Genomic DNA, 60240 nt, shown 5'->3' on the forward strand with positions numbered 1-60240 from the left:
TGAGTAAGAGAGAGCTTAGAGACATCTATGCGTTTGAAAAATGAAGCAATGGAGGCTTAAGCATAACAATGAATGTTGATTTGCTGAGATTGTGAGTAGTGCTGCTGCTGCTGCACATACTTAACCCCCATTTATACTCTTCAGGATCATCAGCTTTCAGTAGTTTATGTTTGTAAGATGACATAGATCTTACTATGGTTTGGAGCACCCCCCCTCATTATGTGTGCACCATACTGAAGAATGTATGTGTGGGCTCAGAGTAAGAGTCTTGTCATGTTGGACCACAACAATCAGCATCCAATAATGTTCAGTGGTATCTGAAAAACTGTCAACAAAGATTAAATATGTCTGATCTGTGTTTTGAGACTTTCTGGTAACGCTTAAGATTGCGGCCCACAGTGCTCACGATAATTCTCCCCAATTTACAGTTGAATGTTTTTGGACTGACGGTGTACCGGCACAGTAAGTACAGATGCATGCATGTCAGTACAAGCGAACAAATTGTGAAGTTAGGGAATAAAGGAGACGTTCCCACTAAGTGTATTGTCAGGAACATGCTGTGGTCCTATAAACTGTTACTTTTGTTGTATTGTAGGCCTACTCATGGGGTACAACATTGTACTTACAGGGGACTGAAGCGGCTTGAGGTGGTTCAGGTTCATGTGGATTGACACTGCTGTTCATTGTTGGGAGTACAGCAATGATGAGGTTTCTCAGTAAATACAGCTCAACCAGAAAATTGGGAGTGTCCATCTAACAGCCAAGGCAGGTGTAGAAGATGGATCGATTTCATGCGCCGTGTTACTGTTATGATCAGAGGATCACAGTGTGACAGTGGAAGGACACAAACACTACAGTCAGTCATTGAAAACTGTATTGAGAGTCTCTGCACAATATCAACAATAAAACACGATAACTTTCAAATTCAGTCATGCAGTGAACAGTTTTGCTTCATGCAACTCTCTCAAAGCTTATTTCAGCTCACTTGGCCGACATTAATTCGGACCTTCATTGTATAGTCAGAGAATTTAAGGCAAGGAAACCGCAATCTCTCGTTGACGCCCTCTGGGATTGTGTTGTTCCTGAGGTTTACATTGACCTGGCTGCTTCTCTAAGACGAGGGTAGCCCCTTGGTGAGGAAGACATGCAGCATGTTATTTTTTCTCAGATTCAACAGCTGAGGAAACTGAAGTGGTTCAGTGTGTGTGTGTGTGTGTGTGTGTGTGTGTGTGAGAGAGAGACATCCAGCACTGGGCCAGGTGGGTTGCGGGATGAAGAAATTCTCCAAATTATACTTTGATGAGTTGGTTTGATTGCTTATAATTCAAGTGGTAATTTCTACATGCAATTTAGTCACTACTGCACATAATTCACTTCAGCTATGCACAGTACACCTCTTATTGGATGCGACTGTGCGAAAGCTGAGGAACCCCCCCCCCCCCCCCCCCCCCCCAGTCAAGAGCCTATGTGGGTGTAATACTATTCACTAGACTTGTTGTTGCAGTAGCAGCATTGTGTGGTTGTTGTGTGTTTCCCCCAGTCTGCAGTCTAGGTGGAGGGGACACCCTGCTTGTCCCACCTGCAGAAGAGCAGATAGCGGGCTGGCCTTGGGGGTGAGGCCACTGCAGCTTGGCTCTTTCTGCTGTGTGCTGTACAGGATACGAAGGAGGCCTTCATGAGACGAGGGCCCCAGTGCTGGCTGGGGGTGGTGTTTATCAGCGCTGCCTGCCTGCACTGAGGGAAATATCTCTGGGTAAGAGATGGTAAAGCAGAGACCTGGGGAGACCTGGGGAGGGGATGGCGGGTTACTCTGAGTCCCTTTGAGGCTGAACAGAGGTTGAGACTCTTAATTGTAGAGCAGCTCACAGGGCAGATTAGGAAGAGATTTGTCTCTGCGGGGAAAATGCATATGAAAAAATGAACAAGAAGGAAGCAGTGCATTATAACAGCTTTGACGTGCTGACACACTGAACAATTGTATCCTCTTGACGGCTTGTGTGCGTGCATATGTGTTATGTCTCTGCATGTATAAGCCAGTGTGAATATCCCACAGTTATTCACATTCATGCGGTATGTCCGTCTGAGCAAACGCTTTCTGAATCTCCAGCGCTCTCTCTCTCTCTCTCCCTCACCCTCACCCTCCGTCTGTTGTTCCCTCCCCCTCCTTCCCTCTCTGTGTGAGCGTAGACTGGGCGCTAAGCCAAGTAGAGTGTGTTTTTTTGAATGAATACCTGATGCGGCTGATGAGGCTGGCTGGGGGAGGAGCTGTGTCAGTGGAGTACTGAGAGAGAGAGAGAGAGAGAGAGAAAGAAAGAGGAGGGAGGGAGGGAGGGAGGTAGAAACAGAGAGAGGGAGAGAGAGAGAGAGAGAAGCAGCCAAGCAGAGAGGGAGCTGGCGGTCTGGTGGCCTTGCATAACACACGTTGGAGCAGCCTTGAACGCAGGACTTGGTGTTAGCTTCAGCAGTGGGGAACTTCCTTTCCCGTCAGCTCGTTGCAGGCGCAGCGCAGCCTCCAAACCGGAGAGTCGAGAGAGGAAGGCATAGCTGGAGCAGCTACAGCACAGGCTCCAGGAGGGGAGAGCCGCACAAAGGAGAGATTCAGGAAGAGGACTGCTAGGAAACACGTCTCACACACACAGACAGACACACACACGCATACGCACACACTGAGAGGCAGGAAGAATCATTGGACATGCTCTGCAAGCAGTGGCTGTGGAGAAACTGGTGAGCTATTCTTAGTACTCTAACCAGAGGAGGGGAGGAGGGATGGGGGGGGGGGGGGGGTTGTCTTTTCCTCTTGATTTGTTGCATAGTAGTATTTTCTGCCCTACTACTACACTCATGCGCTCTAACTGTCATTGTAAAGCCCCCAGAGGCTCACAGTCACAGCATTTGTCCAGAGTCACAGTTGTGGGATTCATCAGCATTGACCCTGTTTGGTTGTAGTTGTGCTCGCTGAGAGGGACGCCCGCTCTGCTCGTATGCTGTGTGATTGGTATGTGTCGGGCAGTGATGCAGAACTCTGGAGTCATTGTGAAGACAAACAGCCTGAACCACTGCCTGTTCTTACTGTCTGCTTTAGTCTGCCACACGGTCGGTCCGCCTCTTAAAGGCACATGCACCACTGTTGTCCAAAGAAGGGCAGTAAAATGGCTCTTTTGGGTATTAGAAAAAGCCGTACACTGTATTGATCGGCTGTGTGGTTAGAGCAGCTGTGTTTGTCAAGGGGTTGAGGGGAGGTCCTACTTATATGCAGCAAATCACACATACATGCACGTACATATTGTCCTCAGTACCTCCCCCTCTGTTTCAAGCCAGAGCTCAGATTGATAATGATGTTTTTGTTTTCTATATATAGACGTTTGTTGTACGGGGTATTCACTGGGTCTCTATGAGTGGTCTAGCAGGTGAAACGTGATTCATAGCAGCATTGACAACAGGTTTATTACGCCAGGGTCATTGCATTAGCTTTTTGCATGAATCTTTAGCATCTTTTGCCACTAAATGATGTGCTTGCCTTGCTATTGCCTCCCTGCATCGTCCTGCTGCAGAGAAGTGTTATTGCTATGAAACCGTGTGGATCAATGCGATGAGTAAATAGTGGGTCTGAGAGCGCGTGAGAGAAGAAGACTCGGCGCACAGGCGGAAGGAGTCAAGGTGGGGGAACCGGAGGAGCTGACGACTGCTGCGTAAGAGAGGAAATTTGGGGGGGGGGGGGGCTCTCACCTGGAGACAACAGAGAGGAGGCTGCATGAAAACATCTCATCTGCTCTCCTGCCTGCATAGTGACGGCAGACAAACGCCGCTACACAGACAATATTTCTCAGCTTTTTTTTTATGTGGGAGTATGAAAGAGGATCACATGCAAGGCTGGCTCAAACACTCTGTCTGAGCTGGGAGTCGGTGTGATGAGCGTAACAGCGAGCGTCCTGTCCCCTCTCACATGCGAGGGGACAGTCCTGGGCCGGGGGACCGACTCACCGAGCTCACCTTTGTTCTCCATAGTGTCACATAGGCCGTATGTTAGTTGGTGTCAATATTCTAATAATAGGCTGATGCTGGAAAATGTAGTGAGGCTTTTGGCTGCTGCGCTGTGTGTGTGTGTGTGTGTGTTTGTGTGTGTGTGTGTCACTATGTGCAGAGCGTGCTGTGTGCAGGTCATATGAGGAAAGGAAAGACACCGTCTTTCGGAGCATCCCGTTGTATCTGGGTTTGTTGACAGCAACGGTGTCTATTTTCTGTGGCGTTTGGGAATCAGATAATGCTGGCTTTGTCTTCCAAATGCTGCTCTGATCACAGGAGGCACTTGTGCTTCAGATGTGATGTCATTACAGTGTTGACACGGTGTTGCCGAGGTGGGGTTGTTGCCACTGAGCGATGCTGCACAGTGTAGCTCAGGCTGTAGCAGCGGCTGTGTTGCTGATCGGGAATCTCTCCGCGTGGCGGGGGCTATGGCGCTCTGATGCTGCAGGCGCTGCTCAATGTGGGTCAGGAGAAGCAGCACTCTGTCTTCTCCCCATTCCCCATCCTCTCTCCCTCTTTATCGTTCCTAATCTTCTTTCTTCTCTCACCCCCCCCCCCCCCCCCCTCTTACTCCCTTTCCTTCCTTCTACACAGTTCTGTCATCTCACGTTGCCTTCCTCCCTCTCCTCCCCCCCCCCCCACTCTCCTCTTTCCGTTTCTGTTTCTCTCCAGCTCTGCCGCGCTCCCCCTTTGTTACATCTGGTGGATCCACCAGGCTGTGTGGTTAGTTGAATTACACAGAGGTCTGTGCTGCTTTTGGATGCAGTGACCTTGTCAAAGCCAGCATTAGAGGTAGCTGCATCTAACTAGAAACTGACCAAGGTCGCTTTGTGTGTGTGTGTGTGTTTTTTTTTTTTTTTCCCCCACTCTGTCTTTATGTAACATGTCTGTGGCTGCCTGCTGTGGTGAACCTCCTCTGTACTATCAAAATACAATTTAGCACTGTCAAATAGCCCAGCACCTCTGAATGTAGGGGTAGAAAAATGAATGAATGGATGGACGTGTGAGTTTGTGTCAAACACTGTATCTCTGTGGGGCCTCTGGCTAATGAACAGCTCAGAGTCGTGTGCATTGACCCACAGATAAGCCTGCAGGAAAGAACAGTCCAGCTAAAAAAGAAAAAACCTTGAAAGCATGAGCTCATGGCAAGCAAAATGCTGCATGTAATTGTTGTTGAATTACTGTATGCACTGCACATTTGTTGGTGTTTTCTTGTGTGTGCATGTTGAAGCTACGTGAGCATGCCTACATATGAGTCTACTAGCCTGTATTTTGGTAATGGCTAGCTGCTGGTGTGGCTTGTTGACACAGTTAGTTACCTTTCACTAACACACCGTCTGTAGGTCATGAGGTCCACTAGCCTAGCCTTCACATCTCTTGCTCAGAATAAAGAGCCTTTGTCAGTACTGATTTAACTCACCCTCCCGTCTGTCTCTCACTAAACTAAACTCAAGGACCTTCTCATTCATTGTTTGTCGTCCACTTTGTATTCCCTTGAACTTTGAAACACCAGTCAAACGGGCTAAAGCGGAAAGCCATTGTTAGAATATTTTTGAAGTGCCCATTTACGCGTCTTGCAGAATGTTCCATAATCCAATTTCAAGCCATATTGTTTTCACCTCTGATGAGCCCAGTGACCCAGAGTTCCTGTCTGGAGGTGGATGTTATATTTACAGTAGCCCCACTGAGTCAACACAAGACAAGGGAGTGTTAAAAACAAAGACAAAAACATAAGCTCCTTTGAGGCTGTTACTCTGTGCCGTTATCCACTCCGCTCTGCTTTCTTACCCTAGAGCCTGGAGCGAAATAACAGCCAACAGCAACGTTTATACACATGAGCGTGTACACACACCCCAGACACACTAACAGCGCAGTTCAGGAAACTCCTGCTAGGTTATGGAAACATGAAAGAGCCTTTTTCCATGTTATGTAAATGATGACACACAACATCGTCCTGTGCTTTCCTGTACGCCATTTATCGTTACTCATGGAAATGCTGGTTGAGTTTGCACAGATTAGTCCACGTATAGGGGCATCTCGAGGGGCATCTTCTGAGGTTTCATCGTATGTACACAGAATGGCCTACATGTTGTGTTCAAGAGCATCAGACTAACACAAATCAGATGCAGTCATTTTACAAGGTACCACCTTGTGGCAAAACAAAGAACAACACCTCCACACACATGAAAGTGGTGACATTTCTAAGAGTGAGGCATTTCTTAGGAACAGTTTGTGAATATGGTTCAGTTTTATCTATACAGCCAAACAATCAGAAGCTGGCCTGAAGGACTTAACAATCTAAACAGTATAAGATTTGGACTCAATACAATTTTCTGTTACCTACTTATCTGATTTGAGCTTTTCTCTGCCATCAGATTCCTGCCGACATTGTGGAAGAGGTGGATCGGTCAGAGATGATTCCTCATGAAGTCTATGGAGCTCATTTTGTGAGCTGGAGTGACTCCATCTTCTCTGGCCTGAGACCTGGAGCCGTCTACCAGTGAACACAAAGAGAGCCAGAGCCACGCAGCACACAGAGAGGCAGACGGCTTCACACAACCACTGAGTGGAGGAGGGAGACAAAGAAGCACCCAGAACAACTTCAAATTAACAACTGGGAGCATTAAAACCACACTGGCACAATGAAATCCAACCAGGAGCGAAGTAATGGATGTCTGCCTCCTAAGAAGCGTGAGATGCTGGCTCTGGAGCACAGGACAGTGGTAGTAGCCACAGCGACGCCTCCAGCTGCAGTGGTTACCGATCCACACACAGAGAACCTAGCATGGCTGGCAAGTGTAGCCAGTGAACGCTGCAAATCCAGAGACGCAGAGAGCCCGAGATGTCCCATCTCCTCCGCTTCCTCCTCTTCTCCCTCCACCTCTATCACCTCCTCGGCCACGCCTCTGTCGGCGGTGCCCCTGGCCTCTCTGCCTGCAGTTTACCCCACGGCCCTTCCCCAGCAGGCCGGGACTATCCAGTTCGCTCAGCTGGGACCCAACGTTCAGTTCATCAGCTCTGGGCCCTACGCCGGCTACATCTCCTCTCACATCATCTCCGCCAATGCCGGCTCTGCACATAACAGCTCGACCATAGCACAGCGCCCCCAGCTGGACGGCTACACCACTGCCCTCATCTCCCCCAACGCCAAAGGGGAGCAGCAGTTTCACATCGGCCTCTCTCCCACAGAACTGGCTCCGAGCTCCCCCCAAGTCACCAGCCAGTACATTCATCTGGACAGCAGAAACGCCCTCACTTCACCCACGGCCCACCTCCAGCTCCACCCTCACACAGCTGTCCTCCCTCAAACGCTAACCCTGGCTCCCTCCCAGCTTTTGGTACAGTATGCAGATGGTTCGTTTGGGAAGAGACCAGAGGGGCATGCTAAGGGTGTGCTGAATGGGGAATTAGAGTTGGTCAAACAGATTAAAAATCCCAGTCATCAAATGAACCATCAGCAGGTCCAGAGCTATGAGGCCAGACATATCCTCCTGCCTGCCGACTACGGCCAAAACCCTTCAGGACTTCAGACCTCCTTGGTGCTGTTGGCCCAGCACAACCATGGAGCCGAACGTGAAACTGGCTCAAATAAGATCTCCTTCGTCCACACTGAGAAAGGAGGCATCTGTTTGGGGAAACCAGTGTCGAGATCATCCTCCTTCACCTCCCTCTCCTCCTCAGATATGGTTAAGTCTGTTGCTCCTCATACAGTCATCCACACCACTCTACCCCACGAGGAGCTGCCAGCCAGTCTCTATTCCTCCACACAGCCACCCATAATTGGCTATATCACCAGTGCAAATCAGCATGCTGTCAGCTACCATGCGGCACTGCCTCAGCACCTGGTCATCCCCAGTGGCCAGTCCCTCCTCATTCCAGTCAGTGGCACCAATAACGGCACAGAAATCGAGGTTAGTCGTACTGTCTGTAGCGCCCTGACTGCTACGACTACCCCTCAAATATCCACCGCCATGCCGCACGCCTATCTGGCGACAGCCCTGTCCAAGTGTGAGGCGCTTGGGCCAGATGGAACTCAACCACCCCGCGCTGTCGCTCAGGCACCGGCGATGCCAGTGCTGCCCCCGAACCCGGCTCCTGCAGTGGTGGCAGCTCCCTCCCCAACTCCTGCTCCTGTCCCCAGTCCCGCCCCCGTTTCCATCCAAGCCTCCCACTCCATCTCCTCTCCCTCTTCCCCCGTGGAGCTTCCTCCGTTCTTCATGCGAGGATCCATCATCCAGCTGGCCGATGGGGAGCTGAAGCGCGTGGAGGACCTGAAGACGGAGGACTTCATTCAGAGTGCTGAGATTAGCAGTGAGCTGAAGATCGATTCCAGCACGGTTGAGCGCATTGACAATGGACAGAGTCCTAATGCTGTGGTCATACAGTTTTCTGTGGGAGAGCTCAAAGCCCAGGTAAGTTACTCCACATTCATCATGCTTGTGTGCTACAGCTTTGGAGCAGTCTTATAAAAAAAAGTCTATAAAAAAGCCATTGTGGCAGATAGCAACACACATAAATAACCAGAGTTCTGTATTCTATCTAAATGTAATGGTTGTGATGAGATCATGTACAAAGGGATCCATTAGTGATGAGCACAATTGAGCTCCCCTTGTGCTCACTATGGTCATCAATTAAGCCCTCAGCTGCAAAATAAAAATCCATGTAATTCATCTCTGCAGAACTGAGAGAATTGAGAACAATCCTCTTCCTCATAATTATTTTCACATCATTATGTTGCAACCCACCGGTTGTTCCCCAGCAGTACCAACACTGCTCCCTCTTGTGGGCCAGATGCCAAAATATATATATTTCATTGTGCAGGCCTCGGCTTTTGAAAGGCAAAAAGCCAATACTTTAACAGACAGAAATCTCTGTAAATGGTTGCAACGGTCTGAGTTTTTCCATCCCATTATAGATGTGATACCTGGGCTTTGGGTATCGGCTGATGCCGAGTACTGATCCCATACCAGTTTAATTAATGTGCTGGATGCCTCACTGGGTGACTGGGATCATTATTGTATGTGCAAGGCACCATCAGGCCTGACTTAGACATTGTTTCATAACTTTGTCAAACAAAATATAAAAAATAGATACATTGATCTACAGTTAATGAATTCTTCTTCTTCTTTCAGGGTCAGATTTTATGACCCACATATTTGATTTGGCATAGATTTTAAGCCCCTATTCACAGCGAGGAAACATTGCTTACCACTGCACCAGCGTGCCCAAAACAACAGGAATTCCAGCACAAATGTAAACATCTCTAACAGCAGCAACAAATTGGTCAAAAACAGGACAGTATTCATATACAATTCCAGTATATAATCTAGCTATTTGAGCCAGTATCGGCCCAATATCCGATATCTGTAGCGGTGCAAATCTGTAAAGAGTGAAGTCTGCAGAGCTCGACTGACACTGGATTCTTAAGCCTGAGATCAATAATGATATTTTAGAGTTAAATGGAAAACAACATGTTTTAACATGAATACATAATCCAAACAAACATTTTTGATCAGGATCTGTTTCATTTGGTTATTAAAAACTTTTATTAAAGACAATTCCAGTCTTGTAGACAACATGTGGTTGGCATTTCTGTACAGCAAAAAAAGCTAAATTAGTTTCCCTAAAACCGGCTAAATATGAAAATGTTTCCGATTTTTGGTCTCGTGTGCCACTGAAGCGGTCACACTCTGGAGCCATGCAACAGAATGATTTCCAGGATGCATAATCCCATACAAATGGGCACATAGGGGCATTCAACAGATGTGTTTCTTTTATAAATCCTCCACAACTATTTCAGTCTGTATCCAGCTAAAAGCTAACAGTGTCTGTTGTGCATGTGCTCATCTCCAGGTGTGTGTGGAGGTGCTGGTGGAGTATCCCTTCTTTGTATTTGGCCAGGGCTGGTCATCCTGCTGCCCAGACAGGACCACCCAGCTGTTTGAGCTGTCCTGTGCTAAGCTGTGTGTGGGTGATGTATGCGTGTCGCTGACCCTCCGCGGCTTGAGGACCACTTCAGTAACAGACAGCCAGGCTTTGGGGACCAAGCTGAAGACGGCTCACTTCTCCGATCCTTGTCACAACGTGGATGCCCCTGTAAAGAATAGTGCCACTCCAAATGCTGCTGGCAGAAATAGTGGCCTCCTCATGAAGGCTTCCAGTGCAGACCGGCTGGAGAGGGAGCAGGTTACTGGACCAGTACAAGGACTAGAGCTACCACCAGGATTGGGACTAGTTCCAGGACCAGGGGAGGAGATCTATGGAGCTGGACCAATGCTGGCAGTCTCTGGGACTGTAGAAGTGAGACGGGAATCGGTGAAAACAGACATGCCCGCTCTTACCAAAATACAATGCAGCGATCCAGAGAGACCCACAGTCCGCAAGAGACGCTGGTCAGCTCCAGAGCGTGACCAGACTGAACGAGCTGAGGAGGAGCCTCCTCTGACTCTGCCCAAACCGTCCTTCATCCCTCAGGAGGTTAAAATCAGCATAGAGGGCCACTCCAGTATTGGGCGTGAAAGATGCTTGAATAAAAGAATAGACTGTTGAGAGAACTTCAAGGAATTTTGATTACCCCGTGGTTTGCTTTGTGTTTATTCCCTCTCTTTCCAGACTACTGTAATATAGGCTGAGTTTACACAGTATTTTCATGTTTTCTTTTCCTTCACACAAGTCTGATACCTACAATGAAGTACAGTAGAGCGCCTTCATAAGTGGTATCGAACCCGAGATCAGTGCAATCATTGCTTCAAGCAAAAATGAATGCAGCGTGAATGTTGAGCGTGAATGGAGGTCCGACACCTGAGAGACTTTTGACTTGCGTGTCACACAACATAAGCTGATTCTCCTTTTGTCACGTGGCAGACCAGTCGACCATTCCTCTTATCACATGAACAAGCACAGACCCCGATGTCAGCGTGTACAAAGTGGGTGACCATATTTTTATTATCAACCTGTTTGTTGCTCTGTTTATTTGGTTTGTAGTGATGTTTGTAAGTGGTTGAAGTCAAAGAGAGACCGTGTTTCAATGACAATGCTCGATCATCATGGCTGTGGTCTTTGCTGCCTTTTATTTAATTACAGTTTTTTTCATTTTCATACCATTGCAGATGTGTGCGCTGCCGCAGGTGGCTTTGAGCCACTTTTCTCCAAGTGTATGTGCCTGTGTGCCTGTGTGTGTGTGTGTGTGTGTGTGTGTGTGTGTGTGTTGGTCTGTTTGTGTTTTTCTGTGTGGCTGTCAGATGGAGCACAGAATGAAGGCGTGTTTAAGTGGCCGTAGCTGTGAGCTCAGTCGTCAATGCGACCTGCAAATATCAAGACTGAAAAGGCCTGAATGTAAGTCACAGAATTAGTCCTCAATCAATATATCATTTGATACCGTTGCTTTACAATGTGAGGGTGACACTCGGTCAAATTTATCTTCATAGTTTAGAAGTCTCATACTTCCTTTCAAAGACAGCATGTGTTCCTTGTTAATGTCCATTTTTAACCCTGCATAACATAGTATTTCTATGTAATACTACAAATGAGATTGTAGCCAATTTAAGTATGGACTTGTACTGCAATATAAACTCTAGTTGGCCAACTTGCCTGACTGCATTCATTTATTTGTTGGGCCACTTGAGGGCAGCGCAGCAAACTAAACACAACACTGACATATTATTACCTTCTAGATTTGATATGGCAAACTTAGAAAACGATTGACCAATTATACCTCCAGCAACACAGATCATCATTCATTTGATGTCATCTGTGAGGCGGTCTGATGAATGCTAGTCGACTTGTTGCTTTGTTTTGGTCTCAACCAGCTCCTGAGGGAAATCTCTGGCCCTCGAGTTGCTAAATTCTCCATCCTGGTCACCAGCTAGTTTCTAACTTTGTTTGTTTGGCGTTTGGTGCTGTGCAGGAAGTGTAGAATGGATTTATCAGAGCTTTTCACTGAAAACAACTACCTCCTGGGCCTCAAAGCCACCCTGGTGAGCGAATGTTGCAGGCCGTAAAACCAAAACATTGAGCTGAAGGAGGCTAAATAACTTTGTAGAGCCGAGAGGAACGACACAGTCTGGTTACAATAGTCTCCCTTTATGTTACACTTCACCATCATACCAATTGTTAATAGAAACATATTGATGAAAGCAACTTTAAATATTGATAGGAAAATGGTATTTTCCCTTTCTGTTGTCCTATCCAATTGCTTTATTTAAAGAAACTATGGCCTACTATGCTATATATATATATATATATATATATATATATATATATATATATATATTTATATAAATACCTAGTTCGCAGCACCACATGTTTAGGATTTTACCATTGAAACCTATTTTCCTCAATGATGGCATGCCTTTCTTAATATCCTACAGTTCATACTCAGGAACAGTGTGTACCTGTAAGCGTGAGTGTGTGTTGTGTGTGTGTTGGTCTGAGACGGTATGTGTTTGTCCGCAGTCAGTGTGTGTGTGTGTGTGTGTGTGTGTGTGTGTGTGTCTCCTGAGCAGCAGCACTTTGATCAAGCACCCAGCAGGAGTGTGGTGGTGTCCCTGTTCCTCAGCTGTTAGATATAAAGAAAATAATCTGTTTTTCATCCGTCCCACAGGTTTATCATTAAGAGAAAACATTATATACCAGGGCAGGGAATGTAAACACACATCGGGCAAACTATCTCAACTTTATTTTTGATGACTGATAGAGCTACTATACAGAGAAAGAAAGAGAGTTGTAGAGCCAGTGAGAGTTGATCATGTACAGTAAATTGTATCCTGGAGAGTGTACAGTGTGTGAGTGTGTGTGTGTGTATAGATATTCTAACCCTTATGTAGCCTATGTACTGTATGTGCCACAGCGCCTCCTTCTTCAATCATTCCATTAACTCACCAATATCAAGTGGTCCTGCTATCGTTTCGGTCAGTTCAGGTATTGATCTAATGTTCATGAATGTGCTACAGTTCTTTGGAAACATCTACATACATTTGGCCTCCTCAGCATAGAATTTGACTTGCACACTGTAACATGTATGTGAACTGCGATTCATAATAATAGCCATTGACCTTTTATAACTCCTGAAAGGTGTTAATTGTAAACCCAGTGACCAGACTGTTCTCTTCTGTTTGTGTTTGACTGCTCAGGCTTAACACTGCCCAGTGACTGTTCTTCACCAAAATGATGTGGTCTTATATTCTTCACTGTTACAAAGTAGAGGTACTGTTTCATCAGTTTGTCTTTGTAGTCATTTCCTCTCTCGTGAGCCTGGCCTGTTTGTCATTTTTTTATTTTTCAATTACAGACCTGAAATGACATCATGACACGGACAAATCTTTTGAAATTTAGAATGGATGCCTAAAGGAATAATTTCACATTTTGCGAAATACACTTCGTATTCTTGCTGAGTGTGCGGTGACTCAGCAAGAACGCAAATGAGTGCATTACTGATATGTTCCTAAAAGGCCCTGCACACCCACACAATGGTTTGCTCATAAGTACGCTTAAGCTGGGCCACTTAAAATTTGTAAGAGCCTTTCTAAATTATGTTGAATATGGTGTATAAGCACCGCCTTGTGGTGATCTATGGAGTTGCACTTTGTTATATGGGGTGGGGGTGGGGTTTAGTCTAACTAATACACAGAAGTAATGTACAGCATGTCTGAGAGAAACTGTACTCTGTCAGTACAGCATCTCAGTGATTTGTAAATAGCCAAAGTCTTCCATTATAATGTTGGTATGACCTTGCTGACAGTGGAGAGGAAAAACACTGATCCTGATGTACAGACCTTTGAAGTGAAGTTTAATTAAAAAAATACATCATTTATTTGAAATTTATTTTAAGATATTTTTTTTCGCACCAGCTCAAAAAACAGGAAATTATGGGAGTAAAAGACTTTTAAAAAAAGGATTTTGTAAATCAGTCCGTTTGTTGGATAAATCTCTGCCAAGATGCAGTATGTCCTACGTACAGTATGTCGTAAGTATCAATAATGTTCCCTTATTTTGATGGTGTTGAGGTTTGCTAGTCAGAAACTGTTTAATCTTTACTTCAAATGTTTGATTTTACATTTGATCAAATATATTCAAAGAAATAAAAGTCTAAAGAATAACTGTATAATGTCTCTTTTTTGTGAAAATGCTTTAAGACAGAGAAGGTGTGGTTTGTCAGCTGTGTGCTTGTGATAAACCTTCTTGCCCGATCGGGCTAGGTCAGATTACTTTGAAATGTTATTATAATGTTATTCAATTATATACATGTTTTTGATTACAAAAAAAATATTATCTTTTGGATTACTTTAAAATCAAACATTAAATATATTGCACCGTATACAACAAAATATGGGTGTAGCCACAAAAATTTGAGTTTAACAAATATTTTTTTTATTTTTAAGCAAAATGCTAATAGAATGCAACTTACATTTTTAGCATGTACAGTTAGACAAATCAAATGACACAAACTTTAGGTATTGTATTCTACAACATGTGTTTTTGGCATATCTGCTTTATTTGGTAGTGAGAGAGACAGACGGTAAAGGCTATGGAGAGAGGGGATGACATGCAGCAAAGGGCCTATTAATATACATTATTTGTACAAAGCTAATGTAACTCATGAACTGAGCCCGAGCAGAAACACGGTCACAGAGCTCGCCGGCGCGTGCATTACGTTATTATTTAGTGAGCTTTCAAGGTGCTGGTGGGCTTTGCTACCTTTGGACAGAGCCAGGATAACTGTTTCCTCCTGTTTCTGTCGTCATGCTAAACTGACCAGCTGCTGGCTCTAGCTATAGATAAGAATAAGTGGTATCAATCTTCTGATCTGACTCAAAGCAAGAAGGCAAATAAGTGTATTTCCCCAAATGTCAAACTACTCCTTTAAAGGTTCCCCCTCTTTTTATTATGGGGCCAAGCACCAGTGATGCTTAGGCTTCTCTTTCGCCTGAACATCCTCTCCTGAACCTTTCCCAACATCCTCACAATGTCTTTATGTGTGTGGTTGTCTTCAATCACAGCTTGCAGCCATATTTGTTTTTGTATTTTTGCCTTCTTAGGAAGCTTTCGCCCTTCATGGTCATCCTGCTCTAATCAACCAGAAGATTACCAGAGGCCACCTCAGCCTGCAGAGTAATGCTGACAGGCAAGCTTGTTAAGTTTTACCAGAACTACTTTATAGAACTTCCACTCTTTCACAGGTCAGGTCAAAGGAAGGGTTTTTGGTTGCTTTTATCGCTATATTCAAATAGGACTTTTTAGCAACTTGGCCGTACACATATAAACCAAACAGTGTTCTAAAATGGTGCTTCCCAACTTAGGGCCGTAAGAAAGAAGAAAAATACTGTTTTGTTTCTCAATTTCAGATCCCTTTTTGTTCTGGCATTTTTCTAAACCCGTCTTCTTTTTTATGAAGTACTGGGTATACTTTGACTGCTTCAGGCCTCTTTCACTTTCAGATTCAGATGAAACACTAAGAAATTGAAAGTATAAATCAATCTTTGGTTAAAGCTGCTTGAAGAGGGGTAACTGTGTGCTAGTATTTAGGGATTATCAGCTAAATAAAGATTTTTCCTGATGACTGGTCATCGTCAGGTCACTGAGTATCAGAAAACACTGTGACCCTTTACAGGGAGGTTAGCAGCTTTATCATTTGGGTCCCTTGCGGATTTAAAAAGAAAGTGTTCATCCATTATGTGATCAATAAGAGTCTGTTTGCACATGTTGCCTCCAGCTTTCTGCATGCAGAGCCTCCCATAAAACACATGGCAGCAGCAGCACTCCACAGACAGGAGTGAGTCAGCTGGGCCAACAGGCTACTGTAATATCAATATTAATATTGGTTCACATTCTTGTTTCCCTATTTTTTAAATTCTGCTTGAATTTTTTTTCTCATTCATCGTGTTTTTATTTGGCGTTTGAACGTATTTTTAAGCTCTTTGAATTTGCCTGGCTCCAAAACAACGAAATGAAGTTCAGAAAGGCGTGTGCACATGCTTGTGTGTCAGACTGTGTGAGAGAGATGTTCTTGTTAATATTGTCCATTGTATGTTGATGGTGTTTGACAAAATGTGAGAAACACCTTTCAAGAAAATGTAATCCAGGCATGGAAATGATTTCCATTTTGTGCATTTATTATACCTGCAATGTTTCTAGTTGTACACAAAATCCAGTCCCAAAACAATATTATCAGCCTGTTAGGTTAGTTTTGGTTAAGTTCATGCACAGGTGGAAAGCCTATATTTAACTGGGTTATAACTCTCAGGTCGTAATGTAGTACTGATTGAATTAAAAAAAATGTTGGCCTTGTTTTTGCTGAAGCTTCCCTTTTAATAGCCTTTATTTTGCTTGTATTATATTTTCAGAATATATGGTCTCATAATATGATACACAAATGTATTATCTGAACAACAGACAATAACAATATTCAAATTTAAATTAACTTTTTTTTGTAGGGACACATTTTAAATTAATAAATAGTCATATTTATAGATAATCACTTTATGGTTATTTTATTTGGGTAGTTCCAAATTTACCGGAAGGGAAATGATTCCATATCCGGTTGAGGCGATGTTTACAATGCCGACGTTGAGCGGCTAATGCTAAGTGTCGAGAGAGAGATCTGCATTCACTTCGTGTATTACAACCACGTTGCTCACCACAAATGGCATCTCAGATCCCCGTAACCGTCAGGGCTCAGCCGGCAGCCGCCAGCTCTGCCGCTGTCCGGGGGAAGAAACGTCCCGCTAGTCCGGCGGTTTGTGCCGCTCAGCAGGTCACCGCGAGCTGCAGCAGCAAGAAGAAGAAAGTCCAGCTGACAGCTGTAGCAGCCACACAGGCTCAGGTACTGAACAGTGATGGTGTTGGTTCCTCTGGTTCTGTCGGTGAAGCTCATCAAACTGTAATGGAGCCCAATTACTGAATATTACTCTGAAAAACTAAATCTAATGTGGTTCCCGTTTGTCTCGTGTTGTCTTTGTGTTTCATCAGATTACAGCAGTGGAGTTGGTGCCTGAGGTGAAGCCAGTGGGAACAGTTGACTGTGGTCCTACTGCCATCACAGAGTCCACAGCAAAGCCTCCACCGTTCAAAGACCCCACGTTCATGGTGAATGTCTGCTTCCAGTTGGGTTTTAGTTTGATCTGCTTCTGTGGCTTCTCTCTCAAGTTCTTCTCCCGTTTCTTCCTCTCTGAATCTCTGCAGCATTCTGGGGTCGGTGGAGCAGCAGCAGGTAAGAAGAACAGGACCTGGAAGAATCTCAAACAGATCCTGGCTTTGGAGCGGACTTTACCCTGGAAGCTCAATGACCCCAACTGTGAGTTTTATTTTGACTATTTCTACCTAACACATGTTGTACACTTTATATCTCAAAGAAATAGGCTGTATTTCTATATTATAAACCCAAAGCCCAGTTACATTTTTTACTGTTTTAAAGCAAAAGTACATTTCACTATCTCAGTGACTTTATTTTAGGAATGTCTAATCAGGAGTTCATTTTAAGACCTTGCTGTGTTCACAGACTACAGCATTGACGCCCCTCCCTCCTTGAAGCCATCGAAGAAATACTCTGACATCTCTGGACTCCCTGTGAGTTCTCACTTTGCTGAAATCCCTTATTGTACAATAAACAACATGACTTTTAAGTCTTGGATAAAGCTTCCACTGAACACTCTCTTGTCTTTCCTCAGGCAAACTACACAGACCCTCAGACAAAGCTGCGCTTCACCTCCTCTGAGGAGTTCTCCTACATCCGCCTCCTCCCCACAGATGTTGTTACTGGCTACCTTGCACTTCGAAAGGAAACATGCTTCGTACCCTGACAGCCGAGCGAGACTTGAAACCTGAAACAGGTTCAAACCAGAACTGAACTACTCAATCATCACTAGCGATGATGCAGTACGCCCCCTTGTGGTAGAATATCAGTCTCCAGTGGTGAACATTCAGTCCGGTGTGGTTAAAGAGAAGTTGTAGACAAAACATGTTTGCATAGCTGTTTGAAGGAGTTTGTATATCTCAGATTGATGCTTTTTATAAGGAGCTCATTAAAGCTTTCAATTGTATGTTGAAGTTGATTTCAATGTCTCTCTTTTTCATCTGTGCTTTGTTATGTGTGTCTTTGCATAAATACACGTTTTCTCAGGAGAAAACAGACACAATTGGAGGCTGAAATTAGTTTCATCTCAATTGTTTTTATATGACAACCTTTAATCACGTTTGTTAAACATTGACATAAAACACTCCTCTGTGCCTAAACAGAAACATTAACACCTGCTGCTGGGCTTCACTGTTTCTTGGATCTTCTGTTAAATTCAGTAGCCTGCATGTGTGCAAGCTATGCAAATGTATCTGGGCCAAGTCTGCCTCTTAACAAGCCAACAGGCCTAATTTCACATGCGTCTAATGTAAATGTGTAGAATTGGTTCCACATGGTCTGATTCCACAGCTGCATTTGATTCTCCGACTGGTAAGAGTGAGGATGTGTCATTAATCACACACAACAGGCATCCAAGTTCATTTCCATGGTATATTTTATGCTATTTTTCACAAAAGTGATGAATGAGAACCAATGTGTTTCTCATGTGAATGATGCCTACTAAAAATAAAAGCTTTCATCTTTTGAATATTACATAAAACCCTGAGTAAAAATCAAACCTGCAACGTCTGTAGCCACTGAGCTATGAGTCCTTACCTGTTGAGGTGGGGAGATACACTTGCCGAACTAAATTATTACTCTTCAGCTTTTGCAATTCTTGATGCTTTATTTACACTGGCCCTGTGCATACAAATCACCCAGTATTTGTTTGCTATAAATCAGCTGTATGTGTTACCAATAAACATTAATAAGGTTCCATAAGATCCCATTGTCGACCAAAAGCTATTAAAAACACATACATGCTGCACTGGATGCCATGTTGTAGATATACAAACATATGAATATTCCTCCTGATTCTCCCAGCTCTGGACTTTGTTGAAGCTGATGAAGGCAGTATAGTATATCTATGAGAGTGAGACCAGCATGTCCATTCCTGCTGTGGCATCAAAACCTCAACATAGTGATTAATGAACGGTGCCAGTGCTTTCTGCTACCCAAGCACACAACCTGCTAGTGTATGTGTGTGTGTGTGTCTCAAAGCATGTGTGTGTATGTGCTTTTACATTCTGGGGCATGTTTTTTTGTTTGTCCATTCAAGAAAGGATGAAGTGGCAATATGAATATGTCTTTTTGTGTAGCGTCTGGGCTAAAGTCAGGATCAGGTTATGATTTAAGGGATGAATGTTAATATTAAAAGTCCTCAAGAGTGTGGTGATATGAATCTGTATGCCATGTATGTGTGTCTATGAATATTTACGTCTGCTTAACTGAGTCTATCAGCTCCCAAATAACTGGAAATACAGAGTAACATGCAATATGTGAGTATGTTTGTCACTCATTAGGCAGCTGCCAGATCCTGCAGGTACTCTTGTCTTTTTAGTAATACTTTGTCACCACCGGGGAGCGCCAGAGCTCTGCTCGGTCTGACGTTCAACCTTGCTGAGTGTATGTGGAAAAAAAGTCATAGTATAGTAATGTCACTAAAATGTATAGTAAGTAGTATACTTAAATCATAGTATACTATGTCGAAAACAAGTAGTATTTTTTTTCAAAAAAATCCTAAAAAGTCGTAGTATTGTATGTCAAAAAAAGTCAGTGTAGTGTCGAAACAAATCCATAACATAGTATATAAAAAAATCACAGTGTATGTAAAAAATATCACAGTATATTGTGTCAAAATGGGCATACAAATTTATGTTACAATATGTCGAAAAAATCATAAAAAGTCATAGTATAGTTTAAAAATGTTTTAAAAGTATTGTCAGAGTATATAATGTCGAAAAAGTCATAGTATAGTATGTCGAAAATTGTCATAAAAAGTCAGTTTTGTTTTAAAAAAATCATAGAATAGTAGTTTAAAGAATGTAAATAAAATGTAATTTAATAATTGTGATAGTAGTATTTTGAAAAATGTCATAGTATAGTGTGTCGAAAAAGTAAAAGTATTGTAAGAGATTCGGTCATAGTAGAGGGTTTCAAGTTGTCATAAAAGGTTGTATATTTTGAAGAAAAAGTCATATCATATATGTCATTTAAAAGTCACTTTAAGTCCGTTTTAAAAAATCCAGAAAAAGGTCATATTTTAGTATATCAAAAAAGATCTTGGAAAAAAAATCCTAGTAGTTTATGTCATGAAATGTAAAAGAAAAGTAATAGTATAATTGCTCAAAAAAATCCTGAGAAATGTCATATAAAGTATGTCGAAAAATGTCATTAGAAAAGTTATATTTTAGTACGTCATTAAATAAAGGCACAGTATTGTATGTCATAAAATCAGATGAGTATGTCCTTTAAAAGTCATATTATAGTGTGTCGAAAAATATATTTAAAAAAAGTATAATATATTAAAAGATTTCCTGAAAAAAGTCTGATATATTTTGTCCCTGCGATAGCGCCTTAAGCGTGCAAGATGCAGTCACACAACTTTAAAGGTGTGTGGTTGACATCAAAATGAACTTCTATGGCGGTATGGTCCGAGCAAGGGGAGCCAAGGGAACCTTTACTTTATTTTTATTGCATGTAGGAATGTCAGGAGAGGGAGGAAAGAGAAGGGATCGCATGCAGCAAAGGGCAATGGGTCGGAATTGAACCTGGGCAGCTGTCAAGAAGCCAGCCTACATGAGGCACATGCTCTACCTACCGGGTGAACGAGGTCGCCCTCGTGAAGTAAACCGGTTAACTGAAGTAGATAAACAAACCTGTGTTTTCTTACCACTGTTGTCAATGTCTACTGACATTACATGGATCGCCACAGAGTTTTGTTCAAGTCTTTGCCACAAGAGGTCCATGTTCTGCCTCACACATCAGCCTAACATTTTACTGAGCCGCTCATCCAGAAAACACACTTATTTCTACACTGCACCACTTGGGGGAGCAAGAGTGCTTCCTCTAAGGTGGAGGCATTAGCCTTGAACTAAGTCGTTATTAGATATGACTGACTACACAGGATTTTGGAGAGTTGTGGCATCTGACACTATTAGAATAGTCTAGTCTAGTCTAGTCTATCTATATGTACTTTGATTACATCATTTTCAAAGCATGTTTGATAGAGCATATTAAACTTAATAAAAACATAAATCATTTGTTAACACAGTTGTTTTTCATATTTCAACAAAATGCATTGACGATTTCACTCTCTAACTCCATGGTGGACAGGAAGACATCGTTGAATTCAGTTTCCTAATATACAGCAAAGGATCAGAATGAATAATCAAACAACACTTTATTTGATATAAAAAACAAATATGACTAACAAATGACACATTAAAAGTTAATTCAGAGTGCTGTTGATGCCCTGGCTGCTTTGTAAGGCCTGCCTGTGCACGATACATCAGTAATAGATAGGCAAATGACAACATTAAACACACTGTTAAATGCCATATGGTATGTGCAGTAATGTGCACAGTCTCAGACTGTCTGCAGTGCATTTTTTTTATATGTACTGTTTGTCTTTCCAGCTAGTTTTTGAAGTCTTATCAACTGTCATGTTAGAAAAAATCCCAAATAATAGACACAAGCAAACCTTGAAGTAGCAGGGCAGGACTTCGGCTCTTAAGAAATGGTTTGTTGTCTCCAAAATAAAATTCTGAAGTAATTCTATTGAGATACTAATAAGTTAGTTTTTTGTCCATTCACTTTTCAAAACTAGTGTGGTGGGGCTTTTCTGTAAACCAGCCGTAATTGCTTTTAATAATCGGTTTTGTTGTTCAGCAATACTAATATCTAAAATACCAATTCATTCATAAACAATGAAAACATTAAGCTCTAATAAAATAATGCCAGTGTAAACAAGCTTCAGTATCACGCAACGCTGAAATATTGCACATACATTCATAAATATAGACATCAACTTTGTGCCTTTGTGTTTATGCATCTGTGTGTGTGTGTGTGTGTGTGTGTGTGTGTGTGTGTGTAATAAATCTGTACACAGCCCATTTCGTAGAAACCTACTGTAGGTTAAATTAAATCAGGTGGGGAAATAATTCTATAACTGAATAAAAGGATAAAACGAGAGGCACCTAATAGACACACACACATGAACAGTACCTACACACACAAACACACACACGCACACACTCACACACACGCACACACTCACACACAAAAGCACTTGCGCATAGCTCTCAAGTATCGTTGTGCCCACTACACAAACACACAGAAATGTTCCAAGACATTTGAAGCATTCAAGCAAACAAAATCCATTCTGTCTTCAATTTTGGTGCTTCATCACAATGGACAAACAATAGACATGTGTGTGTGATTGAGCCGATTAAGTGTGTTTTAGTCCCACTTAGGCTGGTTTGAACCTCGTTCTTTAGTCCCAGTCTGTGCGGCGCTGAAGTCTTCAGTCTGTCAGTTTCATTACCATAGCGGTAGAAGACCTCCAGCAAAGGAATGTAGTGTCCGACTAATACAGATCTCAGATCTGATTTAAGTTACTCAGAAGGGGTACGTCCCTCTCAAACCACCGTCCTCCAATCTGGAGCTGTCGCTATCCTCTTAGGCGTCCCCTGTTTGATCAGACGTCAGCTGCTCCTGGTCGGAGACGTCATCGTCAGCTGGTGGCCGCGCCCGGTCAAAGAAACCACACTGAGGGAATAACATTAGCCCTATTAGTGTAATATTGGATAAACAAATTACCTCAAGGAATGCTGGATGATGTGCACGTACCTTCCACATAGCTAATGTTAACATGGCCAGCACCAGCAGCCCCAGCAGTATGGCCAGGATGATGACCCAGAGTGGAACAGCAAACGACACATCTGGAGTGCCCCATAACACCAGGGTCCCCATCTACAGGACACAGATAGATACAGTTAGGTGTTTGTAAGTGCTGACACGTGTCCTTTTTTCTTCTTTTCTGCGCCTGCATCTTACCGAGGTGGTGTGCTGAGGCAGGGTGGAGGGTCGGATGCGGTAAGGCAGGGCTGTGACTATGAAGGACACAGTAGAGTTGAGGATGTAGGGGTCGTTACGCCGCTGTAAGACAAATATAACATTATTATTTGAAGGTGCAATTTGAGCGATCACATATTTGAAATATTATGTTGCTTTGCAAGACATTTAATGGAGTTTGGGTTAAACTTGGAATCTTAGCTTTTAACGAGATGTCCCTTCAGTACTCAACACAATGATCATTTGAACATCTACAATTTCATGACTCCGCCTGCTGGTGAAGATCATGTGATGTAATCAAACGCTCCAGAACTGCTACTAAATGGACCTCATTGTGAAATTGCCTCCTCGACTGCTGTTTTAAAAGGTAAAGCACCAAACAAATAATCAACACAAATGTTCAAGATGACAGGCGAAGACACTGACCTGCAGGAAAGTGTGCGCCCAGAGTCTCGAGCGGATCTTCACCACCGCGCTCTGACCACGATCCAACCGGCCAACGATACATATGATGTTCAGACAAGAGATATTGGTGCAATTCTGCGGAGAAAAACACGGAGAGCAGGGAAAGCAAAGACAACATTAAACACTTGGGAATTACGAATGGAAAATGTCTTTAGTTTCTTGAGAGAATGTACATGTATGTGAGGCTCACCAAGGTTTTACCGCTGTAACTTTCAGCGGCAGAGGTGGATCGTTTGTGGCGATGAGGAGGAGCGCTGGTGTTCCTCAAGAATCCCAATAATTCAGGTGTGTCCTGGAGAGAGGAAATCTGAGAAAGAAAACGAGAGAGTTATCAACATTGACTATTTTATTTTGGGGATTTCAGCAACTCAGCTGGTGATCGTTTTTGCCAATGGGACATGATGAAGCAAAAAAACAAAGGAAAATAAATGCTTAATTGCTTCCCTGCTCACTATTATTATTTTTAGCAAACCTTCTACAGCATGTGTTTGTGCCTTTTAAAGGACATTTATTAGTTAGAATACACAGATTATCACATATTGGTGGTTTAGTGTGGTCTGTGTTGCACATGGGCTCTGATGCAGGATAGACAGACGATGACCTGAAGACAAAGAATGCGTGCAAACTAAGATTTGAAAGATATTTGAAGAGAGGTAATAACCACAAAATCACCAGCTGTGGAAACATGTGACATTTAGCGATCTGATCAAAAGGTGTTTTATTAAAAGAAGGACTGTAGAGATGTTTTTCCTGATTGCAGCTCATACAGTGAAGCTGACAGCAGACACTCAACAAGACAGAGGGACATGAGTCACAGCTCACAGATAACATATAGATAATAGATAATAATAACAGCATAATAACAGCAGCCTGTGAAAGAAAAAATATTTCAAAAGTCCAACAAGATGTGTCGCACATAACAATAGACTGGTTATTCCTCTACTAATTGTGGCTCTTGCGATACACTGGCATGAACAATATCTGTGATATTTAAAAAATGAAATATACTATACTATGACTTTATAGTATACTATGACCTTTTTTTGACATACAATAAGACTTTTTGACCTACTATAATAGGGCTTTTCTATGACTTATTTGACATAGTGTACTATGAATTTATCTTATAAAATACTATAGTTTTTCTTTTTTATGACATACTTTGACTGTGACATACTCTCCTATGACTTTATAAATGACCATACTATATATTTTTATGACTTACTATTATGTTTATTTTACATACTATATTATCACTTTTTATGACTTAGTTACTATTACACTATTACAATATTACACTACTTACTATGACCTTTTTTTTTTTTACAACTTTCTATACTTTACTCTTTTTATGACTTACTATACAATGTATTGTTTGACTCACTATATTCTATGACTTTTTATGATTTACTATATAACAAACCATATTAGCACTTGAAATGACACAACATAATATACATTTTGTTGACATACTATACTTTGACTTTTCACAACATACTATGCTATGACTTTTTAATGGCATAGTATAATATAACTTTTATCACATAATACACCATATGGTTGTGTTCAGCAATTATCAAAATAGTTATCAATACATTTTCCGATAGCTGACTGATTGTTCAATTGATTGATCAATACTTTTGAAGAGGCATCTGTTCAGTGGAAGGAGTCTGGAGAAGATATGAAGCTCCATGCATGTACACTTTTGAAATAACACTCCTCACTGTCAGTGTGAATCAATCAGTCTAGTCTTCACAGGGATAGACGGTGATTGGAAGATGATGGCAAATTGAAAAGGACCAAATCAGGAAGAAAGCAGGAGAAGAAAAAAACAAATGTCTGACCTTTAACCCCACTCTGTGAATACGGCTCATTTTGTTTTCATATATGGTTACAGCTTGTAGCGCTTCACTTTCTGACATAATTACATACTTTTTGAAATCACTGCATGTTTTCTTTTTGAATTACTCTACAGATGATATCATAGATATTCATCTCTAATTTCTGCTAATAAGCATAATACTCCATCCCCCATCGCTTTGAGCCAACTGGCAAAGACCATGGAGAGCAGCCGAACTACGGGTACAATTATGTTTTAAATAAGCAGGTATAAGCTATGGAAAAATGGATGGATGAATGAGCCGCTAGCAATATGACAAATAAAAGTTTGAAATTGCATTTTGTCCGGTGGTTGGACAGAATTCAAGAGTGGTTAGACATACCATGACACATTTATTTCCACTGCAGGCAATATGTTCATAATTATATATTTGTGTATTGAAATGAGTTTTCGAAAATGTGTCTGCATGCATAAGCGTGTATATGTTCATAATATATTGGTGTTTTATTACCTGAAGGCCAAGTGGGTTGAGGCTGGTGTTCGTCCGGCAGCTTATTGGTCCGTCAGTCTGAATCTCCATGGCATACAGCAGGTTCTCGTCACGGAAACGGGAAGGCCAGCCGACCTGGAGCTCAGCTTCCCGAATACTGCTGGGACCAAAGTTATGTAGCTGGAGACAGAAAAAGGACATAACGTCAGAATTGTGCTCTCTTCTGTCTTATTAATAGGTATCAAGTGACTGAGGCTATAATTAGGTTATCATAACTGTGGGATGATGACACAGGCCACCTGTGTTTTAGTGAAGATAATAGTAATGCAGCCTTTAGTCCATAGGGATCACCTGGCTCATCATTCCACATCCAAATTAGGATGAATCAATTATGAGCTTAAATGAACCATCAATTATAAAAATCCTCATGTTTTACCCCAACCTGTATTCGTTCTGTCTCTCTCCCTTTCTCTCCACACACAGACACACACACACACACACACACACGCACGCACAGTCATTAACACTGAAGCAAGTCAACCAAACAGGACATGATCCTGGTGCTGCAGGGCAGGAATTCTGCAAGAGAAAAAAAAACTCTGTCCTCTCTAACTATAAGCAGCTGCCAACTGGGAAAAGTACCACAAATTGAAAATCATTATCAGCTGCAGGACAAGCCAGACACGGCTGCACTCCAATTCAATGAAGCAGCCGTCCCTTTAAAACAAAAAGAAATCACATGTATGGTGCACAGACGCACACATGCACACACACCCCTATTGTAAACTGTCGCCAGTCTGTCTGCCATCCTCCCTCCTTCTATCCATTTCTACCTCTGTTTGACCTTGTTTTTCACCTCAGAGATGATTACTCATTACACTTTGTCCAGTCAAAGAAAAATCTTCTTTGCCTTCCTTCCTCCATCTTCTTCTTACTCGCCTTGCTCCCTCTTCCTCTGTTTTTCCCTCCTTCACAGCAGTAATTAGTCCTGAGCTGGAGACCTTTGATCAGCCAGAGCCCAATTCTTTATAGAGCTACTGGTTTTACTGTGTGTGTGTGTGTGTTGCTGTCTACTTCACCTTAACCTACTTCACTTCCTGCTGTAGCCTAATTTACAACTTCCCACACCTATTTTTCTGCTCTTTTCATCTAAACAGTCTGCGACGGTGACCTGCTTTCTTACCAGCAACAACAAAAACAAAACAACCCAGCCTTCGACTTCTTCCTCTTGTCATCTCTGAATACACCTCTACCTTCCTCTACACATGGAAATTAGCTGTACGGCTGTGCTTGGATCTAGGACGTGCTTTTACCTCATAGATGTGTGTAACTTGCGGTCCCACGTCGTCCTCTTTGACAGGCTTCTCTTTGGGTTCCCAGCGTGGGAATGGCAGCACCACCTGAGAGGGATGAGACACCCTGAAGAGAGGAGAAACAGATCAGTGACACTGATGCATATACACACTGAAAGGCTAAATAAAATACTCGCAAACCATATGAATGCCGACAGTGTTATTGGTCGCTGTCAACAGAGTATTTTTTTCCGAGCAGTGGCAGAGGGTTGCAGTCTGGTTGTCCCATGTAGGTTGTCTCCCTGCACCATCAGCAATCAAGCACACAGTGCACATTTGGTTCCAAAAGCACAATAGCTTTGGAACAGACCTTTATTTGGTAACTCAGAGGACTGAAGTCTTATATTAGATCCAGTTGAAATCTGGAATACATGTTTTGCATGAGACATAAAAAGACTGGATTTTGGCCCCAATTTCTTACAGCGGGTTTGCACTAGGATGGGTCACGTCTAGTTTGTGGAAGAGGAATGTCTACAGAGACCAATAACACAATAGTAAATATATAAGATAGACTTCTGAACTTGTCCTTTACCAGCTACTGTAAGTTTATAATTGAGGTCATAGTTAGAGGTGGCATTGTACTCACTACATTATGGGGTGTTTCACATTTTTTGTCCTTGGCATTTTCTTACTGTACATGAGGGGGCAAGATGTTAGAAATACCTCTGAATATATTACAGGCCAGTACAACACCATCACTACATGACCTCAATGTTAAAACATATAGTTAGATTAACACAATTATGTTACTGTCAGCAAACTAATAAATACAAATCTAACTGCTGCAAAGCCGATTCTGCCCCATTTGATATCATTCTGAAGTTTAAAAGTAGTCTGACCTAAGTGGGCAAAATAGTTTACACCCCCAAATGGTGACGTAATGTTTGCAAGCTAGATGGGCAGCAATCGAGCTAGCTTAGCAAAGAGTCACGTCCCGTGACAAACCCAACTATGTTACCTTAATTTGGTTAATTTTCAAATTCACAATTGTGATTTAGTGCTCAATGGACACAGCGGAGGCAGGACACTTTCACAATACAAACACAGGAACTCATATGTCGCATCTCATCCCTGGTCCTCCACTGTTAGTATGTGCAGCTGACCACACCCAAACAAAGCCACGGAAGACTCCAAGCTTTGAAGTGTGCGTGTGTGTGTGTGCATAAGTGGCCATATGGACATCCATGAACATGTCAAAGGCTCACAAGCATCCCATGTGAACGTGATTAGTTCCAATTTATTTCTAGAAATGTGTTTTCATGCTGTTCTCCATCTGTATGTAAACATGCTCGGCAAATAGCAAACATTATAAAAGGGGCCGTAACACCGAAAAGTTTAGACTGAAACCAGATCAAGTGTATCCTTGTGAAACAGACACGGCAACAATGAAGGTTGTCACGATGTCTCGGAGAAGACGCCACGCTCTCACATGCGAAGATGCTTGACTCACCCACGTAAATCAAGTTGAGCTTTGGCAATGATGGACAGATTCAAACTGACTGGGTTGCTGTCGGAGTTGTCTTTGTTGGAGCTGTGGAAAGATTCACAAGGAGTTTAAATAAAATCGAAAACAAAACACATATCACGCTGACTATGACCTACATTCCATTTCAATTTGTGCACATTTCACAGAAGGCTATAATACAAAATGTATGTAAATAACAAAAGCTCATATTAAAGCTGTATTTTTATGTTCAGCTGACTCCAAGAAGAATCTCCCTGGTAGTGGGCTTGGCTAACATTTAACCGTCTGTGTCTAGTGATGTGATGTCTGGAAATCAATACAATGAAGCAAACTGTGGACATGTTGTGTAGAGCTTGTCTTCTCTCTGGAGTTCCTCTGGGCCATCCGTCTACTTCTGTCTCTGCGGTTAGTTTCATCAAACCACAGTGACGAGTTTAGGACAGACACAGAACTTATTTACATGGCTCAGAAGAAAGACAAACAGCTCTTTGTGTGTGTGTGTGTGATGTTGGAGGGGGGGGGGGGGGGGGGGGGGGGGGGTATGCGTGAGAGTTGGTGGGCGTGTCACCTGTGTATCTGTAGCTCAAAGCTGATCTTTGGTCCTGCATCTTCCAGCCTTTGGACAGAAAACCTCAAACCAACAGACAGCTGGGCAAGAGTGTGGAGAAAAGGTAAAAAGAGAGAATGTATAAAAACCATGAGACCGGAGAAAGAGGAGGACAGAGAAATGACTGAGAGGAAAGAAAGACAGAATTACGATGCATCTGTACATCAAAGGCCACAAAAAGTGACCAGTAATAGCCGCTAAAATCCCTGTTTACTACAACCCCCTCTGTTGTTACATTGGGTCTGTGTGTGTGTGTGTGTGTGTCGGTGTGCGCGCACATGTGTAGACAACAGAAGAATTCCAAAATCGGAGAAAATCCAGACTACACACTTAAAAGCTACATTTAAGTTTCTTGTCTCTCCACCGTTTAAATCGTGTTCCTCCAGGCTAACTCAAAACACGTGGAGGACTAAGTTCATCATCAACTGTAAAACGACAGTGTGTGTGTGTGTGTGTGTGTGTGTACGTGCTTTTTGCCGTGTGACAGCGCGCATGTACACGTGTGTGTGAGCTGTACTGAACAGCAGATCAAATGGTCCAGAGACGGAAATGACAGCATGCAGACTCGCACTAACACTTCAGGAGGCAGGCATGTGGGGGGGGGGACAACAAAGTCAGGCAGGAAAGATCTAAAGAGACACCAAATGAGTATAAGTCGTTCAGAGAGACGACGTCACTATTAGCTATGATGATACTCCAGGAGGAAAACAGTCTGAAGAGGTCAACTTAGTCTCTTAAAATGTGTCTTTCAAGCATCACACCCCAGCCTGAAAGGTGGCTGTTAGAAGTGTGTTGTTTTGTCCTTAGAGAGCCGACTAGCTGTGGTCAGCTTGAATTTATGTTGGTTACAATGGATTGTACAATTTCACGGTGGAGAAAAAATATCTAAACATCCAAAGAAACTATCTCGAAGCACTCTTGCAATGTTGTCAGATTGTCTGTTGTATTTTTATTCCAAATAATCATGATTTTTCCATAACTTGGCTAAATACACTGCTTCTGTGTTGGGTTATTGAACTCCTTAAAACTACAAAGCGTTGCCACAAGCAATGTGTTGAGCCACATTTCGGCAAAACGATGATTTTTTGTAACAATATTGAGAGAAGTGGTTTATGCTGCAGCACTAGCTTTCATGATGCTTTTTGTCAGCCATACAAAAGTGTAACAATTGGCATCTACTTGAACAAATAAGAATTTAACCACCGTCGCTAAAAAAAAGGGTGAAAACTTACAAACTTTTTACCAGCCACCTACAGTGGTTGTTTGGTACTGAAAACATTTTAGATTGGGAACACACTAAAATGAAGGCAAAAAGAAACGGAAAAGCATAAGAGATACAGACAAGCGTGCATAAATACTGAAGCCAAAACCAGCTTTCTATCAGCCATGTACCTCCTACACCGACCCTGCTCAGTGAGGCACCACAGCTGTGTCATGTGGCACAACGAATGAACTCCAGTGATGAGAACTTGCAAGATATAACCACAGTATGGGGTATACGGAAGTATGTTCTGTATAAGTTCAGGGATTCCTGAACGTCCAATGGGGCAAGGGGAGAGGTAAATATGGGAAACATCTGGACGGCACACAAACACTTACACTTACTCACGCGCGCTCACATACACACACACGCACATGCCTTGTTGTGCTCTCCTCCACCAACAGTGAAACATGACCACATAATTGATTTATTAGTATCCTGTGTGTCACCTCCAGAGCCCAAACACACCTCTGTGACGGCCTTGACACCTTTAGAAAAACCCAACACTCACAGTAATACGCACACTGAACCACATGTGACATGCTTTGTGGTGCACATGGTAGAATTTCATGTAGGAAAGGACCACTCTTTATTTTACAAAGCCTTGACTTCCTGCATGTGTCATCCATCCTGGAGCTAAATGGATTATTATTAAACACTACACACACACTTATGCACACACACACACACACACACACACACACACACACACACACACACACACACACATTGAGTGTGAAGCATAGTCAAGGGAGTCAAAGTGTGTGGAATGAGGGTCAAGGTGATGATCAGTAATCATTGGAGACCATCAATCAGTTTGAATTAAACCTGAGGAGTAACAGTCGTAGTATTTTTTCATGGAAATGGATGTTTTAATGAAAAGGTGTGTGTGTGTGTTTGTGCTTTTTTGTGTAAAAACGTACCTCTGTCCCAGCCACCATCGGGTTCCCGAGGTCACACACCACCACTCTGGACTCATTGACCATCTTGTACTCGCAGTTCAGCTGAGATAAGGACTAGAGAGGAAAAAGAAGCGAGGAGAGAGAAAAAGACGAGTACAGCGAGTGAGATGAGGAAGCAAAATTGAATGAAACCGACAAATAGGGAGCATTGAGAGTCAAGAGGAGGAAAGAAAAGAACAATGAAGGGACGTGTAACACCATCAAAGGGGGAAGGGAGCGAGGGAGGGAAAAAGAGGAGTAATGGGACGGGGGAAGCAGGAGAGGAAGAGTGATGAATGCTCTGACAGTAACAACCTCATCAATCAAACAGCCCCATTACACACTCATTAGCGCACACACGCGTGCAAACACACACACACACACACACACACACACACACACAGCTGACCCTATCAATTTCCGTGGTCACTAATGCAGCTTGTAAATCATAAAAGGGGCTTTTGGGCTGTTGCCAGTGAAGCATAGCCTGCCTTGCTTTAATCTCTCCAAACAAACACACAACAGGATGTGATGTCATACTGTCACGGCTGCTTCAAATAGCTCACTTCCTAATTTTGTATGATAACTTAGCACATATGTCACACTGGCACTGCCTCGATCTGTATATACATTTTCAGTATCCACCCTACTGACCCCCCCCCCCCCAAACATAAAAAAAACCTGATTTCAGACAAATGTGTGTGTGTGTAAGTGTGTGTTTAGTTACCTCCACCCTGCGCTCTACTCCAATATAGTCAGCCTCTGGTGGTATCAGTGTGTGGAGTTCTGTCTCGTAGGCTCCCTCTCCTCGGTTCACCGCAGTGATGGTCAACGTTACCAGATTGTCGTCTCCAATAACCAGCTCTGAGCGGTCCCTGTGTGTGTGTGTTTTATTTAAAGAAAAAAAAGAGAGAGAACAGTGCAAAGAGAAAATAAATATGTTCAGTCATGTAGAGGACACAGAAAATAAAGCACTTTGCTGCAGTTACATAAAAGAATCTCCAACTTCATGTGCAATCTCTTCTACTGCATGGAATGCAATACCCCTGACCCCAACAATAGTGTGTGCGTGTGTGTGTGTGTGTGTGTGTGTCAGGAGAAGGTGACAGGATGTTTGTATAACGCTGCCATGGAGATACCGTACAGCTGGAAACACTATAGAGAGTAAAGGCTAATTCACATACACGTCGGCACACAAACACCTTCACACACACACGGTAAATGGAATTATAATGTGAGCAGCTTCAGTGTAAACTTTTCTCATTGTGAGAGGAATAACAGACTTTCTTTCTTTAGTTTCGCTGTGTGCATGTATTTCTGTGTGTCTGCGTTTGGCCGTGTTAAGTGTTGAGTGTTTACAGGTTGAGGTCAGAGGGGCGTGGCCATGTCAGTCTTACATGCTGGCAGAGAGCTGGAGGTCGGGGATACAAATATTGTCGTCACCGCAGTCCAGGAGAATGTAGGCCTGAGAGGAAGAGGGGCACAGAGAGGGGGATTGAGGAAATTGTAGCGGTACACTGGACATCATCATGAAGCCAATAATAGAAATACTCGTAAGTGGGATGCAGGTGCTGTATACATACAGACGTATAGACTCATAACATGGTCCCTGGACAAAAGAGTATTTTTGTGGGTTTGGTTCGCATCCAACATCGGCTGGGGTTGGGTTTGGTTATTTTAAAAATATAATGATGAAAAAACAACTCTCCTTCTCTTTCCCTTTCTATGGTTTTTTTACACTTTTTTTTCACTTTCTGCAAGTGAAGAGCATGCAAAGTGTTTCACATATTCTTAATCAGGCTTGCTTGTTTGACAAATAAATAGTTTGAAGTAGGTCCATAGCTAAGTTTCACTTGGCAAGAAGGTCTGAGTCCAGCAATGATCTATCCATCATCTGATCTATCCTGTGAAAAGGCAAAGTTGAGCTTGATATTAACAGGTTAAGCCGATCATTTCTTTCATTTTTCATCAAGGAACGAGTGACTGAAATATGACATCAGGTTAGATTTGAGTCTCATATTTGGCATTATGTGCTCAGACTTGGGCTCAGTCTAGTCAAGTCAAGGACGTTTCATTTATTCAGCCCAATATCACATATTTTGCTTCATTACAATCTATCACACCTTCTATTCTTAGACCATAGATTTGGGTTATTAAGGAAAACTCCCCCAAAAGAAGAAAAAGAAGAAACCTCAGAAAGACAGGATGAAAATATTTTACTATAAACTGATAATGTTTATACTGTATATATACTCACATGCTCTTGAAGGAAGGTGCTGCTGTATTGGTTGAGGACGGGTGGGAGGTTTTGGCCATGAGTGGGTGGAGCCAAGCTGTAGTTCAGAGCCAGTGAGATTGGGGTCAATTTGTCCCTGAAATCCTCCTCCTCCTGAGAAGGTAACAGAAAGAGGTTAGAAATGTGCAGTAAGTCAACTTTGTTTGGTTTAAATAGTATCAGAGCAGTTGGACAGCTGATGTAAGAGACATAACATTGTGCAAAAGCTCATCAATTTGTGTTTGTATATGTGTGTGATTTGCTCACTCTCAGGTAAATGGTGTAGCTCAGACATGCATGTGGGCTGTCGTGTCCCAATTTTAGAAGTCCTGTGCGATGAGGCTGCTGGGTGTCCAGGAACAAAACTCTCTTGACTCCGCCTCTGGTGCCTTTCAACCAATCCAGCTGCAGCTCTGCTCTCAGGTCTGGACAGAAAGTAATGATACAGAGATGGAGATGGATGGAGTTGAGTTAAGAGGAAAGCCTGAGTGTAGTGACAGTGACAGTGAATAAGACGATCCAGCCAATTAGACACTCCTTAACTGTTCCAATCCCTTTACATGTGCACATGACTTTCCTTTAGTCACAAAGTAAGGAGCCATTTGTAGGCGTTTTACTCTACAGAGCATCATTAGACAGTGGAAACAATGTTCTTTAAACCTCCATTGCCTGTTTCTTTCTACCCTATTCTTGTTTCCACCCCCCCTCTTGCCTTTGTTTTCCACTCTTACCTACAGCGCTGGGGATCCCCACTCCACTCACTGCTGCACACACGTCCACCTTTAGACTGGATGAACAGAATATCAGAAGATACAGAGTTACACAAGTGAGAGAGAGAAGACTGTGGTGATTGTGTGAGGAACATCAACACATATCTGTCTATTGACCTACATCCACACTGACAAAGTGAACAAAAAGCAAGGGTGTCAACATTTAGAGTCCAATTCCTATTGAGACCTCTAATTCTGAAATATTTACCCACTCATGATACCATAATACAGGATATTATACCTGTGGGAACTGTAAGCCATGCAAGTTTAAGGGTGGCCGCTCTATGTCAAATGTTGCTAGTAAGTAAGTACTAGCAAGAAGTTTTTCAAAGAATAGCTTAATTTGGATGTTTTATAGTTAGTTATTCTTTCTCAAAAGCTTAGAAAATAAGGCATTAAGGAGTCTTTAATGTGTCTTTACTGGGATTTGTCATGAAGGTCAGAATTACAGTATGCTGTTTTAGTCATTTAGCTGTAGAAATGGAGGTCTGGAAACATGATGTGAATACCATTTACTTTAGGCTTTAGCATTATTCAAAAATGTATGCATTGCATTCTGAACGTAGTTTATATTCATTTGTGGTTCCTTGAACGCCAAGACAGGCTGGTCATATTTGCAGCCGACACTATTTCAGCATGAGTTGTGCGGTTTATGCACACCAAAAATGAGGTGCCTGTCACAACAGTGACTTATTCAGAAGAAACCGTGACTGCACACACTATTCATTCATTGCAAAAATGTTTCAACCACACTCCTCTTATTTCTATGCATGACAAAATCATAAAAAAACGAACTATATAACTAAATACTGTATACACTGCCCTTAAGCAAGGCATTAATTCCTTCCTGTGCTCCAGGAGGCAGTGGGAAATACCGCTGAGGGCCCTGTGAGCCCCTCAATTAGACACACAGACATGGGAGACTGGGAAACATTTCTGCATTTCCTCTATTTTAGTGTGTATTAACGTATGTGTAAGAATGTATGTGTGTGTGTGTGTGTGTGTGTTATCACCTCTCTAATCAAGAACAGGAAAGTGACTCCCACACAGGGAGCTCTGCACTGTTAATATGGACTAATCGGAGGAAGCTTACAGACGCAATGCTCCTGATTCTAAAGACTAAGCAATATGAGGCACGAGCTAAATGACTTCATGTGAATAATGTTTATTTGGTTTCAGTCCACAAACTCTAACATCCGAAAAGCAGATGTTGGCTGGTGGATGCTTGTGTGTTTGTTAATAATTAGGATCCCCATTAGATGACACAATAATGATGAGCTAGTTTTCCTGATAGTGATGGTGTGGGATGCAGATGTGAGTTCATGTTATGTGTGATAAAATAGAGGTTTCTATTTAAAGAACGACTCCCCTATGTCATGTTGACCTCTGCAGGAGGTTTCATGCGTGTTTAATATGTGTTGCATGTAAGCATGTGTGTGTTTTGTGATTTTGGGTGTGTGACTCTAATAAGCACTGTGTGTCAAACCTAAGCGTATGCAGTGCGGAAATGACCCCCATTTTACTGACAACAGCTCTGCTGCTTGGTTAGTCATTACTGTATGTAATTTCCCCCTAAATGCATCTGTGCTCCACCACCCTACACACTTCTAGACGGCCCTCCCTGCAAATAGGAACGCATAAATCCCTTCCCCGACTTCCCCGGGTCCGCTTAATGAGTAAGAAGGGGCGTTCAATCCAAGACTGGTCATTAAGTAGCTGCCCCTCCTTTTCCACCACTCCTTCATCCATCTAGCCCCAGTTTGATCCTCTCATGTATCACAATTCCATTCCAGACACAGAGCAAATTACATTATAGATAGATCGATAATAATTCGATAATACCCGGCCCCGGATAAGTGGAAGTTAATGGATGGATGGATGGATATGTATATATATTTCATAAGAATGATTATTGCAACTTTGCAACATTTGTTAGTTTGTATGAGAATACTGTATACAACATATAAATAAATAAATACCAATATTACTTTTACATTTTTTTTAGATCATGCAACGTGACTCTACAGTCTATAATAAAGGCTTAAAATGTCCCAAAATGTTACTTTAATTTTAGATGTTTTGAAGTGTCTTGGAGAATTTTGGAAATACCTTCAGAACAGCGTTCAGTGTTGTTAAACGACCCTCTGGGTTTTCAAAGATTGCTGAGTAGTTCTTTTTTAGAACAATTTGATGCTTTACCCTGTGACTCAATGTAATGGTAATAAATCAGCGCCGTAAACTGGAGCTAACCTACAACCATGCGTCTCTCCAGCTCTCACCACAGGGAAACAACTAAAATGTCAGAAAAATCTCAGAACCGCAGAAATCCCTCAATTCTACGAGCTGCTGTTCGACTCTCTGCATGTGTGTGTCTGTCTCCTACGAGTCCTATCCGATTCCATACCTCCGACCAAACCTTTATGGCGGTTTATTTAAATAAGCTGAGTTATGTTTTGACAGAATTCCACAGTTTAGTGCTCTATGTCAATCCGATCCAAACCCTGTTCCTTTTTCACCTGCTGCCAAGACTCACACACACACACACACACACACACACACACACACACACACACACACACACACACACTATGATGTTAAACTAGCCGAACACACTTTTCCCGTCCAAATAGTCAGACAGCGGTTCCAGCCCCAATAACTTTGGACCAACACTAGACTGTGGCGAAGCAGCAGGAACCTTTCGACTCGTTCCCCTCAACTAAACACACCCCCAGACTGTTCAAAGCCAGCCTGCTACCCACAGAAACAATAACATAATCAAAATAGAATTATGCTGTTGTAAATTAATAGCAGGGTCTCATGAATCTTTATTTTCCAGGTTATATGAGTGCGCTTTTTCAGTGTACTTCTAAATCATTGCATTAGACACACAGACAAACAGACCTTGGCTGATGGTCGACCTCTAGAGCACGGCAGGGAAATATTCTTCACATCTGTCGGTGTGTGTGTGTGATTTGTCAATGCGTATACTTTATACTGCATACCATTTTATGATACAGTATAAGCAATATGATTTGTGGTCCATCTCTGAGGTTCAGTGCAGAAGTGGGCCTCATTAGTTCTTATGACTTTTATCCCTTTAGCTTTAATTCACCTGCATGCACACACACACACACACACACACACACACACACACACACACACACACACACACACACACAAGGTCTGTCTCCAAAAACTGCAAACAAATTAGACTAAGAATATCTGGAGTGTTAACACTAGTAAATCTACTAAATAAGTGTGCTCAAAGATTTCACTTTTCATTTTAGCTTTACTTTGAGTGTGGCATTGGTGGACGCATTTTGCCCGACGATGCAATGCCGACCGGCAGTGGAGGATAGTCCACACATCTGGAAACAATTACGAAGAGCTAGAGGAACATTACGAAGAAAAAATCTATTATAAATTCTTTGGGAAAACTTTTCGTTTGTTAAATTGTCAGTGGTACTCCAAAGTCATCATGTGTCATTTATGTACATTTACGTCTTCTACAAGTTTTTGTTCGTTGACATAAATATCTATTTAGCTTTTTAGTAAATCTTGCAAAAGTGTTGTTAAGATTAAAATCGACCTAAGCATGCCCTTCTTACCAGGTAACCATGATATCTGTTTGAGGCAGGTGACACTGTCGGTCATCGGGGTTTAGGATTCTGGGAGTCAAAATCAATGCAGCTTCCACGGACACCACAGCTCGAGACCTGCACACGAAACACACACACACACACATACTGTAACACAATCTGACACAAGAGACATTTAAAAGTCTCACAGACTTCCAGGAAAAGCAAAAACGTGAAGCTACACTGAGAAGCATTTTAGAATGAGACAGAACGCCTTGTTCATTCTTACCTGTACAGCGACACCTCGCCTGCCCCGAACGCCCCCACGATCAGATCTGCACAGAGAGAGAGAGAGAGAGAGAGAGAGAGAGAGAGAGAGATGGGATGGAATAGAGAGCTTCAAAGAAAGCCACAGATGGGACTGATTTCAAGGTCTCCAGTAATCTTCATCAAACACAGGCTTCTCATGTTTAATACACACACACACACACAGTAATATTGCCTTGACATTTTGTCTGAAATCACTCTGCTTTTACTTTCACACATGAACCAGCTCAGACTAAATTCCTAAATACTAAATACACAACATGCGTTTATCTGTTTGAGAGTTCATCATGCATGTATGTTTGTATGAATGTGTGTGTGCGTGTATCTGCTGCGAGACAGGGACCCCGTGCTGCATTCCAGTGCCATTAGAAAGTTCACATCGCTCCAATCACATTTCACGACGCAACATTTCTCAACAGCTCCTAATTGTAAGCAGCAACAGATCTCATCTATATGTGATTTTTATTTGTTTTCATGGGTTTTGTGATGAACACACTTTTAATTGGCTCTCATGAGTTTAAAATAGAGCCTGGTGTTTAATGGCTGCGGTTAGGGGACACATACCAATGAAAGCCACACACACACACACACACACACACACACACACAGATATGCACACACACACACACACACACAGATATGCACACATATAAGTGCTGATTAAAACAATGTGAAACTGAGGAGAGGCACTTAATGGATACAAGCCATCGCAGCCAGATGCAGCAAAACTAAGTTGTGTGATCCTAAGAAAGACAGAATAACCTCATGCCGTTCAGTAAAAAGCAAATTGGGTTGCAGCTAATTATTATTTTCATTAATGAATCTGTTATTAATTTTTATGATTACTTTATTAATTGTTTGGCCTATGAAATGAGAGAAAAAAAGTAAAAAATGCCATGAAAATGATCTAAAAACTAGAATTTATTGAGTTTACAATGACATAAAACTATGAGCAACACTAAATACTCACATTTAAGAAGCATTGCTAAGCATTACTAACTAGAAGTAACTATCTGTGGTAACCTGCTACATGCAGGATTGAACTAAGCTGGTGGAAGTGTTCTCTTGTAGAATTTGCTTGTCATTTGCTGTGCCTTTCCTCTCCTGCGTATTTAAGAAGAAAGGGACTAATTGAATCTGAGAGAAGCACATCTGTTTCTGCCTTTGGCTGCAGTCACTGAGTCCCCCTGAAACCACAACATTAAACATTTAGGCCCTGTCCCTCTTCCCCTGGAGTGTGCTATGTCGCTATGTGAGTATGTGGCTCTGTGTGCGTGTGTGTGTGTGTGTGTGCTGTATCGAAAAGCCTGCAACAAGAAAGGACCTCAAGATGTGGGTTTTGTGGGGCAGCCGGAGAGGTACGGAAAAGGGGGGAAAAGAGTGCAGCAGGAGGAAGGGGGGAATGATAGAAAAGGGATTGCAGAGGAGAGTGCACTTGGCCTTTACAGCGCAATCTGTGAAAGCCATCAGACGCAAGGTGTGTTTTCAGCAGAGGGAGCGGCAGAGAGGGACCACCTCACTCCCAGTCCAAATTCCTCTGTCCATCCCTCTGTTGGAGTTGTGTAACCAGGAAATCCAACTCCAGTCCTGCCATAGTTTCAATACAGTGGTTGTCTGCACTCCTTATCCTCACTCTTTTGTTAGCTTTCAAAACCGCTGCATGACACGAGACTGATTTGTGGACAGGGCACCTTTGGGGTTAAGTGTGTGTGAGAGTGTGAGTGCGTGCATGGCTGCACCGAGGGCTAAATCAAATAACGGCCCACTTTCCTTTTCATGTCAATCCCATTTCCTTACGCACTGTTGATTTGAGGTTAGTGTGGGCGTGTGTGTCTAGAGACACACCGAACCATACCCACACCCAAATGGACTGACACACCAGTACGTAGACTCTCATATACACTCTGCTCATTGATGGCAGGTCTCGGTGCAGGTATCATCTGTAACTGAGCTGCTTTAGCTATTGGTGTCTGTCCTGGGCTGTGAAAACACAACCTCCATCCCGAGTTTAGACAGACTGTCAAGCTGTCACTGGCTGCCTGCCATGACTGCCTGTTTAGCTGCAGGGGACTGGCCTCCAAGATGAAATGCCAAAGGTCAATGGCACTCAGTTGGAAAGTAGGCGGTTTTAAGAGAGAAATGGAGGATTTCTTAATTCTTGGGTGCACGTGTGGGATTTGAAGGCTATTTGCTAACTTGCCAACTATAATATATATTTTCAACACTTCATATTTGGCTTGAAAAGCACATCTTTCACACTGCAGACAGGATTTTCTTAGGATTGACTAACAAAGTAGGTTTTGTTTAAAAGTAAATGTGGTGTATGTGATTAAAATACTGAGGGAACAAAAAATGTGCAAACCCCCCCCAAAAACGAAAAAAATAACAAATCTTTTACTTTCTTTAAGATGAAAGTACAAAGCACATCCAGAATGAGCTGAAAATAAAGATGACCGCTAAAAATACGAGTAGACACGAGCCTACCTACCGACCTAATGACCCCTCGTCACCACCACATCCAAATCACCAACCCCGCCATGTCTCTGTGTCTGTGTCTCTCTTAGCAAGTCAGTGTGATTGACAGGTAAAACATTGTCAGTTTTTGACCTTTGACCTCTTGGCTGGACCTCAAATGCACCCTGAGGCAATCTGACCCCTTTCCGATACACAGCTGACCCTAACCTTAACTCTGGCCTTTAGCTTGAACCATACTGCTTATTGGCCTCCGCTGCATCAAACATCAACGCAGTGCTGCTTCTGTGTCAACCAAAGTTGCCTGTAGTTTAATGAAGCTTAATTCTGGGCTGCAGACCTTAAGTGTTCCACCTTTCTTTTCGTACTGTAAGCTATCAAATAAAAACATAAATGACTATGATATAACCTTTTTGGAAAACAAGCTTCATCACCATCTTCCTTCTCTCTGTTCCTGCAGTAGACTAATGACATTTAACTTCTATGGGAGCATATGGCAGCTTTAGCAGGCCCCCCAGACGCATGTGCAGTCCTCTCATAATACTGATCAAACATCTCCGGCTCCTTTGAACAGTGTGACTTTACTGCCCTGCTAACGACACTCTGTATGTGTGTGTGTGTGTGTGTGTGTGTGTGTGTGTGTGTGTGTGTGTGTGTGTGTGTGTGTGTTTCACTTCCGTCAGCCAGCTCTCTAATGACAGACGACACAAGCGCGGCATGTTCTTGTGTGTGTGTGATTATATGATGTGTGCGTGTGTGTTGGCTGAAAGCTATGCCACCCATGAGTTTCTACTCCACTTCCTCCTCCACCAGCCTAAGTTTCAACCTGTAACCCCTGTGTGTGTATTTACAGTACAATGTTTTTAATTCGGGATCTCTGATTTGCGGTGGGTCTGCACAGGGTCTAGCTTTGACCTGGAGCCTGGCACATGCTCAACACACACTCTCTAGCTGCCAGTGAAACTGATCACAAGCCACACATGTGAACGTGTGTGTTCTCCTGTGTGTGTCCCTTGATATCCTGTTTGTGGAATGAAGAAATATGTTATTATAGCAGAATGAAAAGGAAAGGGAGTGGGGGCAAAGAAAATAATAGGTAAAACTAAACACATTCTCCTTTTCAGCCTAATCTGTGTAAGCACAAAGCCAAAGTAATGCTGAGCAGAGTGGCTCTAAATTAGGGAGAACATTAGGTAGTAAAACATTGGTTTTACAGACCTGCTTTGTTTCAAATAGATTGTTTTTCTGTACTAAAAACTCTTGTACATAAACAGCTTTGCACAAAAAAATGACTTTCAGGTCTCTTATGATTGTTACTGGATGAGGTTTCTAATGTTTTTCTAAAGTCAGAAGTTGAAGGTGTCCAGTAAAGTAAGTAAAATGAGTTTCCTTCATGTAATTTGATTGAATGCTTAATTTTTTGGCTCATAGATTTAGGGATATGGGCCGAGGTCTGGCAGACTGAACATGCGGCGAATGTATTACTATACTTCTTTCTTTCTCTCCTTCTTTAGTTCTGTAAATCCCTAAAGAATGGATGATGCAGCAGTTCATTGGCACTCATCCCTGTACCCCCTTCTTCTGACTGATGACTTTACCAGAGTAGAGGAGGAACGCAATACAGGAAAACAAGGGGATGGTAGTGGAGAAGAGCATCTGGGGGGGGGGGCATGAAATGTGGAGGTCAAGAATGAAGAGGAGGGAGGCTGTAATGAGAGGAGCTGGAAGGAAAGTGGAAAAGTCAAGGAATGCAAGTCTGAGAAAGAATTTTGATTATAACACAGGGAGTTGAGTGGAGAAGGATTGATCTGTTGAGTATTTACCGGGATACTGATTGTTGTCCAGGTCTTGGCCCCCTCTCAGAGTAAATCCATATCCAGGCAAGCTGCCACTGGGGGTCCCGGCTGCTCTCAGCTCTTGGCTCAGCGTCAGGCCTCGCGTGAATACGTCTCTGTTACCATTAAAGATCAATACTCTGCCTCCACGCTCCTCGCCTCCGAACGGACAGCCCACAGCCACGTCTAAGGGATAACACATATATATACGCATGGTTTAGACATCAGCAGGGTAAAGGCTCCCCTGAGACAGAATCAGTGGAAAACATACACATAGAAAAAAAGAGACAAGGAAAAAAGCTTGGCCTTCCTTTACCTGCACTGGCGGACCATGTCAGCATGATCATTTACCTCTTTTCTTTAATTTCCATCGCTTAATCTTGTCTGGCCTCTAAACCTCACTAATTAGTTACCGCATTCTATCTTGCATCACTTTCACATTCACAAATATTAATGGTGAGTGCGAGAAAAGATTGTATAGCCGTAAATGAGACACGCAACCAGAGCTGCGAAAAGGTTGCTCCAAGAGAGCCTGTTCTCCCTTCTGTTTGTAGACCTAAAGAAACCCCATTTGGACAAATTTGATCCTTTATTGTGAGAACCTGGATTAAAGCAGGACATCGTTTTTCCTCTGTTTGGATACTAGGACGGCAATGAGAAGAGAAAGAGCCAAGGTCTGTGTGTCGGGTAAGAGTGTGCGAGTCGGGTTAAAGCGAGAGAGGCGAGTCTGCTGTGTGGTTATTGTGTGAATGGCCTTATTGTTAACAATATTAGCCTTGGTAAAGTGTGTGCAAGGTGTGAATAGTAAGTTGCCTTGGCTTGCATCTATTAAATCTTGTATACTGTCTGTGTAAGACTTCAGCATAACGCTGAAGCTCTAGGTAGGGGGGGGGCACTCCACCGGGTATTTCGCACACTGCCTCCAAGGGTTCTAGGTAAACGATGCCAAACGTAAACAAAAAAACATGGTTGATCATGATAAACTAATGTTTCTTTGTACACACAGCTGAACTCTCAGCAGTGCAGCCTCCACATACTTTCATTGTTGTGTAACTGAAGACAATTGCTTCTTCGTGAAGTTGGGGTAAATGGATGTGAAGCAGGAACTCCGACTTTGAGAGGCGCACCATTGTACTAAGTAGTAGGAGGTATAACTACGCTATATAACAATTAGCAAGCTAAGCTAATTGTCTCTCGACTCTGGCTCGATACCTCGCGGATGAGGAGGCTGGTACCAATCTTCTCATCGAATTCTTGGTAGGAAAGTGAAAAACACATGAACATTGAACAATAACTTTAAACCTCCTGAAAACTTTTCCAACTTTGCCCAAAAATTGTCATGTAAGATTACAGACATGGGCTACATGAAAACAGAGATAAAGCAATTAACATACAGCACCTGCCCTGATATGACAAGTCTTAGATTTTACCATGCAAACTGATTTTGTTGTTCACTCTTTAACCTCTTAATGTCCACTCATTGCACTGTTCTGTATAAAAGTAAGCTATCTGTCGGTGCTGTAACTGTCCAAACACCTATAGACATCCTGTTTGTCTCCGGACCCCCCCCTCTCTCAGCCTAAACAACTAGTTCCACATGAAGCAGATTGTGGGGTAGAGAAGATAAATGCAACCATGTGTGTATGGAAGTGTATATGTGAGCCTGTGTGTGCGTAAGTCTGTCCGTCTATGCGTTAGTATGTGAATACTATATTTTACTTACCATAAAAAATTTAAAAAAGTCTTCAAATAATGTGAAAGTCCCTCATGGGCATTGCTCAACAGCATCCCACTCAATGCAGACATCCACAGCAAAATAGCAGAACACCCACTGTGATCACTGAGACCAAAACTGCAGGAGATTGTTACTCACAGACAGAAACAGGCTGACGCTTTGAGCGATGGGGACACACAGCCACTTTTGTTTGATAAAAAAGAATAATTTAAAAACAAAAAAGCCACATTGCAAATTGAATTAGCTCCATTTTAAGGTTTCTTTCTACAGCTGGGATGAAGTGATAAAGATGAGAGGACACGGGTATGGTTCTGCTTATATGAAGCATTTTGGAAATGGAGTGATGAGGTCTCTGCTATGGGAGGAGGAGGGACAGTGAGTCTCAGTGTCATCACAGACAAGCAAGAGATCTGTCTGTCATTATGCACGGATGGAACACAAGGGCACAGGTAAAACCCTGATTACAATGATTTCATGGTGACGCCGTAATGCAGAATAATGAAATCATGCACAGACATGGACTTGTACTCATTAGATCAACTCTCAACAAGTATTCTCTCTGCATATCACCGCAGCTGGCAGAGAGGCTCCATCTCCTTCTCAGGGACAGCCACATCCTGACAGACAGCCTGATGTGATTTACAGTATGTTTCAGGCCAGAGAAAGCTTCAGTATTGATTCAATGGTTATTGATCTGACGGTTAAAGCATTCAAAGGGGTGGGACACACATTGACGCAGGCTGTCCATGAATATTTAAAACATAAATGGGTGGCACTGATGTCATATGAGGGCCAGATGTGCATCACTTCATTCATTTTTAAAGCAGCATTAGACATGCCTTAGATTCATGGAGCATTTGGGCTGCAGGCTGCGGGGTTTGTGTGTGTGTGTGTGTGTGTGCGTGTGTCTTTGTCCAATCAATGTGACGATAAAACAAACACATTGAAGAGGAATGAACTCCGGGCTGCCGGACAGACACTCCCAGATGATTTTATCTCAGGGCACATCTGGTGAGTTAAAAATAACTCCGACACACACGCACACACTTACACACACATGGCCTTATCCCTGATCATCACAGGAGGAAACAAGTTCACGCAGACAACCTTTCATCGCCGCACTTCCTGATTGGCTGAAGAGCTTAACGTTTCTCAAGCAGTAGCATCTGATAGGATTTCCTCAGTAAGAGACAAAACAGTCCAAGAGGCACAGGAGACACCAGCTGCACATGGGCAGACAAGTACAACAGAGAGAGGTCCACGTACTGCCACATAAAACATATGAAATTATTTTGTTTAAGCTTCTCATCTCCTTCTCTTTTTCCTCTTTGCTGTCTCTCTCATCTTGCATATTTTTGTTTCTCAGATGCATTTCATCTGGCTCAATTTCCTTTTTATCTCCTCTTTCCCTTTCTTCTCTGTCTCTTTCTGCATTTCATCCTTTCAGCATACCATTGTATCCATCCTGGTTGACGTCTCCCAGGGGTGCTATAGCTGTGCCGAAGCGCCCAAAGGTGTGTGTGCCGGTTAGTGCAACAGGTTTGGAGAAAGTGAGCGGGGCCATCTGCAGGTACAGGTACACTCTCCCCACCTCTCTGGGTTTGCTCTCCATCTCTCTCTCCATATAGAGGGGCGCTCCAACCAGCACGTCGTCGGTCCTGGGGACATAAGCTGTAGTTTCAATGCTACGAAAGACAGAAGAGAGTACGTGTCCAGAGTGACGAGGACATTTTCTACTTACCCATCTCCATTCAGGTCAGCGACAGCCACCGAGTAGCCAAAATAGGAGGCCATCTGAGGAACAGACAAGAAAGGAACATGAGTATTTTCAACCATGAACCCAATACATGATCTCATCTAATTTCATTTGCATACCCATTCAAATTGAATTCATTCAAAAAATGGAAGAAAATACATATCAGCTGGTGCCCATGGTGCAGTGGTTTATATGCTGCCCTGCACTATAACAGACTGTGACCGGGCTGTGTTAAGGCTCCTACCTGTTCCCCCGTGAAGTTCTGGATGAAGGTCAGATTAGTGGAGTTGATCATTGCCACCTAAAACAAGCAGATAGAATGTCAGATACAATCCAGTGTGACTAATAAAGCACCAGGATGTGTCCTCAAAGCACTCCAAGAGCAAACATAGCCAAGCAGTCTGACGAACAGGCACATGAAGAATGCTCGGGGAAAAAAAATGCTTCAACAAGCTTTTATTCTCCTGAAACTCTTTTTCTTTTCCCTGCGCTCCCCCACCATCATCATCTTTGTGCCTTAACCATTTCCCCCCCCCTCAACTTTCTCTCCTTCCCCCCATCCTAACCCCGGTCATGGGGAGAGACGGAGGGGGGAGGCTGAGAATTCCTTCATAAGACCTAAAATAACAACCACATGGAGACAGCCGGGGGCTACACGTACACACACATGCACGCACATGCACACACACACACAGACGCAGGAGGATGCACGTTGACCCATTCACAGATGTCTCAAAGACATACTAAAAAGGGATATGAACACAGACAGAGGAGGATGTGTAAACACAAATATTGAATCACTAGCTTTAACGTTAACCTTCATGCACTCTGAGTTGTCAGATTGGTCACAGAAGAAACCTGACCTGGGTTGACAGCTACACCAGTGCCAGGCCTCTAACATGGCCTACCTGCATCCCTCATAACACTCCCCCTGCTGCGAGCTGCAAGCCCTCTTTACAAGAAGGAGCATCCTCGCACCGGCTACAATGTCCAGACACACTGTTGCAGTTTGTGTGCAGTGTAGCTAGTCCTGCGGTTGCACTGCAGGTTAGGGTTAGGGGTCGTGTGTGGAGAAGGGTTAGTGGGGCTAGGTGGGGTCACCGCCCTCCACATGCAGCGGAAGCTGTGTGTCATTAGGGAGGATTTACACTGTCAGCCCTAGGGACATGTTCCCATAAGAGAACACGAGACAAACTGCAGTTTGCATAGACGCACATACTATTATTTCTGGGATCTATGTAGATACGTATGTGTACAGTAAAAGCTCAACTCTAGATGACTTTATTGTGTGCGTGTGTCTGCACAAAAAGCCTACTTCTTATCTCTCTCAGATCATAGACTGCCACAAACATCTGCAAAAATAGCCGTTTTTTATATAGCATACCGAAGTCAGATACAGAATAAAAGAAGTGAGAAAAATCTCGTGCAAGTTTCACCATAAGCCACCAAAAACGGCGCCAATGTTTCCTTGGCAAAGAGTCTACAAGTATCTGGAAACACACTGGAGGGATAAACAACATCTGTCAAAACTATTTTGGTTTTGGTTTTGGTGCAGATTATAATTGAACGCATTTAAATTGAATAATGAAAACTGCTGGTCATTAGCGACATTTTAGTGACAACTACAAGTGACAAATTATTCTTATGATTTTAATGACCCCCCCCAAAAAAATGTTTGCTATTGAGGCTTTCAGGGAGTCTGAAGGGTAAATCAGGGGGTCTCGGACCCCCTCTCATCTCCCGTATTTTGCACACTGGGTGCATCCCTACCTATAACGCAACATCTGCATTAATCAGAAAGCCTTGCGGCCAGCTACCTATTGCTAAATTCAGTAGCATATTGAACATGGCCGGGTGTAAATGTATTACATAAATGTAAACAGCTGCTGTGGGACTATTCTCACCCAGGTGCAAATAGACACTCCATTTCTTAAATTGTCACCAGTCTGTCACAATGCTATTGCTGCTGAATGACAAAACTAATTTATTTTTTTAATTTCTGGATTTAGTTCATACTCACATATCCAAAGTTCTGTGCTCCTCTTGGGACTCCGGCTATCAGCTCTGGGAAACATGCAAACAAAGAAAACATTTGACTTGTGTGTGTGTGTGTGTGTGTGTGTGAGAAATACTTACAGAGAAAGAAAGGGCTCATCAGAGGTTTGTCTCAAAGGCCTGAACCCTTAAATCCCTTACCCAGCCCACCCTGTCAGAAGGGCCAAGTGTTGCTGAGAACACACTGAGTGATTGGGTACTCTGTGCTTGTGTATTGATTGATGAGTGTGGTGCAGTGGACTTCTAGGGACGATCTGAGGGACCCACACAGAGAGAGAAGACAGGGTCCCCTCTTCCTGTCTTCCAGCTCTACCCTAAAGGTTCAACCACGAGGCCTATAAACCAGGACTTCCCAGCTCCATCCTCACTCAGAACTCCCAGTAACGACCAGTTCTCCAGTCAGAAGAGGGTTTGGGGAACAAGACCACAACAAGCTTCGTACCACAACATAACACATCAACAGGCATGTGTAACCTCTTAAAGCTCACTGACATGTGTTGTGCCAGAGGGGATTCGGGGCCTTTGCGGGATTGGCATGGGGGTATGTAAACGTAAGGCTGTCCCGCAAAGATCCCACTAAACGGTGATTAGCAAAGAGGCTCTGATAGACAGGAAACTATGAATGGGAAGCTGAAGTGGCATTGGGGGAGGAGGGTCTCATGCGTGTGACAGAGCTACAGAAGAGTGAGTGTGTGTTGACAGTGTTTGAAGAGAGAGCAATACAAAATGATTTCAATGGTTTAAAAAAATGTAGCATGACAGTGGTCACATTTTATTTCTCCATATTTTCTTTAATAAAAGAGCTGAGCCTCGTTTTGAATTACGCCTGCGTTTCCTTTGTAGCGCTGACAAACTGATGGCATGGGAATGAACGTCAGCAGCACCTGAAGCTCGCATAGAGATGTGAATCAAAAAGCCACACTGCTGGCAAGTCACCAGAGTGTGTATATAAGTGGATCTAAGGAAAATAAAACGATTTGTACATTTCTAGCAATCATAACTGACTGTATTTTGGCCTTTCACTTGAAAGGTTTAACAAAGATGAACTCACACTTTTCCCCACCTGCACGTCTTTAATAAAACGATGCTGTATGTGCGTGCCTGCCTGTCTTTCCACCTAATATTTCAAGTCCAGAAAAGATTGCCGACTCACTCTGGACCTGAAGGGGTCTGCGGAGTCTAACTCTAATCATTCTAATCAGTCAAAATGGGGGAGAGGAAATCCCTTTATCAGCAGTTCCCAAAGTCCTGTCCCCTCAGGGTCGCGACCCAGACATACAGAGACGGTTCTCATTACTGCCTTTGAGTTCAGACCAAGACACTGTCACCCAGCTGTCCACTGCCTATCACTCACCCTATAACACCCCTCACAGTGGCCCTGGCATCCAGCCGGAGAGAGAACATAAAGAGAGTGTTGAGCGTTGCAGCGTTGCAGACGGTGTTGCAGCGTGGCTGCTGATGTTGTTAGTGAGGGGTTTCTCTACTGCAGCATGTGGTTAGTTGTAATGAATTGTTGGCTTTCTCACCTTGTTCAGAGTCTCCTGTAAACTCCCCCACTGCCACAGAGTAACCTAGAGAGAAATTGGTTGCACATGATGACATGTGGGCAAAATGAACTCACTGTACGTGATGTGTGTGATGTCGTGTATAATTACTATTTGGATTAAAACGGTTGTCACTTTGTGTTTGTTTTGTAAATGCATGTTACCAAGGTAGCTGTCGTCGTGTGTGTCTTCAGCAGCTCGAGTGTGTTTCTCTCCCGGAACCCGTCTCAGCACTGCCTTCAAAGAGTAGCCGTTCAGTATCTCAGCTATGCCCGCTGTCATTACCTGACCTGCACACAGACACACCAACCGCACACAGATAAATATAAAACAAACACTCAGGGTGAGAGAGTCACATCTGTTCATGGCCAGTGGTTTCAGCTCAGACCCCATGAAAGGAGCACCGCTGCCCTCTGCTAAAGAAACCTGCTGGAGCCGACCCATCTGCTCTCCATGAAAGGTGCATAGAGCTCACGACACATGGAAGTCTTCCCTGAGGAAAGCGAAAACACATCGCTGGCAAAGGAAAAATAGTCAGGAGAACGCCTATCCTCTCTGTAGCGATGGAGTTTGAATTATAGGTGAACGCGCACAAACAACACCCTTCCTCTGCTGTTGAACAAGAGGTCAAACAAACAAATGATTTTATCTGCGGCCGCAATGAACCTTCCATAAATCTTTCTTTATATGTGTGTGTGTGTGTGTGTGTATGCACTGACAAGGAGGAAAATGTGCCCTCTTAACCTTCCCCTCCCCTTCCACCCCCTCTCCCTCTTCTTCTCTCTCACACTGCGCTGCGAGTTCGTCTCCCAGAATAACATATCACTATATCAACTCATTATTAAACCTCTATCTGATTGATGAGACACCGTGTTACGAACTGTTAACAGATAAGTCACTGCAGCCAATTTGAAGTGTCCTTTACACCCAGAGACGTCAAGATTGTATATAAAAGAGTTTTTTTTTTTATGATGACTCAGGCTGAAGGCTGAAGATAATCGTTGTATATTAGAAGCTATAAAATCCAGGCTGAGTGCTTCTATAAACATTCGGAGGAAGTGTTTTAACTGGAGGCAGCGAGCCTTGCCACGCTGAGGGCACACAGAGGGAGCAGTCCATTAGGCTGTCTGTGATGTCTGTCTCGAGCGGTTTTGTATGTTGGAGCATTTATTATTTAACCATATGTAACAACAGCAGCCATGCCAAACAACAACCCAAAATTATATTTGAAAAATTGGAGCACTTTTCTCTTTTTTTCTGACCTCTTGCTCCATCTTTCTTTTCTAAAAAAATTTATTGCTGTGACGCGACACATGGGTGTTACAAATAAAGGAAAAAGGCTTTTTTTTTGTGCAACTGATCACTAACTGTCTCCTTTTTAACTAAACTAAACTATACTCGGATAACACACACAAAAACACACACACACACACACACACTGATGCACCTGGAGTTGGGGGAGTAGCGCTACACTTCAACAGCTGAACTCTGACACAATCTAGCTGTTACTCCACCTATTAAGACACTTCATCCCTCTGCTTTGACTAGCCCTGCATATCCAGCAAGCTAGCTGACCTCAGCACTGCGGTAATCGAGCAGAAGATCCATCTTTCTTCTTCTTTCTCTGTGTCCGACTCACTCCCTCACCTCTCATCTTCCCCCCCCCACGCTGCAACATGTTTCTATCATCTCCTTAACAATCCTCTATCGCTCCCACTGTCCTCCCTGCTCTCTTTCTCTATCAGTCTTTAAATCCTCCCCACCTTTCCTCTGTCCTTCTCAACCCTGTAGCCTACCCTTGAGCCTCTTCCTCTCATTGAAGCTTTTCCAAGGCCCTCTGTGCTTTTTCACGGGGAAGAGGGGCAGTTCCTCCACACTCCATTACCCCCCGATCAGCTCATTACGGAGCCCAAACACCCATTTCCTGTTACACTGTTACATACAGAGAGCTGCATGAAGTAAAGGAGCAAGCAATGGAGGGAAAAAGTTAATGAAAAGCTGCAATGAAAGAGAAAGAGACACATTTCTTTCCACCTTATCCTACGTAACACCCCTGTAATGAAATTGCAGATTTGGCAAGTGTGTCCACGTGCATGCGTGTGTATGTGGACTGACTGACTGTTAAACTCCTCTACATTCTCTTCCCACATTTGAACACCTTCCCATCTATGAAATCATTGCAAAGAGGGACCAAATTCAGGCTGCTGCTGCTGTTACCTTGCCAGTAAAAGCTTCCAGGTCCTCCTACCACCAGCATTCCTTCCTGGAATAAATACAATTAGTTAGGGTTAGTCATGTGACAGATGTGTGTGTTTGTTTGAGGCTACAGGGGTACATAACGTGTGTAGCTGTGTGCATATGAATCCTGCTGTCATCCTGTAGAGAATGACAACTTCCTGTACAGGAGGGTAGAGTTGGACCATGAGACAGAGGTCACAGTTCACATTGACTATACAGTGCAAGAATGTGTATGTGTGTGTGCGTGTGTTTGGTCTATTGTGTTGCAGAGGCGATGGGTCACATCAGGAGGGGAGGCTCCTCTGGGGAAAAAAATGCTCTCATCTTCCCCAGTGTCCATAAATCTCAGAGGGGGGTCTTGTGCTTGAAGAAAACCCCTCTGCTTGCACTTTGTCAGGAGAGAACATGTGTGCAGGTATGTACGATTGTTGCTACAATCTTTACCTTGGTGAAATCCACACTGAAACCAGCCTGGCAGAACCCCTGTCCCTCTGGATCCGGATCATCTGAAAAACACACAAACACACACACACACAAACACCTTTCAAACACTATAAAAAGCATCGCACTTGTTAAAAAGATACATTTTATGGAACAAAGAACCACTGAAATGGGTTTTTTGATTAAACTACTGCATTAAACAGAACTTATGTGCACATAATAAAGTGTTCTCCGTTTCAGAGGCAACCTGAGGGGAAGACTAATTATGCGACACACGTGCACATATAAACAAAAAGTGAGTTATTGTTATAGTCTGAGTAGATTGTAGATTCATGTTAAAATGAAGCAAAAAAAAGCTGTCGGAGGCAGAAAAATCCGACACAATAAAGAAATACTACCTCTGCAGCGTTATTCCCCCCTGGAGAACAGTTGAGTTTACAATGTGATTATTCTAGTCTAGATTAGTTAGAACTGACATAAACAACAACATAGAGATCTTTAACGACCTTCTAGCACTTGAGGGAGTGTAACTATGAAACTGTGTGTATGGGAGTAGGCAAGTGTGAACAGTGAGGTCTTTTATGCAGAGCAGATGATGGAGAGGATGATAAGGGCTGTGTTTGATCTGCTGTTTACGATGTGCCACCTGATAGCCTGCATTTCTCCTTATCATACTCTGCTGGTGCGTCATATCACGATACAGAGAGAGAGAGAGAGAGAGAGAGGGGTCACAGGAAAAAAGTAGGAGAGAAAGAAAAAACTGGAGATGAAGAAAGGGAGCGGTCTAGGAAAATCCCTTGAATCTCATTAACAGAACCGTTGACAGAAAGAAGAGGACCAGAGAGAGAAAGCCAACGAAGAAAAAAAAAAAGCCTGATTTCTGGTTTTCAGTCATTTCATACATTCAGATTGTCTCACCTTTTACCTTTTTACATCTGAGATTTCTGCTGCCACGCAAATACAGTAGAAGGTAATGGAAGTTTGTTTGTAAAAAACATTTAAAAACACGCTATCAACAGTTGTCATTGGGACTATTTGGTCAGTAGATAGTAATTTCAATGACAAGTGTTCACGGTGATGTCTGTGGATTATCCTGAGAAACAGGCACACAGAAAATGTATGCTGTTAAATTATTTAAATATATAATGACAAAAACTAAATTCACATTCACCTCAGTTGTCGTGGGGTGGAGGATCTCAGAGGCAGTTATCAAAACCTGGAGGAATAAAACCTAAACTATCGGCATGGCTACATACCACCAGAGGGAACTGAGAAATGTTTTTTCGTGTGTGATTTGGGTGAACTAACCCTTTAAACTTGAGGCCTAGATATTATGTTTTATAGGAAAAATCTGTGGAACGTATTTAAACGTTATGCCATACTGTGACATATATGACTGACGCACGACACAGTGTATTAGCACATGGTCTGTTAAAGCCACGTCCTAACATTATGAATGCTACGGTTCATTTGTGTTCATGCTGACAGCAGAAAGAGAAAGAGAAAAACAATGGAAGGGAGAATGGAGAGCAGTCAGAGGGAGTTGGAGACAGTTGGAGACGAGGCTGCACGGTGACTCACTGGTCCTGCAGGGTGAGTACTCTGCGTAGGCGCTGAAATTCTGGACGGCCACATAGCAGGTCCCCACGGGGTCCTTCTCCCCACTCAGTTTCACTGTCCGCCAGTGGTAGAGAGGAGCACATGCCTGCACAACAAATACACTTCTGATTCCCGTTTAAAGAAACACTGACTTTGGATGTTAGTTCACGTCATGTCCACTCACCACCACTTTTCCTTTATGTGTCCTGACAGATGCTCCAAACCACTGGTGCGACTTGAACTCCAGAGGCTCTCTGGTGCCGTTTACCTTTATCATCCTGTTATCTGGAGAGAGACGGAGACAGAGGGGAAGTGGATAAGACATTAAAAAAAAAAAGAGAATGAAAGAGACATTTCATAATGACACCAGTAAAAGCTGATATTAACTGTGGTAATGAATCCAGGCCTTGAGCTCTGCCTTTGAGAGTGGAAAGCATTTGTCCTTGATAAGCGAGAACAAACAGCAACAGTCTTAAACAAGCCTATAACCAACATCAAAACACCATTTGGCCCCCAGAAAAGACATTTGTCAGGATGCGGGGGGGCTTTTTTTCAGTTAAAGCTTTTCCTATAAAGTATAACAACACACATGGACTCTAACTGGGCCTACACACACACACACACGGTTGTATGTGCACATTATGAGCATTTCCCAGCCGACTCACAATAAAGTGTTAGATTTGGTGTGAGTGCATGTGTGTCTTTGCTCTGTTGTAGATATTTTCCAGCGTTGTTAAAGACCAGCTGGGTCTCTTTAGATCTGTGAGGACCCCTCCACGTTAAACAGCTTCCTTTAGCACATGCACACACATACTTAAATAAGTACATGCATATATAGGCAGACGATAGATGCATAACAGCAGGTGTACAGTGGATTGTATAGAGTTAATTTGATTTGAAATATATTTGTAAATGTATATCTTGTCACCATCATCATTTACAGGATATATTGCAGATCCTACCTTCGTTCAAATTGTGTGTTTGCATGCTTTTATATAAATGATTCCAGCATCTTAAGAAAAACCACTACTATATTGAATAAGAAAATGCATCATTCTCATCATATTATGGACCGAAAGGTTAACAAACCAGGGTCATAAAAGTTATTTTTAATTCCAGGACAAGTAAAAAAAAAAAAGGCCACAGCTCTGAGGCCACAGCAGAGGACTGGCTGGAGTGTGAAGCTCTCAGATTTGTGTTTGAATGTGAAGGACGTATCTAAGAAAATAGCGATATTGCTTCATTAAGTTTCTCTAAATAATTCTATGAAAGATGCATGTAAGATTAAAAAGCAATTGATCAGCAAGAAGAACCAAGAGACCAGGTGTCTTTCTTTCTAATCACGGACATCCAATCACTATCAAAATATCCCCCGCGGCACTGGCCCTACTTGACACATCTGCACAACGTCACTGAAGCCATACAAGCTCACACAGGTACACACACATACTCAAGTCACATGTGAGGCTGATGTATGGATATTAACCAGTACAGTGCACACAGATGGTCACCACTCGTGCTGCTATTTTTTAACAGTGTGCATGAGTGTGTACGTTTCCTAGTCTGGTTTATACCTGTAATAAAGGGTCTGCTGTAACTCTAGAAATATCTACCGTAACCACTGTCATCAATCACCCACCCATTCTAGTGTATATAGATACACACATACACACGACTACGCACACATCTGCTCCTCGGTGTTTACTCTTATGTCCCCCAGACCTGACATTTTCCCCAAAACACTTCACACTAAAACTAAGCCCTTTGGGGGAAATAACACATAATTAACTTTAGGGAAAGACCAGAAAATGATCCTCACATTTGGAAGTTTACCCTCATCTGCATGGAGCCTTTCTTTAGTTCAGGCAGAACAATGATGTCCTGCACGGTCAGCTGATCGGCTATCAGCAGTTTCATTCATACTTCAGCAACTCATTTATACATCAGCTGACAAGCAAAACATCCAATCATATTCATGCATGTGCACACAGCAGCGTGTATAACATGACAGTCATCTGTTGAAATCCTTACGTGAGTATCACTTGCTGCTGCCACAGCTCCATCCTCAGCTAAAACTTCCGAACTAAAACTAGAGCTTTTGATACTGTTAACACTGCTACAATCTAATGTTCATGTATGTTTGAAACTTTCTCAGAATCCTGTCTGACAAATGAATTCTCCCGACAGAATACTCGTTGCAGCTCGAACCACTTCCACCAAATGTGTGGAACAAACGATCAGCTCCTTCTACATCCTTCTACCCCCCCCCCCCCCCCCCGAAAAACAAAGAGAGAGAGAGGGATTGACTGATGGAGAGCAAGAGACAGAGACAAGGGGTGGAGAGAGGAGACAGGGATAAATTTTCGAAATCTAATAAAAAGCAGACCTCACCCAATCCCCCTTTCCTCTGAAGGGGAACTAAATTCCCATGTGCATACAGTTTACCCCCCCCCCCCCCCCCCCTCCCCTCTGTCTCTCGTTCTCTCACTTGTTCTCCCGCTCTACCTCATGCACACACACTTACTACTCAGATGGAAAGGCGTGCATCAGAGACATTGGACGCACAAACACAGGCTGATTGGACAGTTAACCTTGATGATAACATATTGAAAACCATAATCAACCTGATGCAGGCTTGCACCAGCAAACCCGCCAGCCACCTTTTTTGTTAGATGAAGCTGATGAGACCCACATGTCTTATCTCTCTTTTTTTTATGCAACAGCACATGTGCCAACTCATATCCACACACGTACACACAGGCTACAAAACGGGTTCCAAATGGATGGAGTAACATCTGGGGCCACCTAAAATAACTTAAAACAGGAGTCTATGGAACATGTTCAAACCCGGTGGTGTGCCTCAGGAGGTCTTTCATGAATTTATTTTTGATCCGTGAAATGAAAAAAATTGAAAAAGCTTTCAGGTAACTCACTGGAACCATCAAAAGGTATCTGCCTGCAGCTATCGGGCAGTCCAGGCCAGGGGCAGTAGTAGACAGCCCCAGCCTCCACAATGCCGGGCTGAGAGGTGTTCGCCTTGGGAGCCCCAACCAACACACTGATCCTGAAAAGAAAAAACAAGGTACACGTAGGAAAGAGTACAATGCATTATGCAAACTTGTGCAGTCACTGAACTTTCATTCAAATATTATTTTCTGTTCATAACTCTGGTTTGCTCTGTGCAGCAGAAATCTGAATCCCGTTACAGTGTTATATTTTATCTCCTCACATAATTTAGAATCAATTCTATTGAGTCTACTGTAAAGCATATATTGGCGGGTTAAACTAGGTGTACAGGTACAGTATAACTCTGCAGGACCCTGATGGGACAACTTCAGTCCTGATGTTGCCACTTACGTGTTGCTGTCGGAGGAAGCTTGGTAGAAGTCCACAGAATAGCCGAAATAACTTCCATCGGGTCCTCTGTAAACCGTAGGATGTTTTGCGTAAAGGTTAAAACTCAAAACTCCATTTAGCGCCGGCCACAGAACCGACAGCACCCCGAGAAAAAACATCCCAGCGGAGGAAGCACAGTCACATACGCGCTCCATCCCCACAGAACAGTCAGATGCGCACTATTTCCCCAAAATGAGAGAGAACTGGAGGAAAGAGAGAGAGGGAGAGACAGAGAGAGACAGAGAGAGAGGGAGAGGAGGAGAGACAGAGGGTTTCCTCGGTCCAGGTGAGGTAGATTTGTCCCGGGTTATGTCCGCCAACTGGCTGTCACTGATCACTGCGCTCCCCCAAAACTGCCTCCTGACACCCTGAAACCACCAGGTCTGTTCAGAGTCTCAGCTACAAGATACACTGCCCCGCCCCCGCCCTCTGCACAAAACCTTACCCCCTACACACACATACACACACACACACAGACACATTACAAGGCACAGACCACATCTGAGCGCGCAACGGGATAGGAACGTCACCACTCCTTTTATGGCACAGGCAAATTTTGTGCCGCGAATTGAGAGCTTCAACCTGAAACAATAAATAATATTAAAGTGAGATTTACAGCCGCACGCTCAAATTAGTCCAGGAAAAATACGCGCGTAGCGACTTTGCGACTGCGCGCGTAAATGCAAAGATTTGTAATAAATTAGACCACATTATACTTTATTTTGGCCACTTTGTTCAACCATACCTGCATTTCTTTCCGTTGGGAATAATCTCTCTCTAATTACGTCAGTAATTATTATGTCGGTTTACAGCAGAAAGCTCTTGAGCCGTGCAAGTTTAGGCAGTTTGGGCCCGCTAACCGTTTCACTCATCACCAGCCGATTTAAACTTCCGAGGTGACTATAGGCCCACTTCGCTCTCGCTGAAATTAATATCCTGCAATAAAAACATTTAGTGAAGTGACGGGCCAGAGCAGGCAGTTCTTTTGTATATTCACTCTTCGGAACATTTTTTCTTATCAAAAACTTGTGCGTGTGCATTGGGAAGAGAGGTGAATGTTGCTCCCAGTCTGCTGTAAATCAGATTAGGGAGTTTGTTTTAAACTAATAGGCACATTAGAGATTAATTCATCTTCACCACCAGACTCACTTTAAGACAGCAGTGGAGCAGCACCACACAGTCAGTGGTGTGTTTTCTGTCAGGAGAGTTGATAGGAACCAGGTGAGAAGGTGAGGTAAAGAGTGAGAAGACCGTGACCTGCCAGATGGAGGAGCATCTCACCTCCATACCCTCCACCTGCCCTGCTCCCCTCCTCCAACACATGTCCTTCCATCCATCCAGCAATTCATCATTCCGTCAATCCCTTCCAGTGACCCCGTCTCCTTCCTTTGTTTCATTTCATTTGTGCAAACTTGGTTCACCTTGTCACATCTACCTGATCCTCTTTTGTGCAACAATGAAGTGTGCGTGTGAGAGAGAGAAGAGAGTAAGTCTGTTCTGTCTCAAATGTGTCTATGTAAATCTATGAAGAGAGGGAAAAAAAACACGAGCACAGGAGGAAAAATACATAAAATAAATGGTGATGGAGTGAAGAGGCAGCAGACATATTCCTGTTCTTTTGCCCCAATTGGCTTCAGTGTGGCTGTTCCAGGACGCCAGTTAACATGTGTTTTAATGCAGCTCACTTTCATCTGTAATCCTTTTCTCCACTGTCTCACATTCAATACAATTCTCACAGACATCCCATTTCCAGGAGTACACACATACTGTTCAGGTTAAGTCCTGTCAGTCTGCCAATGTGTTCCGATCACAGATTTACTGCCGGTCCGCCTGGATTGATCATTGCACCCGCACACTAGAGCTTTCTATTCTACGCACTGTGCCCACGTCTCTCTTTACAAACTCCTGAGACTGTTAAGCAGATTGTTGTGTCAGATTAGGCCCACATCCTTTCTGCATTAGACAAACCCATTAGACACACACCCAGCCAATATTACAACACTCCTGTGCACAGATGCATACTGGAGCCAGAATATCTGCAGATACACAAACACAAAATGCATAAACATAAAAACTGCTGAGCCAGAACAAGGCACTTAAATGGTATAAAGTACTATTCATAACACGTGCCACTTGACTTGAGTGGCTACTTAATAGCAAACAGAATCACATGCCAAACATGCCACTGTTTTTATAGGATGCTTTATACAAAGGGCCAATGTTTCATCTTTGGGGAATTTTGATGACAAGCAAACAGAATCATGGAGTTTTTCTTTCTTAGGAGGAATACTTTCGGTTTACACAAAGGCACTTAAGTCACCACCAGTGTCTTGGAGATTTAGTGAATTACTGATTTAGAGTCTCTGGGGACACGAAACATGTGATGGTGTGTGATTTAGTGTTGAGGAAACCAGAACGACTGTGGACATCCTAAACCTGAGGTTGTCCTATGTCAATGTCAGGATATTTATGAGAAAAACACACACAGAGGACGACATATATGATTTAAAAAAAAAGATACTGAATCACACAGCATTTGAACAAAAAAAGTGTTTATTCCAGAACCTTTGAGTGTGATAATAAATACATGAACACTTGGCCAACATCCTTGTGTGGTGCACAAAGCGCGCACACACACACGCACGCACAGAGAGAGAGCACCTAAACCAGCTTCATCTCAGTGAAAACAATGAAGAAACCTTTTGTTCTATGCGTCTGGGTTGGTCCCTTTTACGCTGTAAATGCTTATCTGTGAGTGTGACGGTGTGCATGTGTTCTCAAACGTGGAAGGCTTTGGTAGGTTTTCCCTCA

At 43.0% G+C, this 60240-nt stretch overlaps 4 protein-coding genes across 4 annotated transcripts in view; 2 read left to right on the plus strand and 2 right to left on the minus strand.

Annotated features, from left to right (window-relative positions):
* The first annotated feature begins 2390 nt into the window (after positions 1-2390).
* LOC306699404 (ataxin-1-like) lies at positions 2391-12227 on the plus strand. Its single transcript, XM_079164012.1, has 3 exons — positions 2391-2724; positions 6399-8435; positions 9877-12227. The coding sequence occupies exons 2-3, from the start codon at positions 6666-6668 to the stop codon at positions 10570-10572; spliced, it is 2466 nt and encodes an 821-aa protein (XP_079020138.1). The 5' UTR covers positions 2391-2724; positions 6399-6665; the 3' UTR covers positions 10573-12227.
* Positions 12228-16572: 4345 nt separating this feature from the next.
* On the plus strand, positions 16573-18242 carry LOC306700061 (INO80 complex subunit C-like). Its single transcript, XM_079164953.1, has 5 exons — positions 16573-16843; positions 16990-17106; positions 17203-17314; positions 17519-17586; positions 17688-18242. Exons 1-5 carry the CDS (start codon positions 16664-16666, stop codon positions 17817-17819), a joined length of 609 nt encoding a protein of 202 aa, XP_079021079.1. The 5' UTR covers positions 16573-16663; the 3' UTR covers positions 17820-18242.
* Positions 18243-21297: 3055 nt separating this feature from the next.
* Positions 21298-57584, minus strand: itga8 (integrin, alpha 8; the record flags this gene model as incomplete). Its single annotated transcript, XM_079164021.1, has 30 exons — positions 21298-22681; positions 22763-22885; positions 22970-23071; positions 23414-23527; positions 23643-23759; positions 25804-25962; positions 27096-27201; positions 28585-28665; positions 29168-29247; positions 31391-31483; positions 32136-32283; positions 32806-32873; positions 33666-33797; positions 33951-34108; positions 34415-34470; positions 38062-38169; positions 38321-38366; positions 42654-42851; positions 45853-46058; positions 46142-46194; positions 46401-46457; positions 48177-48220; positions 49738-49782; positions 49920-50045; positions 51973-52018; positions 52438-52499; positions 54016-54139; positions 54218-54318; positions 56967-57097; positions 57391-57584. The coding sequence occupies 30 exons, from the start codon at positions 57582-57584 to the stop codon at positions 22592-22594; spliced, it is 3168 nt and encodes a 1055-aa protein (XP_079020147.1). The 3' UTR covers positions 21298-22591.
* A 2380-nt stretch (positions 57585-59964) lies between these two features.
* mindy3 (MINDY lysine 48 deubiquitinase 3) overlaps positions 59965-60240 on the minus strand; it is a 19407-nt gene continuing 19131 nt past the window's right edge. The window contains exon 16 of the mRNA XM_079164350.1: positions 59965-60240. This exon is cut by the window's right edge and continues 684 nt beyond it. The gene's annotated coding sequence lies outside the window, so the exon portion shown is untranslated.

This window comes from Pholis gunnellus, assembly GCF_910591455.1.
Source record: "Pholis gunnellus genome assembly, chromosome: 8".
Lineage (NCBI taxonomy): Eukaryota > Metazoa > Chordata > Actinopteri > Perciformes > Pholidae > Pholis > Pholis gunnellus.

What these genes read in the sequence shown, in the direction of transcription:
- LOC306699404 (XM_079164012.1), top strand. Translation starts at nt 6,666, where the DNA reads ATGAAATCCAACCAGGAGCGAAGTAATGGATGTCTGCCTCCTAAGAAG. An exon ending in TGGGAGAGCTCAAAGCCCAG is followed by an intron (nt 8,436 to 9,876) that starts GTAAGTTACTCC and finishes GCTCATCTCCAG; the next exon opens with GTGTGTGTGGAGGTGCTGGT.
- LOC306700061 (XM_079164953.1), top strand. Translation starts at nt 16,664, where the DNA reads ATGGCATCTCAGATCCCCGTAACCGTCAGGGCTCAGCCGGCAGCCGCC. An exon ending in TCAAAGACCCCACGTTCATG is followed by an intron (nt 17,107 to 17,202) that starts GTGAATGTCTGC and finishes GAATCTCTGCAG; the next exon opens with CATTCTGGGGTCGGTGGAGC. An exon ending in CTGACATCTCTGGACTCCCT is followed by an intron (nt 17,587 to 17,687) that starts GTGAGTTCTCAC and finishes GTCTTTCCTCAG; the next exon opens with GCAAACTACACAGACCCTCA.